Below are 72,089 nucleotides of genomic sequence, written 5' to 3' on the forward strand. Positions count from 1 at the left end.
TTCCAAAAATTGAACCAATTTGTGACTGCAGTGTAATTTTGTGTTGGTCTCGATTTGGTTGAAATTTTTTCCTCTAACCAATTGAACTGCAATTTGCAATAAATGTTCAGTTTTATCAATATAGTTACTAATACCTATGCTTGTTGGTACATAAAAACCCTATTTTATTTATTATTACCAATTTTATGAGAACTTTGAAAGCACTTGTTTTCATATTCAATAAGTTGGAGTCGGAGCCGGAGTCGAGAGCATTTTCACAAACTCTCGACTCCGACTCCAGTCAGTATTTTTTCTCAACTCCGACTACAAGGCATGCTAAAAAGAGACCGCGACTCCGACCCCATCAAGGTAAAATTAGCGAAACTCCGACTCCGACTCCGACTCCACAGCCCTGGTCATGATGCATTCTCTCGCATGATGTCTACAACTCATTATTTTAACATAATATGCCCGGTACAAAAACAATTTTATTCAAATATTTGAAAATGTGATTTTTCCGTGCCAAGCGTGAATAGTACAATAGTTAAATACATTTTCACGCTGTTGGTGGAATGCCTGTCAGCAAGCTCCCGTAAAATAAGGCATACTTGGAAATTATACACTGAGTATCCTTATGTTATTGATGCTGCGACCAGCGGCGTCATCAAAAACTATGAAATTAGCCCGCGAGCACATTTGAGTTTGAGACGTATGATTCAGTCTAATTAGAGTTTTGGACAACTAGAATTATCTAGCTGCCCTGTACTACGCATTCGCAATGTCAATAGTCAGTCAATTTTAGGGCGCCTGACATCTGTGGTGGGGTTTAAGAAATGTGTATGAACTCCCGATTTCCCGACCCTCCATTTCCCAGAAGCTCCATTATTTGTTGTATTTCCCTGCTGCAGACGCACTCATTCTGGTTTGGCATGCACGCACAGTAGGGCTGTTCAAAAATAACTTTTTTTTCCCGATTCAAGTCGGTCACCTCTTAAATCGTCAGGGTGCAGTAGAAAACCTTGCTCACCAAATTTCACTCGATTCCAACCACTAAAGGCCTCCGCAGATCCAATTAAAATTTTTAATTTATCGTGGAAAATTGAAAAAAAAAATTTCCAAATTTTTCTGCCAACCCCATGAAATTGTTGAGCTGTCTTCAAAGACGTTGCAAAACAAATTTGAGTCAATTCCGACCAGTAGATGCGGAGTTATGTGAGTGTTTCGTTGATAAATCGCGGATTATCCATCGATCAAGGATACTTAAGGATTATTATCGAAAAACTCACATAACTCCGCTTCTACTGGTCGGAATTGACTCAAATTTGTTTTGCAACGTCTTTGAAGACAGCTCAACAATTTCATGGGGTTGGCAGAAAAATTTGGATTTTTTTTTTAAATTTTCCATAATAAATTGAAAATTTTAATTGGATCTGCGGAGTCCTATACTAGTTAGAATCGAACCAAATTTGGTGTGCAGCGTTTTTTAGGGTAACCTGACCATTTAATCAGTGAATGGCTGGAATCCGAAAAAAAAGTTATTTTTGAACAGCCCTAATGCACAGTTCAATCAACTACACCATTCATTGTCAAGTGTCCGTAGTTGACTCTAGTTTCTGACGATTCCTTCGACCAATACACTAAAATTGATAAATTGCATTTAAGAAACAAAGGTGCAATACTTACAGAGATAGATGAGTTTGTGCTTCGAGAGTTGCAACAAGACGGGCGAATTCCTCCTCTGAATATTGAGGCTCAAATCGATGCGGCAGGCTCTCACCAAATATCGTCGAAATCTTCTACATCTGTATCTTCATCAGAAGTTCATTCATCAACCAGATCTTCTTCCATACCATTAATAATTTTAACTAATTTTACGTTATCTACGTGTCAAAGGGATTGCATAAATGAACTAATGGAAACAACAGATTCGTTTGTGAAACTGAGATCGAGATAGTTGCTATGCCAAGGGTAAAAAATGCAAAATATCCCGTGTCTGTCTCTTCCGCAAGACCACTACTCCAAAGTCTGTGCACGGTGCAGTCAGTAATACGCTGTAAATCCACAGCTTGAAAATTACAGGTGTATGAATAGCTTTGCATCAATATACAACTGTAATGGCATCTCAGTATCAGTCAACTGGCAAATATTACAGAGTCATGACAAGTTCCAGACACGAATCCTCCTGACGTAACATGGTACGTTGAGAGCCGCCCTGATGTGTAAGACATAATTCCTTCATAACATCGGCTGACAACTATCTAACGCTCGTTCTCTAAGTAACTGCCTAATCGCGTCGAGCAAGTGCGGCGGTGAAGATATCGTGCCATAAATTTCGTCAACGGGTTAAGAAACGATGACGCACAACCGCGAGAGCTGGAGCGTGAAGTTGCTATCGAAATTTCAATAAATTGCAGCTCCATTACGGTGGCGTTCTGAAGAAAATGGCTGTAGCCAAAATTATTTTTTCGTTTTGCCCTTCAATTTGAGACCACATCATTTTTTGAGTGCAGTGCCCCTTTTAGGGCGGGTTTGATAAATTTTCGCTCATACAATTACCCTTCAGGCGATATATGTCTGTCGGCTGGTTAGAATTATATTTCCTGAATGCGGGTTGTGAATAATACAGTTCCTTTACCGCTTACCCCAGATAGCAAAGTCTCTCGTTAGTGTGGAACGGCAAGAGTTAGTAGTGGTGTCCAGACCATTCGGACATTTTCCACTTAGTACAGAGAGTATGGACACATTTTATATGGCTTGAATACAAAACACCCCACCACAAAAATCCAAGATTGCTAGCTCATGCCTAAATGCTTATGTGGCGAGTGCGCCGGCCGCGATTACAAGTGTTCGGTGACAGGGCCCAGGTCTTCTTGAACACAAGCATATGTATAGCTTCACCACGACATGTGTGTGGGTTTAGAGACCGACGGGAAAGTTACATTCACCGCTGTCCAGTGTCCACGAGTTCGGATGACGGTATATTACAGCCACGAGAAATGATTAGTGTAATCAGAGATTGTGTAATCTAATGCTTTCCAACCTTTTTGAGCACCATCCGCTGTTTTTTTGCAAAATAAATTTCATTCGCACAAACGGTCTTCGGCGATGTTTTCCAGAGAAACCAGTCGGAGAAATCGTATAATGAATTCAAACTAATGCGTGTCATACCAAGATCGGGACATTTTCATGATCACACCATATTGTCTGAGTGTCTGGCTTGTTTGTTGTAATACCCGACCCAGTGCCATTGGATATGTAAAAACAATTATCCACAGGATTTTTTTGCAACAAATTCAACAATTATTACATACATATTAACAGGTCGCTTTGGTGCCGTGGCGACCCAAAACTATATCCTTTCATTCATTCATTGGTTTATTAGCAATTTTATCAGTTCAATACATCACAAAAAATGCGATACAATGAATAGACAGGAAGATGTCGAAGCGACTTGGATTTGTCAATGGAATCAGACACCCACCTTGGCCTAGGCGTAGTAAAGAGGAGGCATGCACACTGAATGAAAGTAAAGAATACAGTAGGCCTATAGAAAAAGAAAGCGGCAAGAATAGGGCAGCATGTCATGGGAAGCGAGATCGATAGGTCAGTCGTGGTCCGGTAATCTTGAGGATGCACTGTATTTATTTAATAGTAATTGCTTGTATTTCGACTTGAATGTGGACATGCTCGTCGACTGTCGGATGGCCGGCGGGATACTTTTCCACACATCAGGTCCGGCATATTGTACAGAGCGATGATCTTTCGGTCGATCATATCATATTTGGACGACGTGGACGCGCGTGTGTTGTACGTGTGCGCTTTTGATTCCGAGGTAAAGAAATCATTGAAATATTCGGGGCAACGACCGCAGTGGAACTGATAGATAAACTTGGCGATTTCTAGTTTCCGCATATCTTCTATGTTTAGGACGCTGAATCTCTTCAGCAGCGACATGTTGGATGGGCAACCAGGCCCCTTTTGGGCTCTAGCTATGATTCGGAGTACTTTATGCTGTAGTTTTTGAAGTGGCTTGAGTGCAGTTTTACTGGCAGCCCCCCAGCACAGGATGCCATAATGTAACTTCGATTGGATTAAGGATTTGAAGAGTATCAGAAGAACCCATGCTGGCATGAAGCGCCTAAGGCTGTAGAACATAGGCCGCACTTCGGTGATAATTTAGTGTCTAGGGACTGAATATGACTCTTCCAGGACATGTTCGAGTCCATAAAAACCCCGAGATATTTGGCATTATCTGTGTTGGAAACGGGCTGTCCAGCGATATTAACGGTTAGGTTATTTTTTGAATTGACTGTCAGCAATTGGGATTTCAAGGCGTTTATGCAAAGGTTGTTCTGAACCGTCCACTCATGGACTTTAGGCATTTGGTCACTAGTCAGTGCATCCAGCTCTGCCGTCGAACATGCGGAAGAAAAGAGGTGAGTATCACCAGCGAACAGTGTGGTGTTCAATGAGGAGGTTTCAAAAATGTCGTTGACATATAAGGTGCAACCCATACTTTATTAAGCCTTCTAGAGGTACAAATTTGCGTCACAGTGACTTGCAAATGTGCGTCTCTAATTATATGGTATTTACTTTTATCTTCGCGCCTCTCGCTAATCGAACTGTTAACACAAAAATATAATGATTGTTCAGCGAAAAAAGCAAAAAGGCGACTTGACATGATATTTTACGCGTGTCCGAGGCTCAGATGTGCCGTTTGTCTGCCACCACACCCGCTTTTGTTACCGGGCTTTCGATTACGCAATTATTACAGTGCGCAAATATTAATTCACTACGGCTGGTGAGAGGAAAAGGTATTGTAAAAGGTACGGTTAGTGGTGCGTCATAAGTAGGGCGTTCAATTTGTCAAAATTTTGTATCGTAGATTTTGCACTGTCGGTGAACTTATCATTTGATATTTTACAGCTTGAAGCCTACTTTATAAGCCTACCGTTTTAAATGGCTTTGGTTGTCTGCTCATTGTGAATCATAAACATTCACATAAAACAAATAGGTAGACATGGTGTTATGGTCAACGTACCACAATATCCTAACTGAAAAAAGACTTATTGGGCATTGTATCATTCTTATATTAAGAAGCGCATAATGAAAAAGTGTGATGTTGACAGCATTGTCAGGATGAAGCAAAACGGTGTGTCACCAGCAGTGTACGCACAACTTGAGTCTTGTCAGCCAACAACTGTTGCTGTGGAACATCCTTGGCAAGCTTCTTGTTAAGGGCATGCACTTTCTACCCAAGAATGTGGGAAAGTATCTCTCGTTGAACGTCAAAAATATTTTATTATTTCTGCCATAATACGTATTGTAACCACTTGAATTCTTCATAGGGCCAGATTTCGTAGAACTATCGTTTTTTTTTCATGTAAAAATTTGTCTGTTTCTAAGGCGAAAACGATTTTTCAGGCCAAACTACTTCGTTAGGACAGCCGCTCTAACCAGAAATGAAGATAAGTGATACAATTTACCATTATGTGAGAAAACACCTCATTTGTATATGTTAGATCAAAATTTTGATTTTTTTGGTCCAAATCTTCCTTTTTTAGGTAAAAAAAAACGTCCTAGTCATAAGTAGAAATAGTTTTTAGAAATGAGTCGTAACCCCAAAGTTATAGGTAGCCACTGCACTTGAATTTCTTATTAGTTTTATTTGAATAATTCCACATCAGAAAAAGTAGCAAGTATTTATGATTTTGGTCCGCATTCATTCTGATTTCAATCCGCACCGCGTTCGTCAGCCGCATTGCAATTTGTTTCATTCCCACAAGTGCGTACCATCCCACAGGTTTGAAAGCACTGGTGTAATCCGAGGATATACAACGGGCGTGTCAAACTCGACTGACGTCGCGGGCCGGATTCAACACTTCAGATCGCTCGCGGGCCGCACCAAAATTCCTCAGTCCCAAAATATCTCAAAGTCCATTCTTTTTTTCATTTGAATACTTCATAAACCAGCCTATATACGCAATAGTATATTATATTACATTACGGGTGATGGGGTTCTATTCTAGCTGCACCTTTATTCGCAAACACTGCAATTGGCTATAATATGAGGGTTGTGCGGGTAAATACAGTTATAAATAGGGTTGCATTAACAACAAAAACCAATTTAAAACGAACATTTTTAAAACAAGGCCCTTTTAAAAACATTTCTTTGAAGCCATGACGTCACGAATATTCAATTGTGACGTCACATTGGATTGAAATTGACATTTGAAAATATAGGGTAAATATAGCTCCTTTGACGAAATATATGTATTATTGTTGTTGAACCGAGTATTTTGAGGGTTCCAACCATCCCATATCAATATACGTCGGCTACATCTGGTGGTAATTGTCCGTAGGCTCATACAACATGTTTTTTAGAAAGTATTTACACAATTATGGCATATTTTTACAACTTAAAAAAAACACTATTTTTTTAGATGGCCTTTGTTTAAAACATGATTTAAACAAAGTGTTTTAAAACACCGTTTGTTTCAAATGCAACCCTAGTGCTCGATAATACACGCATTTGACAATCTACTCAGAATTGCTTCGCGGGCCGTTTGTTTGACACCCTTGATATACATGAATGATATGTATAATATAAATAACACCATGCCCGTAACAATTAGCTAACGTTTATCTCCGATTGTTCAGTATAATGCCTATTTCTGACTTCAAGCACACTTTCCGGGTGGCTTGAACTGATGTGATTTACATTTTCGCAATCGGTGATGTAATAGTGATCAATGTATTCTAACAGCTCACGTAAAACCGTACAACCAGTCACCATCCCCATGTTCTGTCGATCGCTAGACCGGAAAAGCAGTTGGAGCGTAAAGAAAATTCATTCAATACTTGCATCTATCAAAATCCCATGAGCAGTAAAGTAGCTTTCATTGAAAACAAGTGTCATTGCATTTCGCCCTCGGGCCCCCAGCTATAACACTAACAAATCGTTCGTTGACATTCTACGTTTACATTCGATACTGGATCAGTCTTGTTCTGCGTCCGCTATTCGAAGCAGAAGCACTAAGCATTTCAGAGGCGTTGCCGCGGTTAGTTTCGTGTGGTTGTTCCATAAATCGCAGATTTGTGTATGAGCAGGAATAGTTGTTAGGGTACAAAGTTATCAGATTAGATGCGATTCATGTTACCACGCCTTCGCATAGACTTTTAACAGATTCGCGATGTAAGCAGTCGGATCAGTTCATCTCAAATCAGAATTACTTCTACCGTGATACGCATTATGTAACGTAACGTAACTCATGTCTGAGTCCTTCGGCGCGTGTCTGGGACAATGGCATGTACCTAATTCAAGTCATCAAGTAATCGGTGGCGATAAAATTCACTGTGTCCTGCATATGTTCGGATTGTTCGCAATGCGCCGGTGTGACCTATGAGAGCGACTGCTCATTCAATGATCATGCGTTTTACTGAGCCACCATTTTTCAATCACAAATAAATTGACCGCAAACGAAGGGATAAGATCTTGCAGCTCACTATGTCGCAAACTAGCAATAAAGTATTACAATAGCAAAATATCTTCCTCTTTTCCATAGACTGCACATTGTGTTGGGTTCATCTTAACCAAACCACCTGCTTGATTTAAATAGAATTTGAATATGGATTATAAGTTTATATTACTCGTCAACTATTGGGGCAGGCTTGAATTGTATCTCATGGATGTGTACAGTGTAGTTGGTTTGTGACATCATTTCAATTCGTATTACATTCTATATCTAGGCTGAAATATAATTATTGACTGATGTAATACGCCATTTATATAGTTGAGCAGTTATACGTATGTGTGAACGATACAATGCATTTTTGCATGTATATTAAACTATATATTCGCTCCTCGATTCAAAATAAATGGCCATTGAATCTGTATTTTAAGCAGCTAGCAAAATGCAATGACGTAATCATGCCTCGTACTTCGAAAAGGCAACTTGACTTGAATTGTGACTTGACTAGTGACTTGCCTTGACTCGATTTGATTCGATTCGAGTCACCTCGAAAGAGCAGGTAACTTGATTTGACTAGAGTCACCTTCGATTGACTTGACTCGATTAATTTGACTTGAGTCAAAATGTTCAATTTTTCGAGATTCCTTGTGACTCAACGGTAGTAACTTGTTCGTCATATACTGAATTGCACTATATACAACATGTATAGTGTATACACACCTGATTTACTGCTCAGCAGTGTACATTATTTTACCTGAAAAAACGACACATGATTTTGACTGCGTTACATGTGGACTATCAGGGATATTTCTCCGTGAATTATCTTGCGATGTATAAGCGTAGCCAGAATGTCAGAGGTGCCATACCCCCAATTTTTTGATAAATTCCGTAAATAAACATTAAACATTGGTTGGAGTATTTTTGAGCAGATGTACTCAACTTGAAGATTTTCTTCGCGCTGCGCGCAACATGTAGTGTCGGTAGGTTTTTAATTGTTGATTATCCGCCTCCCGATAAATAAAAATGAAACAATAGGCCTAAATAAAAATACACATAATGTAACGAATTGAATGTATCTGTATTCTTGAGTGCTGCCTGTGCTTGTGGGACTAATAGGTACAATCTTTTGGGCGCAAAGAAGATATATCAAGGCAAATAGAGTTTTGGCCAACACGAAGTACGATCTCAGAAAGATCTCCAGGGATGAAACCTTGACCGAAGATCGCGCCGGATTGCCTTGTCCTTGCGGTATGAGTCCCGCGGTACAAATGCGATAAACAGAGTGAAGTATTTCGCCCCGTGAATGAATGCAAATTGGGAACCGTACGCGTCTCACTAAAGAAGAGTCTCTTTTAATTTGTTTTTGAGTCGCAACAGCCGTCTCCGGAGGTCAAGAAATAACAGCATGCTTCAACAAAGTAGGGGAGATGTGGTACCGATGGATCAAAAATTGCAAAATGATCTCTGGCCCTCAAAACTCCAGCCGAGAATAGCAGATCTTTTGCTGTCTCAACACTTCGATACAAGCTCTACCTATCGCGGACATTTACATGAATATCCGCCTTTTCAAAACATATTTATAAACGTTTAAAGTTTGTTGCTCGAACGTGTCATCGGTCCCCACCCGGTGGGTCCAAAGGCACACGACCATGGGACCTATGAGACATACGGTCAAAAACTCAAATTTGATAACTTGTTTCGTTGTGTTATAAGCTAAGCTACAGCATGCCAATGAAGAATCTTTCGTCGCGACCTTCAAGAATAAAATTGACTGTATCAACTCAAATGTTGGCATAAAATCATGTTTTGATTTACGTCTAAACTTACAAAATTACTGCCACATACATATTACCCGCAAATCTACATTTGGACTTCCAAATACCTCGTAATAGCGATAAAACAGCACGGGTACCTATGAATTACAGCATATATATATGTAGGCGAGTTTCTGTTGTTAAGTGATTAGTTGGTCCATCTATTTTGCTTGATTTGGCTAAGGTACCATAGGTCCCCCACCCCATAAATATTGCAATTGACTTGAAAATAGTCCAGTCGAGGATGGTATTGATTCAAAACATATGTGTCATTATATACCCTGATACAAGCCCTATACTTCACATAAAAAATTATGGCGGGTTTCTTAGTCTGAAAGTTGATATAGAAAAATGCAAATGTTGATCCAAATTTACTTTACACCCCCTAAAACGTAAATCATTCGTCACAGACCCCATAACTCACGCAGGTCGAATTTTTTTGCATGTAAGGAAAGATTCTGTCAGCATATAACTGTAGACAGATTCACGGAGTGTAATCATGGAGTTATCATGGAGAATTTTTCAAGTATTTTCGGTCCCAGTGATCCATCGGTACCACATCTCCCCTAATTAATGACGATTGGCCCCCGACGCTCACCCTGGATAAACTAACGAATGGTTTTAACGTATGGCACAGGCATAAACAGATAGATCAAGATGTATAATCACTTGCCCTCTGAATCTTTGAATTCAACGCTTCTATCAGCTCTATCGATAAATATGATTGTGGTTTTCCATAATATATATAAAAATATTCTAACCTCCCAATATGCCTGTTGGTGGAATAAATGTATAAAGTTCTCACCAGAAGTTGTGTTAATCACCAAATAAGAGCCCAAAAACGACCTTTTGTGCTATATTTTTCCATGTCTTCAATGGTGGTTCTTTTACTTCATTGAATCCTGGACATCGCATCGCTAGCAGCTTTTATGGTGTTCTGTGTCATCACTGTTTTCTTGTGAAATACCATGCGAGTGAAAGTTTTTAATTTTATATTGTATTGCAGCGTTACGTAAGCGTTACACCATACATTATGCAGAAATAGGATCGATTTTTATTATTTCAAAGCGAATTCTGCAGGCGCACTTATTAAAATCAGTGGTAGTATCAGCAAACTCCACGCCTTCGATTTGATATAAACGAATGCTGACAATCCATTTCCACAAAAATAGGTGTTGACGAATGTAATATTAGCCCGTAACGCAGGGATGTCAAACTCAAATTGCGCCGCGGGGCGGATCAGTCAATGTTTCATTTATATCTCATGCCCTTGCTTTTCACTTGCATGGCTTATTGCTAAGCAATTAAGCAGATATAGACAATTATAATAATACCATATGTTAGGCCTACATTGCACCACGGATCATAGTGGGTTTCATTCTATGAATCAGCAACACCTTTATTCGCGAACAATGGAATAGGAAAAAAAAATACGATGCTAGGCAGGTTGAATACAGTCTATGAACCTCTAAAACAGTGGCGCTTACGACGATATAAGTTGGTACTTGGCACATTTCTATGCTCACCGTGCTTCGGCCGTGCTCTGGCATTAGCCCGCGGCGCATGCGTTGTGACAAATACATGAGATTTAACTGTAGCCACAGACGTTGGAGTGTACTTTTTTACTATTAAATCTCGCTTCAGGTTTTTCTAGAGTTCGTGGACCTTGTGAGTCGAAAATGACACAGCAGTGCAGCCACATAAATTTGAAAATGTATTTTTGTGTATCTAATATAATCTGAATGTTAACTGCCTATGACGGTCCGCATTGGCGTTCTCGCTTCAGTGAATAACTACTTTTTGTCCCATTTCCCCATAAAACCCTAGACTCGTGTGCACTAGTTTTCCCGAAATTGGGTGTCAATGTCGCCGAGGCGAGTGGCTATAATGTGGTCATAAAATTGAAGATGCTCGATATTTGCTGTCTTGAGGGATTGTGTAAAGAAAGTAGCCTATCTACTATAAAACAAGTTGAACATTTGTTACACATGTGCTGGATAATATAAGCATTCAATCTACTCAGAATTGCTATGCGGGCCGGATGCGGGCCGCGGGCCGGATGTTTGCCACCCCTTCGTAACGCTTCCGACGACACCATAAGGCACCAAAATTGACAAACAGAGTTTTGATAGTCTAGCTATTTTCATCTAGCAGCTCATAGGGAATATATGATGAAGCGTCCGGCTTATTGATCGGTAGGTCGATGGTTCAATCCCGGGCCGGGTCAGATCAAAGACCTGATTAGTAACACTGGTATCCGTATCCATGACTTTCCCGCTTGGCGCTCAGAATCAACAGATTACATAGAGGAGTGGTACAAAAATTAGAAAGCCTTACAAGACTTTATCTGCATCTTCCTTGTCCAGCGGCAAATGCACATCGAACACTCATGGTATATATATGCACATATCGTGATTATGCATATCATGAGCCGGGGTAGGCTATATGTCGCAGAAATATATATCTTTCTTTATATCACATAAGAAAATGGATCAATAATTTCCATTTCCAACGACTGTTCACTAATTTGCTGAGATTGTAAACAGTGATTTTACTACTACAACTTTTTATTTTTTCACAGACCACAACAAAACGTCTTTAACAACCAATATATTTGTATCATGCAGTGTTGGGATGACTCGAATCCCCTTTTTCGTATGACTTGACTTGACTCGAGTCACTTTGCTAAAATGACTTGACTTGACCTGTCTCGGCGTATTCGAAATGTGGATTGACTCGTGACTCGGAGCAAAATTCACGAGTCAATTTCAAGTCATCAATTAATCGGTGTCGATAAAAATCTATATCTGGCATATGTTCGGATTGTTCGCGAAACGCTGGTGTAACCCATGAGAGTGACCAATCATTCCATGATCGTGCGTTTTACTGACCCTCCATTGCTCTCTCACATATATATTGACCTTAAACAAAGTGATCGAATCTTACAGCCTACGTTGTCGTAAACTAGTAGTAAAGTCATTAAATAGTAAAGTGTCTATTTTCGTTCTCACCTTCACCAAACCTCTTGTTTTATTGAAATTGAATTCGAATATAGTTTATATAGTTCTCAACCATTGGCGCAGGCTTGAATTGTATCATATCAATTTGTAAATGGGTGATACATTGCATTATATCAATTCGTTTCTCTGTTCTATATTTTGGCTGGTAACTATAAACTGAGGCTATGCAATTACGTACGTCGAGGTGGGCCGTGCTATAAGTCGGCAGTTACGGAAAATAAGAAGAATATCGGCCTGGTGTAAATAACCATAGTAGTCGACAAACACCATGAATACCCCAAAACAAACGTACGTAGTTTAACAGTTCTACGTATATGTGAGCGATACAGCGCCTTCTTGCGTGTATATTGACGTGACGTAATCATGCGTCATACTTTGAAAAGGCAACTTGACTTGAATTGTGACTTGACTCGTGACGTGACTTGACTTGACTCGACTTGACTCGAGTCACCTCCAAAAATCGACTGACTTGACTTGACTCGAATCACCTTCGAAAATCGATTGACTTAACTTGACTCGAGTCAAAATGTTCAATGACTCGAAATGACTCGTGACTCGAAGGTAGTGACTTGATCCCAACACTGATCATTAGGCTATTGTCCATTTGGAAATTAAAATTAGTTTGCATAGTTGGATATTTCATCTCCGAAGGCTATTTTTTAATATGAGTCGTGAATCTTCAGGAGTAATGAAGCGAATCCGGCTCGTGATTCATGTAATCTAAAAAATTAAAAATTAGGTTATAAATCTTTTTGCAAATTTTGAGGTCTCGCGGTCCCCTGAAAATGCTTCACGGACCCCCGGTTGAGAACCTCTAGCGTAGGTTATTATTTAGTTCTTTGTTTTCGGGTTTTAATCACGTGGAAAGCATGTTATGTTCCGTTACAAAGGGCCTCTCCATTTTTTCCTTCAATCTCGTATACCTTGCCTCAAGCCGTAAAAATAGATCAATGATCCAGAGCAGGGGCGGGCAACTTGTCAGGTCGGCGGGCCGGATCACAGAATATATTCATTAGTCGCGAATTTATACACCTATAAAAGGAATAAATCATATTTAATGTACACTTTAAGTTTAAAGCATAGAGAACAAAAACAATATGATATTTAATGAATTTAGGAACAGTAGCTGTTGAAGTCAATCATACATCTGTGGCCGGTCAGAGGTGTCAACAAGTTCTTTAACTATGGCTGATTTCGTATGTAAAAACTCTTAGTAAAGACTGCACGTGAAGATTAGTTGTATTCTAACGCAGCCCTGTCTCGATAATGTTCATGGTCGAAAATACATGCACGCCCGTACAGAGCGGATACTTTCATGTCCCTCATTCTAAGGTGGTATTCTGTGACGAATAAAATGTGTCAATACTTTCAGATAAGAATTTTACCCCCGAGGGCAGAAACTATCTGCGGGCCGGATCCGGCCCGCCGGCCGTATGTTGCCCGTCCCAATCTAGGGTGAGATATGGGCTGACACTGACATATTCGACCATAAACATAAACAAGCCAGAGTTGCGTTCCAATATAAATGGTGTTCACGTGCAGTCGTTACTAAGGGTTTCTACGTTCAACATGCGACCAGAGTTCAAAGATCTTGTCGACAACTTTGATCGACCATACATGTCTCATTTGACTGCTATTGAAGTATATTACGTTAATAAATTCATTCAATACTGTTTTGACCTCTGTGCTTTAAACTTAAAGTTGACATTAAATACGATTTATTCCTCGTACATAACGCAAGGCGAATGTCTTTGTGATGTTTTACTTGTGTAATCTGACTTCAGAAGGTTATACTGTACCATTCGCTGCCTATATCTTCTTATCGACGGACCTGCGACCACGGCAGTGAACGAATTGTTGAATTAGTTACCATATAGTCTGCGTCGTACACACATATATCAAAATCACGCGGACGACTGTCTTGTTTGTTTTGCCTTCAAGACATTTTTGAGTGAATCGTACCAAAATGTAAGACCGAATGAATATAAATGCATATATATTTTACGTTTTAATACATACATATATATAAATATGTATTATTTCCTATCGATATTTCATACACCACACCACATGTCTTGTCGAGTTTTAATATCCTGTATCAAGCTTCGAGATACTGCATGCACTTCAATCAATGTGATTGCCCTGACGTGATAACCAATATATGTTTCATTTCCCGTATCATGTTTCCTGTATCATGTTATATATAAAGTTATAATGACCTTCCAGCTATCGGCTTCTGAAATTTCGGGGTTTCGTGCAACCACCCAGAAAACTTGCCTGGATCCGCCATCAAAAACGTTTAGGAAGCCCTGATCTACAGTGATTACTTTTACTTCAATGGTAAGCATCACGTTGTCTAGGGCAGTCATTACCAATGATGTATATGCAACCCCAATATCATATTGGAAAGTTCACAATGCCACCTGTTTGATATTAGATATTTAAACGTGCCACTATTCAAGTCTCTGCAAGAAAATGTTCGCGAAGACCTGTTATGGACCACTCACGTGATTGCGATCATTATAATATATCTAGCGGGCCTACAGGAAACTTGCCACAGACAGGCAGTTGAGCACGGCTGGTTTTGCGAACTTGAGTCGGCGGTACCCAATCCTTGCTCCGATAAATTCTTTTTCTTGACAGCGTACAGCAACTACTCTAGTTGGCGGGTCGGATATCGAAAAATAAAATACTTGGTGGTCCGGATTCCTGAATCAATACATTAATTATGTATTTATCCACCTACGATGAATAAATCGTATTTAATGCAAACTGTAAGCGTACAGCATAGAGAACAAAGACCTTAGTCAATGAATTTCTTGACGTTATGTAGCCTACTTCAATAGGTCTTGAAGTCAATGAGACATGTGTGGTCGATTAAGGTTCTTCACAAGTTCTTTGAACTCTGGATGTCTGCACGGGAACATACATTAGATTATAACGCCGCTTTACCTCGTTGATGTTCATACAGGGGTGGGCAAACCGAGGCTCGCGGGCCACATGCGGCTCTTTCAGCCTTTGTTTGCGGCCCTTTAATGATTGCACAATACAGATGCGTGTCGTCATTTTGCTCGAGGGGATTATCCTGATTATAAATTGAAGCATGACGTGATGTTTTCGCGTGGTTTCTTTCCTTATGTTCTACGCATTACTGGTATAAGTTTTGAGGAATGTGGCACTACAGGGCTAGAACTTTACAATTGTACTCTCAAATCGAGTTCACATAAACATTCCACCCACAGTCCCACAACAATGGTGCCCGGTCATCAATGAATCATAAGTCCTTGTATTCAACAATGAACTCGATGATAAATTAATCACGTCAGCGCAGGTCACAATCATTTCCGGGTTAGGAATGGTGTCAAGTTGTCAAGTTGTATTGTAAAGGCTGGTAATAGCTGCAGAATTAATTCAGGAAAATGTCGTCGTCATATAATTGCAAGCAAACAAAGTATGATCAGAAAAATATTACTGCAACTTGAAACATCATTACGAAACCAAACACCAAAACCTTGCCACGAGTTACCCAACGCAGACAGATTTACAGAATAATAAAAATACCGAGCTGAAATCGTCCTTAAATTCTCATCAGCGATATATCATTGGCAGCAACATGCGTAGTTGGAATACCTTCTATTCACAACACCCTCGCAGGCCCATTCCGTCCATGGTATAGAGCAGCGTTTCTTAAACTTGTCTCCATTTTTTGTAATTTTTAAGGGGGCGGAAACGCTCCGGGGGAGAATGGCGGGGGGGGGGGCGATGAGCTCAGGGGGCGGTATGAGGGCGCTGAAGAAAAATGGCATCGCAGTAGATGGTGTAGTAATGACAAATGATTATATAGTAGAGCGATAGTTCTATATATCCCTGAGTTCTCAGTGCAAACGAACATCGAACATTCGACAAAATCTGTCAAATCACAACGTTATTCGTTGCGCTCATCGCAAAATATCCACCGATCATGTTTCCATGAATGCAGAGGTTTATTTTATCTCATGTATATTGAATGAGGCGTAGTTTTGGATTGGCAATTCTCCGTTATACTACTGCCTCCTCGCTAGCTACCCCAATTCGACACCTTCCTATATTTTCATTGTATCGATGTTTTGCGACGTTTTGAAATGATGTAAATATTAATCCACTGATACTTGAACTGATAGCTCGGGGTTGTTCTCTACAAAATGTTTTGAACTAGCTGTTGTATCCTGCAGTGCACTGCGTGTCGAAATCGAAAGGGCACTGTAGGCTACTGTACATCTTTGAGAGTGATGCCCTTTGTACATTGAAGATGTTTTGAAGCTTTTTGACCAAAATGATTAACTAAATATACTTGTATTTGAGAGCTACAAAATTAAGTCTCCAGAATATTTTTTCATCGTATCACAATCAAATGATACTGCTAAGTGTTGTTACCGATTCATGTTAAGGCTAAGAGCTTGGTGCAGCACTAAATTCAATGTGAGCAAATCTCTACCACAGAGGAGAGGAGAGAGGAAAATTCGGGATGTGTACATCGATCTCGAACCAAATGCTATGAGCGTGTGAGCCCGTAGGCCTTAACCGATGGTAGTTATAACAACTTTGATTTGTTCCCGAAAATAGCACATACAATTATACCGTTAATTAACCGAGTGGTTACATTATAATAGTGAAGTCCCACCCGAAATCGGAATTCGACCACTTGCCCATTGTTTTTTACTACAGTCCATAAAATAAGGCGCGCCGGACCCAGACAATTTTGTAAGGGGCGCCGGAGAAAAAAAAATAAAAACCATTGGTATGGAGCGTCTTAGTGAATATAAGGTATTTCAACCAAGCATGTTGCAGTCGAAATGCTGAGAAAAGGCTATCAATTTGTATGGTACATGATTCGGTTTATTTTCCGAAGTGTTACGGTATGCTAGTATGGCATGTTGATATGCAGTGACAGGACTATCATTAGTGTATTCCGTTTGATTCTATTGATTCATTTGTATGTTATACATATAGCAGTTGCGCTGTCTATAGTATATTGATGCTCTTTGTTTAGATTATTTCTAAACATATGAGATATTGTCAGATGGTTACGAAGCTAATTTATATCTGCAGAATAGAGTTGGAAAAAGTAAAGCGTGACATCTGTTCAAATCCTGTGTTAACACTTTAAAGTTAAAGACTTGGACTCGTTTATCGTCCTAACTGTCATATATGAAAGTGTGCCTTGATACCTGTTGCAAAAGGAGTGACAAGACATCAAATATTCTAACCATCGAGCACGACTTGAAAGATCCTAGCAGCGACATTTAAAAGAAAATATTTCATTTGATCACGAGTTTCAAATGGATATGCATGCTGGTACCGAAGATCATAAATGTGAAGTATGTGAGAAATCATTTACTCTGATGGGTAGTATCAGCCGACATATGGATATTAGGGCTGTTCAAAAATAACTTTTTTTTCCCGATTCAAGCCGTTCACCTCTTAAATCGTCAGGTTACCCTAAAAAACGCTGCACACCAAATTTGGTTCAATTCTAATAAGTATAGGGCTCCGCGGATCCAATTGAATTTTTTAATTTAAACAGGAAAATTGAAAAAAAAAAAATTCCAAATTTTTCTGCCAACCCCATGAAATTGTTGAGCTGTCTTCAAAGACGTTGCAAAACAAATTTGAGTCAATTCCGACCAGTAGAAGCGGAGTTATTGGAGTTTTTCGTTGATATTTCTCGGATTATCCTTGATTGGTGGATAATCCGCGATTTATCAACGAAAAACTCACATAACTCCGCTTCTACTGGTCGGAATTGACTCAAATTTGTTTTGCAACGTCTTTGAAGACAGCTCAACAATTTCATGGGGTTGGCAGAAAAATTTGGAATTTTTTTTTTTTTCAATTTTCCTGTTTAAATTAAAAAATTCAATTGGATCCGCGGAGCCCTATACTTATTAGAATTGAACCAAATTTGGTGTGCAGCGTTTTTTAGGGTAACCTGACGATTTAAGAGGTGAACGGCTTGAATCGGAAAAAAAAAGTTATTTTTGAACAGCCCTAATGGATATGCATACTGGCGTTAAAGATCATAAATGCGATATATGCGGGAAAACATTTGCATTGAAGGGTACTCTCAAGCGCCATTTAGATATGCATGCTGGCGTCAAAAATCATAAATGTGAAATATGTGGAAAAGCATTCCCTTCAAAGGATGCCGTCAAGCTGCATTTGGACGTGCATGTTTGCATGAAAAATCATAAATGCGATATCTGTGGAAAAGCGTATACTTGTAATGGCTCCCTCAAGCGTCATATGGAGGTGCATGCTGGCGTCAAGCATCATGGATTTGAATGCGATATTTGTGGAAGAGCATTTTCCCGTAGGGAGCACCTCAAGTATCATATGGATTTACATGCTGGTATGAAAGATCATGAATGTGATATATGTGGGAAAGATTTTACACAGAGACGTTCCCTCGAGAGACACATTAAGATGCACGCCGGCGTTAAAAAACACGAATGTGATGTATGTGGGAAAGCATTTAGTTGGCAGTATATGCTCTTGCAACATAAGGTGATGCATATTGGAATAAGAAATCATAAGTGTGATATATGTAAGAAAGCATTTAAATTAAAGGATGACCTCGTGCGTCATATGGTGATTCATGCTGGATTCAAAGATCATAAATGCGATATATGTGAAAAAACATTTATATCAAGGCGCTCCCTCAAGCTTCACGCGGCCAGGCATGCTGGCGTCGGTTATATATGTGATATATGTGGAAAAGCATTCCCATCAAAGAATGAAGTCAAGCTGCATTTGGACGTGCACATTTGCATGAAAAATCATAAATGCGATATTTGTGGAAAAGCTTTTAGTAGGAAGGGTGAACTGAAGCGTCATTTGGACATACACGATGGCATCAAACATGAATGTGATATATGTGGAAAATCATTTTCACGTACTGATGCCGTCAAGCTCCATTTGGAAACACATGCCGGCATGAAAAATCATAAATGCGATATTTGTGGAAAAGCTTTTTCTCAGAAGGGTAGTCTCAAGCATCATTTGGACATACATTCTGGCATCAAACATGAATGTGATATATGTGGGAAATCATTTTCACATAATAATATCGTCAAGCTTCATATGATGACGCACTATGGCGGTGAAAATTTGAAATGTGCTATATGTGGTAAAGCGTATACTTGTAAGCGCTCCTTCATGCGTCATATAGAGATGCATGCTGCTATCAAGCAACATAGATTTGAATGCGATATTTGTGGAAGAGCATTTTCCAGTAGGTATTACCTCAAGTATCATATGGATGTACATGCTGGTATCAAAGATCATGAGTGTGATATATGTGGGAAAGAGTTTACACAGAGGTGTTCCCTCGAGAAACACATGAAGATGCACGCCGGCGTGAAAAAACACAAATGCGATGTATGTGGGAAAGCATTTACTGGGAAGCATGATCTCGTGCGTCATATAGTGATGCATATTGGAATAAAAAATCATAAATGTGATCTATGTGAGAAAGCATTTCTCTCGAAGGATGATCTCGTGCGTCATATGGCAGTGCATGCTGGATTCGAGGAACATAAATGCGATATATGTGAAAAAGCATTTATATCGAAAGGCTCCCTCAAGCTTCACTTGGCCAGGCATGCTGGTGTCACTTATAAATGTGATATATGTGGGAAAACAGTTACTCGGAAGACTGACCTCCAGGCTCATTTGGACATGCATGCTGGCGTTAAAGATCATAAATGTGATATTTGCGGAAAAGAATTTACACAGAAGAGTCACCTCAAGACTCATTCGGCCATGCACGCTGGTATCAAAAATCATGAATGTGATATTTGTGGGAAAGCTTTTGCCCAGAAGGTTCACCTCAAGACTCATTTTGACATGCATGTTGGTATCAATTATCAATGTGATTTATGTGGGAAAGCATTTGTTTTCAAGGCGAGCGTCAATCGTCATATGGTTGCATGCCACCGTAAAAAATGAGAAATGTGATCTATACTGGGAAAGGTGTCCTCAAGATTCATATGCTTACTATATTACGTATACTAGTGACAATAACCATGAATAGATGTCTTCTGTAAAACGTCAACGTTTTAATGTGAAATAGTGTAAAAGCACATTTTATCGGTAGATGTGTAGATCAATGTTTCGTACGCCACCGAGGAGGTTCCTCACATTCATAAACTTTTGGGTATTAAACCGTATACCGCTCATAAAATCAAAAGAATGGCCGAGAAATCTGTGCGTCAGCATCGTGGCAAGTAAACTGTGTTGTAGAAACAGGCCAAGAAGAAAAAACTGCAACTTCATCACTTGTTGTTACAATGACCGAGCATCGCTACCCCATTGTTCAGCCCGTCTGTATCCTAGCCACGTTAAAACGATGGATTACGTTATTGTGAAGGGGATTTCATGTTTAATATGATCGGTAAATTGATGGTTCATCAGTATATTATGAATAGTTTTTATTTCTTGCGCTACTTTATGACATGAGATGACATCTCTCCACTTGTCCTTGTTCGAGAAATCGATGGGGCTCTTTGGTCGTATGACGTGCGGGTTGGATATGCTGCTTTCTACATCCTCGCTCATCAACTGCCATAGCAGAGAGTAACGAGGATTTAGTGTAACAAGTCATGATAATTCTTTTATCACTGACATGAGAACCTGTAGGCTGTATTTTAACCACGATAGTAATAACGGTCACAAGTCAATTTTTATCCCTCTAAGCCAGGGCCGGCCAACCCGTGGCCCGCGGGCCACATGTGGCCCGCGAGAAGGTTTTGAGTGGCCCGCGAGGTAATTTCCGAAATATCATCAAAAATGGATTGCACAGATTGTGAACTTGCAAGGCCAACCAAAAATTTGATTAGTCTGGCCGCAACACTTGAGATGTGATGACTAAAATATCAGTTTCGACTCATTAACATATCCATCAACCATTCACATATTGGTAGCCTATATCTTCGTACACTACAATAAAGCAGAATAATTTGCGATAGATTTATCGAAGGTAAAAAATTTCTAGAAGCTTAGCGCAATATGTTGTCACTCGATTTTTTGTTTTTAAAATTGTTGCCCTTTTGTGCATATTGAAGAACACCCAATGTATCAGATTGAGTGTAACTATATTCGCGATTATGAGACAAAGTGTCGTTCAACATATGCGACCTTGCGTTTGCGCTCGCAGTACTGTTTGTTTTGGGGCATTCATGGTGTTTGTCGACTACTATGGTCATTTACACCACGCCGATATTCTTCTTATTTTCCGTAACTGCCGACTTATAGCACGGCCCACCTCTAGGCTTTTTGTAAGACACCGCTGACGCGGATGAGGTGGCGAGGAGGATTGCGCTCGCAGTAAGACCGTCGACTATGAAACCTAGGCACGAAATGATTGACGCATGTTGGTCGCAGCTTTCGATATCGATATGTCCATGCGCCGAATAGCCCAGCCCTCGCAAACTTAGCCCAACGATATACAGCAGGCCCGCAATATAGTCAACTATGAACTATGAACTTCAAAAATTTTTCGCGCTTCGCGCGGATAGTGGCTCGCGCCAAAGTTCGTCAATCGAATGTGGCCCTTTGACTGAAAAGGTTGGCCAGCCCTGCTCTAAGCCTTGTTTACTGTTGCGTGTCGTGCTGTAGTTTTATGCGAGTAGCTGCTGGCATTGTCTCCGAGTTTCGTCAACGACGTATAAACATTCTCTCATGAATAAAGTAAGCGAATCACATAGTTTGAAAATCGATCTTAATGCAGTCGTCAGGATGCGAGTGGCGGTTTACATCGATAATGAAAGTGATTGCTCCGGAATCGTCCTTCCCAGGGGGTGCCAACCTTTTTGCAATTTACTGCCGCATTTCGACTACTCATTTAGCCTACGGCCGCGTTCCAGGGCAGAGTCGTAATAACTAGCTGGACGCCAAATGTCCATTGTAAAGTGTCTATGTTCATTTCTGGTGAACTCCGAACTAATCTATTCAATGATATAGGCTTGCTATACGCACCTACGGTAACTCACGAGTGGTCTCTGGTCATGTTCTGGGTATGGACATTTTTTCAGAATTACTATTGAATTTTGTTATTTATATTAGTAGTTTTCCATACTACTATCAATCATTTATCCTTTCTCAGCTCATGGATGTGAAAGCATTCCGGTGATCGGTCGAGTTGATGGAGGGGTGTTTTCGAAATTTAGGGCAAGCTATAAATGATGATGCATCTTCGGTAGTCCCTCTGTTGCACGCTGTTATTTTTTACCTCCCATCTGGATTGTCTGTATAGTACACGATTCCTAGTTGATATTTCTATATGGGGTGCATCATTTTCCTCTTCTGTTCGAATCTGTGATGTGGGGCTCTAATTGCAAAGGGCCCTACTATATTAAAATCGAAAAATGAACTCATATTGAAATGCGCGCTGCACGAAGAAAATTTAAAGATTTATTAAAATCGATCAATAAATTGGGAGTCAATTCGTAAATTCAAATTGTATGTCGACGGCCGCCAACACGTACTAATTGACGTGCATGTCCACGACGGCACAAATTTCCTTTTACGGCCTCATGCGGCCGTACGGCCACAGGTTGGCCACTCATGGTCTACCCAGACCCTCCATTCGAGTTTCCCTCGACCGATTAAGAGTATTTCCATATGATTCCATTGTGTATCCGGAACGGTTAATTGGAGAGATTGAACTTTGGGTTGAACTCAAAATTGTTCAGCTCCTCAATCATTTATTGCCGAGAAACTTGACAGAATGGACTGATTGTCCGGTGAGGAATTTCTGATTGGAAGATATCCTGGAATGAAATCACCATATCGCCGTGTAATTTTCTGATATGATTGATTTATGTTTCCCCATCAAAATCGGGAAGTCGAGCTGGACCGGTAGTTCATGCGAGCAATTTATTGGAACAATCAATATGCAATTTCGAGCTTTGTTTGTTTAAAATTCATGTTATTCATGAAAAATTGAGCACAGACAAAAATTGCCATACAGATCGGTGTCATGATAAGCAGTTCCGCTTCACACAATTTTCCTTTACTCGTCTGGACGACAGGTGAGCCACTTCCTCGATTTGCCTTCCCTTGCCGCACGTCACTGACTGGCTGGTTGGATGGACTATGTTTTTGTATCGCCGTTCATATACTGAGTTTGTGTTGTCTCGGAGAAATAAAGAGTGTCATACCAAAGATTCCATTCATGGTAATGCATTCATACCGATTCGTCAACCAACAGCACATAGTCTAACGGTGGCCATCCGTAACAGTAAAACGACACTACCGTACTCATTTAAAATGAGGATATGCTAGGCTTACCATACGTCCTCTTTTAGGAGGATTTGTCCTCTTTTTTGACTTTTTTGAAAGTGTACTCGGAGGACGCCCTTTTGTCATCTTTTTTGAGATTTTGTCCTCTTTTTTGAAAATTGAGGTCAGATTTAGAGGAAATTGCGAGTGATATGCCGCAAATTAGCTCAGAAGTGAAGCTCCGGCAGGTATTTCGGAGGGAAAAGCGGTGATTTTAGCTCTGAGCGAAAAGAAGACCTGTTTTTTTTTTTTTTTTTTTTAGTCATCCACCTGGCAATGTGGAGAGAAAAACGTTATTTTGAGCTCTGAGCGGAAGTGATGACTTTTTTTTTTTAGTCAACCGATCACGAAGTGGGAAAAATTTACCGGTTTTTGAGAATTCTTCTCCAGTTTTGCATGTCTGAAATTTCTGAAAAAGTGTCCTCTTTTTACATTTCCAAAATATGGTAAGCCTAGGATATGCGCACCTGCTGATTTAGTTAAAACAAGCCATGACACGTCTCAAATCACTGGCACGACAACATGTAGGCTAGGCTGTGCTTCGATCCAACAGTCACAAGGTAATACTACTTGTTAGTCTTGTGATCCTTGTTTACTATAGTGCGTGTCGTGCTGTAATTTGTCAGGAGTAGCTGACGTTGTGCTCTGCGGGTTTCGTCCACATCGTATAGACATTCTCTCATGAACGAAGTGACTGATTCAAATAGTTTGGACTCTATCTTTATCCAGTCGCCGGGATGAGAGTAGCGGTTGGCGTCGGGAATGAAAGTTATTGTCCCGGAATCGTCTAGCATCTCTGCGAGTAACATAGCTTCCTCCAGAAGTACCGAGTGCTGCATTGTGGATTTACCTGAGTGAAGGAACCGAATTTCACGAGTAGTTGACACCTAATAATTCACTAGTCAGTATGGCTTGGAAAATTTGTATTAACGTTCTACAAAATATGAATATTCAATATACAATTATACATCCTTTGTCAATCGTGCCGATATCATATATTTGATCTACCATATGCATATTAGAGTCAAACCTTGATCTTGTATGCACCTAGTCAAATTCTTGGAAATTTGTAGCGACATTATGCGGCTCATATAATATCAGGCGACATTTTTTGAAATCATATCGTTATGGTGTGGCACATCGCTCGTACGCAATGCCCAATTACCATGCATATTATGGATGTATTTCTCCTGCAATAATGCAGAATCGCCCATCTCAGCCGCTGAAGAAGGGTGTGCAGCAGACATTCCCATTTTCCTGGGGTGTTCTGCATCATCTATACTTACGGTTACTCATTCTATGGTAGACTCTCAACTTCGAATTGCGCAGCTTGGAGAATTTGTTTTTGTACTTTCGATTTTCAAGTGTGAAGGTCTGTGCGAACGGCCCGAGAATTCTCGCCGAGCCGACGGAGTCTGGTAATACATTCATGCATATTTTCAACAAACTGTAATTTGGATAGTCGCCGATACTAAGCAGTGATCAACTATAGTCAATGATCAGTGATCTTGATCGCTCATGATAATAATGTACGGAGGTATAGGCTATAATCGTGTGTTAATGAGTATATGGTTAAAATTTCTTCGAAAGGAAACAGGAATGAGTGGGTTAAGGACAGTAATCAAAAGTAGCTACAATTATTTCTTATGGGTAAGCTATATGGCACAGATGCTATCACATCGATAACCAGGATTACCATATTTTAGTACCCTAAAAGAGGAAATTTTTTCCGCCGATTAAAACGAAAAACTACGAGAGATTCTGGCATGTAAATGGCCTGGATGTTACAGAGAACATCCAACAATGTTTGCAATAACAATCCTGAAGGTGGGACCGGTAGGGAAACCTTTGAGCAAGCACTTCACCATGCTTCATGGCTACAGTATTTTATGAACATAAATAAAACATCCCGCCTAAAATTGTTGTGAAAGATAAGAACATCCAACTCAAAATGCGGAAAATAGGACATCTGGGCATTATTAAGAGAGCGCAAATCCTCCAAATGACTGTATTATAGCCACGACAGTATATTGGCGACTGGACTTTAATGGGGGACACATTGACATCATGCTGTGAGAAGGTTTCCTTTGGATTATGCAAACTTTAAGTGTGAATGGGACACAACAGACATATGATTCGATGCTGTCTAAATAATTCAGTTATATGCTTACTGTACAGCGACCAATCTGTGACTGGGTCTATTGCTACCCCGCAAGCTATTTGATTTTCGAGACTGGCCAAGATTGTTGAGTATCCGGCGTATCCATAAATTCCCATCACCCCGGCATTCGCGCTGTCCACGTTATCAAATACATCCTCGTTTCGCTTTAGGTAACTGAAAAGCAGTAACGTATGTGTAAGTCTTTAAGATTACATATAGTGAAAATGACATCACCCAACATAAATTGCATAAATGACTTCATCGTTGTAATACTGTGGCCTCGAACAAATAATCTCACCGTGTTCCGATTTGTAAATGACACCCTGGTTTTACATAGCTTGTAGCAGGGATTCCCAACTGACGGCTCACGGTTCGATTGTGGACATTTTCAGTGTGGAGTCCGGACCTTACTGTCTCACTAATCACTTTTTCGTTAACAAAACTGAATCCAATACCGTTGATTTGACTAACAAAGTGATTATTAACCTTGTCTTCAGCGCCCCCTAGAGGGCGATTTCGGTTTTAAAGCGGCGGAAACAGCCGAGCAGCGATTTCTGAGGGCGCTGGGACGTTATGGGGTTCGGTTATTATAATAATTTATTTAAATGTTGGGTTAATGCTTCATGTGCGTACTTTTAGATTGCAAAGTCTCCTTTAACAAAGTTCATTCATTACAAATGTAATTGTCAAGTGTATTCCCGTTCGTACCAGAGAAGGATTCTGTTTAGTGGTGTGTTATGGCCCACAACCGAACATGAGTGCTATATCATTCGTGTTACTTTGTGCATACATGCTACAATTAGGGACTGGGTACAGTATTCCCGCTATTCTGCCGAACTAAATTCAATGTGAGGACACAGCATAGGTCTGCACCACATTTGATTTACTAGCCGCACAACGCAAAAAAAAATAAATACAAATTCAAAGACGGTGTGTACGTTGGACTCATACCCGATTGGTATGATCTAATACCCGACGGCTGTTATAACAAATAACAACCTTGGTTGTTACGGGTTGCAACGGAACCGCGGTTACAAAGGCGCTGGCGCGAATGATGAAATATGATCTCAAAATACACGAAGCCTCGACACTCACTCCAAAACGGACATTAAATCTTCAATTGCAAGCTCCCCCGGCATTCTCGGCGAATATTCAACGCGTCCGAACGGCACATCTAAAACGTAATAGTACCGCAAATGACGGATTCACTCAAAAGCTTGAGGCATTCACACACATTTCAATTTCCAAGGATATTGAAGGAATGTAGGAACATTACATAATCACCTGACACAATGCATTCGTTTGAAAATTGGAAATAATCCGATTTATGAAGGGGGCAAAGGAAGAATATTTTGAATCGGTCATCATAATTTGTCAGTATAATAATACTTTGCTGTGTATTGACTACTCAGTTCGGAACTGTATATCTGAAATGGTAGGGAAAATATTTTCAACTATACGATCACATATATATGTATACACACTGCTATTGGTAGCGGTCTACGAAGGTATATGGCGATAGCATGATAAGATATAGCTAAAAGAACTATTCATTAGTTCACTATTTATTCACCTTGGTCGATGTAAATACCTACAGCTCCTAGGTTGGCGATCACGTAGCTGGTAATGTCAAGTCGGAACCGAAGATCAGCCTGTCTAACTCCGGTTTCACCGCTGGAAGGGATGTATATTATACACAATTACACATACATGCCATCAGTCATTTTCATTGGAATAGCGATCCAGACGGGGCCTAAAAGCTTACTACTTTTGATACTGTTTTTACCGACAAAATCATACTATAGGCCTCATAAGTCGTGAGGAACGCCCGAAACAAATTATTGAACATTCAAGTGACATTTTTACTGAGATTGAAGACTACTAATACTCTTCCTATATTTAAAGATACGCAACCGCACAGTGGTAATCCAGCGTTTAATGGACAGGTGTTATGTCATAGCAATAGGGGATAGCCGGCAAGAAGATATTCACGGCATATTGAGCAGCAATGCATATCGTGCATGCAGCAGGGTTATAATGACTCAAGTCATGACTCGATCACGAAAAATGACTTGACGTAGCCCGAGTAAATCTCTGCATCGACAACAATTGTACTCAAGTCATTGCGCATGAAGTGGGACAAAGTTATTCGACTCGAGACTCGGACGTCCAAGATCGACATTTCATTGTAACTTCGAAAAAGAGTAGAGGTTACCGCACTATAGGTATTTAGTCTATTAGTACTGGTACTTGAAAATGCGACCAGCAACAGTTAAAAGTGAGGAAAATCAGTATATTATCATTGTGAAGCATCTGACATCACCAAGCAGAGTTATAGAAAGTAGGCTAAACATGACTTTAACTCGAAAGTGGAGAGTGAACACAGTGACCTGGGCTTGAACTCGAGTCATAACAGTATGTGTCGGATTCGACCCGTTGCTCGTCGACTTGGAGTCGGATTTGACTCGGTGGTGAAGTGAAAATGACTCGAATTGACTCGAGTCAAAACTAAAAAGTGAGATAGATTTGTGACTCGGAACCTTGTGACTTGGTTACAACCCTGGTGCATAACGTGTTAGCACTATTTCCGAAGGCCACTTAGGCACTTACACGACAAATATAACAGGTCTTCTTCCGAGGTGAATCGAGTATGGAAGTAGCATTTTGAAGCGTATTTCTAAAAAAAAAACATAACATAATTCAGCGATAGGATATCCCGGTGGACATTAAATTAATTGATATCTGTTACAGCATTCATTTTAGTAAAATGCTAGGGCCAGTAATAAAGTTAATCCTTTGATTGAAATCGTTTAGTAACGCATAAATTTGGATAACATTCCTCATGAGGAGTATTTTTAGTCGTCTTGTGAAACTTTTAATCCAGCGAAGTAGGTTACCACGGTAAACAGTTTTTAATCAGACGATTAGCTTGCTCCCGGATAAGCTAACTTTGTGATCGCAGCCCTTGGTGCATCAAGATCGCGCAGGATGACTGTAGTTTAAAACTTGTAACGTCCTATTCCGTTCCTAATATATGAAAGATACAAACGAATCAATATATAATTGCACCTTCCAATAAGATACGACTATATATTATGTAGGCATACGCTTAAGGCTACCACGAAATAATAGATTGCTTTCTTGTTTACTCAATGTTAAAGTAATATCTTATATCTAAAATAAATTTTAATTCACATTCCTGTATCTAACCTCTGCCATCTTTCAAAATGGTATGGATGCGTTTGCTCGGCAGTTGCAGCTTCCTCAGAGATTCTGGTGGTGGGACTAAGAAGTCTAATACCATTGATGCGGAGATATCACGATTCGACGAATCGGTCGTAGTGGCGGTAGCTATGAACGGCGGAAATGGACCTTTGCAAAAAAGGTATGATTAAATATAATCTTACATATGAAAAATATTGTATTAGTAACCATACATCAACCTGTATCGAAATTATGGCAGTTAATTTCATTTTGACCTTTTATTTGCAACGTAACGAATTCATGATATAACAACAAAGTCTCGTTACCCAGACACGTAACCGCAAACCATTCTGCTGTCTCTCCGAATACTGCGTCATAATACCGGCATTGCTGCGCAGTGATGACGTCATACGCAGACGTTGAATTTGATGACATGTTCCTCAGTTCGAAATCACACGACACGCACAACATCGGACCGTTGCCGTCAGCCTGGAAAATAGTCCGACAGTTTCAGGATAGAAGGCCATGGTAGCGCAACACTGGCAGGCGGTGGTTCCGTGACATATCTCAGCCTAGTCTGAAATCCATGTCTTCGTAAGCGGCTCTGTCTACACTCTACAGTTATCCCAAATAAGCAGTACACTAATGAATATATCATACTCACATACTGGACTGTGTTACAACGCCATTGACCAACGTCATTGACCAGAGCTGTGAAAGTGCTATAGATCACGATAAAGACTGTTTCCGAGTATACTGTTAAGGCAATACAGATGGAATCTACAAGGCTGATAAGTAGGCATTGACATACTCGTTCCCTACACCTTATACCACTGCATGCGAATTCACACTCTCATTTCCAGCTGTAGGTAGCGTATATGTAGGCCTACGCCTATACGTCACCGATATAACTGCCGCAAAACCACGACTTTAAAGTGGCACTTTTCTAGTCGCATGATATTTGCCTTGTGCAGGCCACGTGTTTACGTTTGTATTATATACACAAGTTGGAGATAATTACCTTGATTTTGAACAGATGGTGAGAAGCGAAATTAGTCATTTCGTTAGCGGTAAAATATACGTAGTCGTCGTTGGGATCATAATACAGCAGTTTGGATACGTCCAAGCTTCCTTCAGTTAAAAACCTTATTGAAGGCGATTCCTAAATGTGGTAAACAAGTAAATCAAATTCACATACAAACTCACTATTGGTATATCCTCAATGCATGCAATTATAAAATCCAATATTACCTCGCTGATATTCAACAGTGCCAGATGGTTGAATTCCTGACGACCGTAGTCACTCGGAAGAACGTGGAAAACTAGTCCTCGAATCTGACTTGCGAGAACTTTGCTGTCCTACAATGCGAAATGCAAAAGACGTAATGATGATTGGATGAAGTTCAAAATGTTTTATTGATTGATTCTCCTGTGATACGGAGCTGGAACTTGCGCTTGTATATGAGTATTTCTTTAAGTCGTTAGCTCTAATTATACTTCTAGGTTCGAGTTTTGCAGTACGAGTAGTTCTAGTACTAGTAGGCTACTAGTTACAGATTCCAAAAATTCAGTACTTCGTACAAGTCTGGATATGTAGCTTGGGAACAAAATAAAGACAGCTGACCTACCATCTTCTGCATTTCCATGGTACGATAGCGCTCCTTCTCTCGGAATTCTTCGCCCAAAACGTCGTCCACACAATCTCGCGTGATCACGTTACAAAGTTGCGTCGCTCTTTGCGTGAGATCCCCGTTCGACCAGGTAATCAAGATTTGCGTATCGTTCAACCAGTGAAGAGAAAGAAATATGTTGGATTTCCAGCTAAAATGTTGCGGATAATTGCTGTGTTAAACAAGTAAATTCACGAAGAAAGGACCACTAGTAGATAGGCTACCTATAATTACGGTTGCATCTACAACAAATGGTAAATAAATGTTAAACAGTGTTTTAAATTGATGCCTTTTATATGAAACAGTACTGTGTTTTTTCAAACGTTATATAATTATGCCGCAATTGGGTAAATACCTTCAAAAAAGTATGGAGTATGAGCCTACGGACGATTTGCAACCAATATAGTCGATGTATACACGATGTGGGGTGACTGGAACACTCGAGATCGTCATCGGTTCAACAGTTTTAGCATGTAGATATATATCGGTACGGAATGGGTGTTTTGATTATGATGACCGCGACCGCAAAAATGCGGCATAACAATGTAGTCCCGGTTAAAGATATTTTGGTCTGTTTACAACAGTGGTCGGAAGCCTTTTTCGTGAAGTAGCCACGTTTACTCCATATTCTCACTGTCAATGTCCTTCCATGGTGACGTCACAATTAGGGATTCATGACGTCATGGTATAAAACATGTTTTAAACAAGGAACACGTTTTAAAACGTGTTAGTTTTAAATGCAACAGTACTGCGGCATATCTAACAACTGTTGAATACCATATACAATGTACATATGTTGAGGAAATACCGTTCTGTTGGGGTTATTCGAAAATGACTTGCAGTTTCCGGATATGGTCAAAGTAGTCAGCGTTGCAACTCATGTAGAAGTAGAAGTACAACGTTAAATTCATACTCAATGACGATTAGAAGTATCAATCCTCAAGTCATGACAAAACTGCTTCAAGTGGAAGTAGAAATGAAAGATCTGTGGAATACTCGAGTAATTAGTTTCTAAAAGTATATTTGATCGGGAATCGCGCACTGTTAGCAGGGTATTTTTGCGACTTACGGAATATGACTAATGACAATAAACATAGGTAGAATCTTCGAAAATATATTCGGTTACCACGAAACAGGACCCATTTCCCGCGGTTGATTTCTTTCAAACATATATCAAATCTACTTTCTACTTTTTACATTTCAAATGGAAAACATCAAGTGTTTTCTCCCAAGTACTTCGGCATTAACCCCCTATGGTACTTTATACTCAAGTATATATCTAGTAATTAGAATCTACTGAATATCATACGCCTTATTTCATTTTCACAGCGATGGTAACTTTAATGTACTAGCTTAGTACTTAAAATCTCGTTTTCCGAGAAAACATCTATCTGTATTTTTATGGTGAGGTGCAGTTTCATAAACCGCTGAAAACGTCCAGTTAGAATAGAGAAACCCACCCTTGTACATTGGGGCTGTTGAATTCCATACCACGCATTTGATTGATGTCGAAAACGCGCACCTTTACCACAGGGTTGGCCTGTCCCGTCTGTCATGAAATAATCTTGAATATATGATAGTTAGGAATACAAATCAGACGCACTTTCGGTGATTTGTACTTTTCCATACTAGGACTGGTGTATCTGCCATCCGCTCTATTGTTGTAAACCATTAGAAAGGAGTCGTTCACATGCGTATCGTCAAACGAAGCATAAGCCAGGTATCGGCCGGATGAAGACCACCACAATGCAACATCTTGCTCAAATATCTCTTCTAAAATGTAATTATTTGCGTTTACTATACTTATTAGACGACATATCTTATATATCAATTTCGATCGGTAGTTCACTTTCACGGGTTTGCCTTTAGATTAATTAATTATGTTTTCAAAGTTGCGCAATGGCTAGCCACGGTAAAAGAAGGAATTACGATGAAAGTTATCTTGATCTTGGCTTTACATAAATCTACATGGCAATTGAGTGTGCAAGCCACAATGCGTTTAGTGTTTAGTTCTGTCAAATCAAATGAATGTATCAATGAAACCGGAAAGCTGATAGTTGAAAAATATTGACTTTTTAAATTTTTCTGAGGGGACTCGGTGTAAAACACTCTGGGAACCCGTGAAATCGATATTATAATGTCTTATCACCTTCGTACAGCCAGTCCGACAATCCGTTTTGATAAAGTCCGTGTTCACCATCATTGGTGAGGTTCTTCGCTTCCGAGTCTATTGTGTCTTTGTAATATAAGTTGCCTCCCACATAGTAAAGGATGTCGTGTGAATTGGGCCCGAATGCAACGTATCGGAATTTTACTACGTCGCGTTCGTGTTTGAATTTTGTCAGCGAACTAAAAGGAATTCAATTAGCTGCTCATATGCTGCTGGATTGCTTGATACACTGCTCCCAAATGGACCAACTCCCCATCTAAAGTACTGAACAACGAATGCTGAGACGTAATATTGCAATGCAAGTTGAAGAAGGGAGTGTTCTGACGTTTTTCGAAGTTTTGTTTGTGAGTTGATGCATTTGGAGCGTCAAACGAACTAAATACTTTCGCTGACACATAACGGCCCGATTAGAACGTGACAATTAGGGATTGATTCCATTGTAATGGACACGTGTGCCTATTTATCAGCTTTGAAGCAGTTAGAGCTATTTCAAATAGCACATGTTAGCGTGCATGTCCCATTTTGTGACATTATATGATGTTGTTCTCCAAAATTACAAGTCGCCTCGTGGCACACAGTGGGTGAATCACTGCTTTACAATATGAATCAATCAGAACCGTCTCTTCTTCAACGTAATCAAAAGAACGAAACTAACGATTAAATATATACAGAAAATGAAATGCGCTATTTTATATAGACGATTGGCTCAAACTACTTAGTAATATTTAAATGAAAACACACGGATAAGGAAATGCTGTCGCGTCTATTTACCGTTTTTCGATATCATAGAGATAATAGACTGAGTTGAAAGAGTGTGAATATACGGGATCACGATCTGTTTCCAGCAAAGCATATTGCCCGTCCTTTGAGATTTGGAAATCTTGAACGGATTGCTGGTTCTGCATACGGAAAGAAGATACGAAAAATAGATTAAGTTCGTTCGGTGGATGTTTAGGGATAAATTCGCACGCAAAACTTGCATGCACGCCCACAGGCAGAGGCTTGCAAAGTAGATACTGTTGGTACCCGAGTAAAAGTAGAGATAAAGCCATAAAGTACTGTTCCATCACATGCAGAGGTGGTCAGTGACGAAGTACTTACGTCATCTCCGAAAGTGACTATGGTTTATTACACTACATCCACTTTTATTTTTCCTTCGCAGTGTGATTCGCAACAACGTGAAACTATAGATAACTAACCTACGGATAGATACCCAACACCCGTCGTCACGCTTGCTTGCTCGGAGGAAAATACTGCTCAACAATCTGAACTCAACGTAATTGCCAATCCCATAGCTGACGACCCGAGCGCTCAAATTAAATAAAGCTGATCTTATTAGAAAGCTACTGTCGCACTGATTCCGAAAATATACATTAAAATCCGATCGAGGATATGGAACCAGCCCGAAATAGCGTTCAAAGTCTGAAAATCGGCATTGCTCCAGACAATCGCATCGACGCACCACAATGATCATAACAATGACCCTTGCGTGTCTTCGATTGTTCAGAACAATGCCAATTTTCCGACTTTGAGGTGTATTTCGAGGCGATTCCATTGCCCCGATCGGATTTTAATGTATATTTTCGGAATCAGTGCGACAGTAGCGTTCAAACAAGATCAACTTTATTCAATTTGAGCGCTCGGGTCGTCAGCTACGGGATTGGCAATTACGTTGCGTTCAGATTGCTGAGCGGTATTTTCCTCCGAGCAAGCAAGCGTGACGACGGGTGTTGGGTATCTATCCGTAGGTTAGTTATCTATAGTGAAACGAATAATGACACTGCAAATAACAGGTACAGTCGTCGAAAATATATTCAGCTACCGAGATACCGGGCTATTCGACGCGTCTCTTATGACAATTAATCGTAAAACGTCATGAAATCATCTCACAAAGCTATATTATCTTCTTTACGAAATCTAAATTATAAAAATTAAATAGCTATTGTTAGAAATTAGTAGAAGTGGAAATATATTAAATCATAAACAATTCTGAAGGTAGTGCAATCGGTCCGTGGACATATGAGCACGCGACATTTTAGCATGCGACACTTCGGCATGCGACAATGGGGCTTGCGACACATGAGTATGTGGGTTAAATGATTGGTTAGGGGTGGGTTAGGGATGGATTTATCGTTGGGTTATCGTTAGGCGTCGGATTAGGATACGGTTTTGGGCTGTAAAGTCTCATGCTGAAGTTATGCGTGCTGAACTGCCCCATGATGAACTGTAGTTTTACATTGTGTCGCATGCTCATATCTCGGGCAACCAGTGCAATCAGATGAAACATACTGGAGTGCTCCGAAAAGGGTGACTGTACTTCGTTACTGACCCCCTCTGCCACTATTTACTCTTAGTGAAAAGAGCGTGTATTTCCACCCGTGTACGATACCTGATGCACGGGTGTGAATTTAAACCCATGACACATGAAACCTGAACATATCTCTGACTTATACCGCAGTATATATCGAGTACATCATTTTATTCCAAATTATACATGCGAAAAGGACCGTAGGAAGGTATGCACGTAGGCACGTATAATATACAATGGTGAAATAATTCAGGCTCTGTATTCGTGTTCCACCCTTTTCGGCACTGTGGGTGTGAGCACATACTCTTCTCGCTGAGATTGTATGCTCCATTGTATCATTAAATTTATAATTACAATCACTGAAGCTGGAATCAGAATCGTCGGTGCGGCGTTTGGCGACGACAGTCTCATAACATCGCCCGTCCGATCTTGATATATACAGCCGTTGTTATTCCATAAAATCTTCGGGACTTTCCATCCTTCTTTAAAAATATCGGTCTTGGACAAGCTGGGGACGATGATATTTGGCGGGTCTGTTGGGAAACATCTTATCATTAGTGTCGTTACTTTCAGACGTGAGAACTATTGTCCAGAAATGGCGGATTAATGATATGCACAATCTTTTCAATTTACTACTACTCGCTGAAGATTACCCCTGACAAGTGTCAGCCGAAAATATTCGGGTTTATTTCAATATTGATATACAATAGAATGGACAATGATATTCTTAATCCACGCGGGCAATTTTTAATACTTGAAAGAAGGTTAGGGTATTAACCAAACATACACATTTACAACAGTAATTTTGCCAGAGCTGCGCCAATTTAATATTTTTACTCGAATCCAGATACAGATCCTGAATTCATTTTGAAACTTGATAAACCTAAATATTAGGGATGGTGTGAACGCGAGGTTCACGTTCGTGTTCTGTGTGTGAACCTCGGAAATTTAGAGGTTCGCGTTCACAACAGAACCTCGGTAGGTTCTACACTGTGAACCTTTTTCATAGATTACCATTTTCACTTCATTGTAACATCTTTGGTTCAAATTTAATATATTTCAACTGCGGGCCACTCTATGTATGGCGCTGGCAGCATTAAAAATCAACACTAAACGAACATGCACCTTGACAATCTCAAAAGTTTTACTTGCTTTGTTACAATAGTTTGCTCGAAATATCCAGCTCTCCGTTTGTGGATATTTAGTGACACTCTGCTGTGAGCTTGAGCCGCCATCACACAACATCACGAGTCGAATACGTGGTCAGCGAATGATGCTTATTCAACCAATCAATGAGATTGATATCGTTTTCTGATGCAAAAAATCTAGCAGGCGTTGCAGGCGTACGGGGTCAATCTTGAATTCATATCTTTACTGTATCATTAAAACCAAATCCATGCGATTGAGGTGTTGGCTACTGCTGTAGAACTTGTTAGTGGGGTAATAGCTGTAGCAAGTGGAGAAACCCGTTTTACACTCTGCTCAATATCAATGTAGCAATACCCAGACGCCGAATACATTGTCCGGTCTGGCCTAGACCTTCAAGGCGTAGGCTGATATTTCTTCGTAAGTTCTCATCGAAATTGTTGGCAAAGCGACGGAAGATTTTGATTTTATGGGAGCATTATATCCTTTGATTGCCTCAGTTGATACATTTAGCGGCGTTTACAACACCAATATGTACTTCAGCATTGTGGCATTATGTGGCCCGAGTCGTCGCTAGGTATCGCGTACAATAATATAGGTTATCGCTTCATTGAAAGATAGAGATGAAATTAGCAAAATGACGTCACGTGACGTCACGAGGTTCACGTTCGTGTTCACACAGAACTTTTCAAAAAGGTTCGCGTTCACACGAACCTGAACCTTTCAGAGGTTCACACCATCCCTACTAAATATAAACGTCGATATCACAAATGACAGTGACTCGCAAAATCATTGGGAATTTGCACGGAAATTAATTCACGGTACATTAGGAATAGCAAATTCGAATCCGCATTTTTTCATCCATTTCGTTAAATCCGTATCATATATATGCTATGATAAATTTTGTAACCACCTATCTCTCGCAACAAATGCACGGTCGAGATAGCCAACAATTCACCTCAGGTGCAAGTAGATGTACAAAATGAAGACATAATTTTAACGTAGTAGTAGACACGTACGGAATATATCACAACTGTCAACGCTGACCGTCCACAGACTTTTAAACAACGGATTAGAGCAAGGGTTCTCAACCTGGGGGGCGCGGGAGGCTCTCAGTGGGGGCGCGAGAAATTGACAAAGTCTGTATAAATTGTTACTAAACATGTGTTTCACAACCATTCTGAAAAGACGATTGTTGAAGATTAAACTTATTTCGTATTCTAGAAAGCTTGCCAAACTCAAACTCCAGCAGTCGCGCTGAACGGAGTATAGGCTGACTTCAACTTCATTTGATCAAATTTTTGATATTCTTTGAAGATTTAGAGCAATTCCTACGTGCAAGTCATTCATTACTTTATAAGTTTGGCAGTAGCCTAAATCTCGGTGCGCTATGTAGCTGTGGTTAATAGCTGGCGAACTGCACTGCCTAAGACAGACTTAGATGCAATATAGGTAGCCCGGTTTCGCCCTCAATTAGGCTATAAATCAACACAATTTTTTCATTTCCAAAACTGATCAAATTTAGCATGGCAGGACAGAACGACGCCGTTCTCTCTGTAGTCACTACCATCATCAGGATTAGTCTCAGTGCATCCTACCTTGAAAATAATTGATGTCCTGTTCAATGTTTTTTTGTTATTTTCAAACAAGTTTGGGGAAATTTGTCAGCAAGGTAAAAGACTCAACAACTGGAATGTGGATTCAAAATTGGTGTAAGATATACCTTATGTATACTATTAGATCAGGGGTGGGCAACCTGCGACCGTAGAAGGGAGCTTGTGCGGCCGTCGACGCCTAATTCAATTAGTATGTGTTGGCGAGAGATGTTATTTAATCTTAAAATTTTCTTCGCGCTCCGCGCAATTCAATAAGGATTCATTTTTCGATTTTAATGCAGTAGCGCCCTTTTTAATCTGAGCCGGAATGGGAATCGTCAAGAAATTACAACTAATTCGCGGCTCCGAAAAATTTTCGCGCTCCGGGCGACAATATGCACTCCCAGCAACTATTCATAACATTGCCACTCGCGATTTCGGTGCGTACAATAGGCCGCTGTGAAAAGTAGAATAGTCCGGAGTTCACTGCGAATGGATATGGACAGTTTATCATAGGTATTTTGCGTCCAGATCGTTCATTGCGGCTATGCCCTGGAATGCGGCCTTAGGCTACATAAGTAAGCGAAATGCGGCCATGATTAGCAAGAAGGTTGCCAACCTCTGTATTAGATGATGCGCTCTTTTTGACATGACGATAAATGCAAGGGGGGGGGGTCAGGGGGCGCGATATTTTTGACCATCGCCAAGGGGGGTGCGTGTCAAAAAAGGTTGAGAACCGCTAGATTAGAGTATTATACCTGGCGTGAAAATGACTACGGAGAATGCTACAATTCCAAACACGACCAGTATCACCGCGACCGCAATCAAAATCCCCTTCCAGTTGCTGTCTTCTGCGGTGCTTTTTGCCAGCTCCTGAATGAAAATATTTTAATCTGTGAAATCGGAACTAGCTACTCATAGTTTGATGAGACACTTGGAGGTACGGAACTTCAATATACAATTCGATAAGACAGTCATATTGAACTAAACCCGAATATGTTCAGCTGGTACACGCTAGAGGTCATCGTTAGCAACTTAGTGAATTGAGAAGAGCATGATATACAATGTTACAGTGTTATAAAATGTTATTCTCAATTCTCCAGTAGTTGTGTACGATTAGACTACCCCTTACAAGTGTCAGCCGAACATATTCGCGTTTATGTGAACATGAACGTTTTTCAATTATATCCAACCCGTATGCGGGCGAAATTCACTAAAATGGTTTCTGTTGGATATACTTGATATATTATCGTGGATATCCAGTTTGGTGGGCAATTATTTCACTAATATGGTTTCTGTTGGATATACTTGATATATTATTGTGGTTATCTAGTTTGGTAGGTAATTATGGCTCATGACGAACTGGCGAACAATACGTCATAGATATGGTCATGGATCATTGGGTAAGTAGTTTCCGTGACTTGCTTAGCTATCGAGTATAGTATGCTAGGAACTTGGATTTCTCTATATTGGTCGGAATAATATTGAAGGCGTGGTGTTGTGTAAGTAAGATCTCCTCCATTATTAGTACAGCAAAAAGAACTGATAAAAAGGGGAATAGAGACACTGACCTTGCGCCTATTCTTGCCCGACTGCTTAGGTGACCACATACTGTTGCGGCTTACTTGCGATCCCAATAAGAATGGGAAAGCCGGGAAGGATGAGACTTGGAGACTGAAGCGGGCTCCTGCTAACATGCTGTCTACCTTCGATTTACCAGATATCAGACTAGTGATATAAATAAATCGGGCGTCGCTGAAAGACTTTAGTACCTTGCCTAGTTCTCAAAAATCGTACATGTGATTCATACATTGGAAATGACACTCCCTAAATTGCGGTAAGAACAACGTTGCTGATGTATGACGTGTCTATTCTTATTTATTCACGAATAGCACTGGATTACATTTATTCAATAATCAAAGTAACTTATACTGGTTTGATCCATGTTCCTAATGTCAGTGTTTGGATGAGTCAAATTATGACTCCATAGCTAATTACCTATCACCATAGCAACATGTTTCTGTATTATAGATTGCTTAGTGCTACCAAACCTCTCATCTGATTTGAATCAAACATATGTAGTTTAAACGTGTCTATTTTTCGTCAAAAATTCATGTAGGCTTAGATTTTATCTTATGGGTGTATACGTGGGTTGGGTATTGCATCATATCAACTTATCTCAACTTTCTAAGGTTTGTTATAGCCTATACTTTTGGTAGATACTAGACTGAGGCTATAGTATTCAGTTATTATTGATATTATTACTGAAAGCATATTACAACTCAGCAACGGTGGACGACAATTGCAATAACGTAAGTAGGTTGCGTACGGTGAAAGGAATGTGTAACTCATTGCAATATCATATTAAAACGATCTATGAAATTTGTATTCTATGTACTTTACAGTATTCAGTTAGCTACGTAGTTTAGCTTTAGCAGTCCTGTGTGACCAATGCATTTTTGTGATATCATAATAAACTCTAGATACGTTACTCGTTTCAGAATATATAGGGAACCAATCTGCCCTTCGATCATCTTGCTGAAATCATGCCTCGTTAATCTAAAGTTTGACTTGACTTTGACTTGACCCAAGTCTCCTGCAATAATCTATAGTGACTTGACTTGAGTCCAGTAATAATGTGCAATGACTCAATATTACTGGTTACTTGAAGCTAGTGACTTATTACAATACTGCCTAATACTGCTATATCCAAAGTATTCTGTAATATTCATACATCGGAGCGATACCACATAGCTTTTCATTACAAGAACCATAATTAGTGAAACGCAAAATTTAAGCAACTTTGTAGCCGTTTACTGGAAGGTAATCACATCAAGCTCAACTGATTTAAGTTATTCCAAGTCTATGAAATAAGACAACTGATGACGTCAATATCAAATAATAATAATAATAATAACAATAATATGTTTTTGTAGTTTCTTGATGACGTACTGCTCATTCGCGGACGCCTATTGTACTTTCATGAACCCCAGTTTAAAACGCGTCTTGCATATGCTGTAATGACACCGTTACTACTGGCATATGATGCACTGTCTTCGACTACTGACATATCTAACATGTAGGCCTACCTCTTTAACACTAAACAGAATCCAGGAAGGAACTGCTACAAATTTTAATGAAAGTGCCATATACATAATCGGGTAATATGCAGAAATGGGAATAGTTGATGCGTTACGCTGAAGCGTGAAAATCCATGAGAATGCGATGGGAATTGTGGCATAATCCATGGGCGGTTTTAGTCCACGTCGCGAACGCGATCTATTAAGTCAAATTATCGTGTCCGCGGCCATGTTTCTCATCCATTTTTAATGCGATTGGCAGTGGGCGATCTTATCTAGTCGCGTCTCAGACGACTAAATAACAAGGATATTCCAAGATTCGCTCGCTCTAGAATACAACACAGGAAATCATTGGTGTTTGTACATAGACAGAGAGCAAATTAAGCAAATGAAGCGACATCCTAGTAGCCAATAATGGCATTTTTGGCTTTGCTGAGAATCGGGTGTAACTCCGTATACAAGACATATATAGCCGACGATTCAACGACAATGTTCAATATAACATTTTACGTCGGCAAATATTGCTGCCAAATGCTCAATCCCAGAAGAATAATCAATATGATCCTTCTCGATTCGCAAGTAGGCTAAGTCACATATGTACAGACTTGCTATGTTGTCAGAAGCACCTGGTCGTTTCAAATAGAGTCCGGCGAGACGTTTGTATTGTATATTGCATAACAGAGAAAGGATTGAATTTGAATTAGGAATTTCAGTAAAATAACTGGACGACATAGTTGTTATTTTGGTACTGATCTGGCTTTCAACACGCGCTTCGAAGGCGTCCCGAACTTCCAAGCGACTTTTGGGTGAAATTTAATCACAATCGCATACGTCGGAGTATTTACAAGATTTTAACCATGAGAAAGCATGCAAATCAGGCCATCGACTATTTCAAGTGTCATTCCAGTAGGTGAAAAAGAGTCAATATATGTCAATCCATACAGAGATATATCGCAGCGGTGTAGTGCGTTCTTTTGACATGTACCAGTTTTCTTGCCTTCGTAGATTGGTACGCAAAACAGAACTCTCATTCCACCTGTGGATTTGACCCGTTTTCATCCAATGGAATAGGCGTGGAAGCAAATTTTTGTACCAGAAAGGGCTGTATTATTGATTTTCACTCCACGATATGGTAAAAATCGGCGGAATATATGATTATCGTTTGCAATGCAGGATATTTTATGCACGAGGAACCACTGTAAACGTAAACCGGTAATTTTCCGGATTTTCACCAAGACGTGGGATGCAATTCAAGTTTGCCCATTCGTTAGTACAACATTCAACTTTCAAACCCATATAACAGTTCCTGCAGAGAAGCGCGTGGCGCAGTTTGCTAAGCGTCACGCCACCAATGGCAGTGGTGGCAGTAGATCCCGGACAAATTCTATGCCTCGGAGGATTATCTAGGCTCCTCATCGCTAACCTCGCTGCGATTGCAGTGTATAAATAATACCAGAGTATAGGTGAGCCGAGCCAAAAAGTCGGCAAAAAGGACTCCAGATACGGACGCACGGAAAACGAGAGGGACCGATGGCGGGAGAGCGCGAGCATGGAAGTCCGCATGACAAAAAGACGGCAAAAAGAAACCGATGTTAATGAAATTACCCTGCTGGGCGCAAATAACATGATACGCGATAAGCGCCGATGCTGTGAATAAAGCAAACAAACAAACCAGTTCGTGTGGATGATCCAGATACACCCGCTCTTATGAGGGCATGTGCTGTGTGCATTCACGAAATAACATTTGTTTACGTTTAAAACCTCAAGAAACAGCAGAATACGATACATGTAAATATAGCCCACCACGTGGCATTAACATGATCTCTTTTGTACGACTGCATTTGACTCACAAACCACACCTCCGCATTGCGGGAATGTGGAGAATCAACCATCATCCACCCATTTCGTTAACATATATATGTTCAACTCGGAGCTTATCCGAATTAGACTACAATTCGAATTATAGCTACACAGCTTTTACCAAATTAGACCAGAATTAAAAGTACTGAAATGGCGAAAATTTGAAAATTGAGTTACATTCCGGATTTAAATAAAATTTTATTCACTTTATATCAAAGCAGAGTTCATTCTTATAAGCATGACAGTGACAGTGGCCCGTTTCGCACTATTCAGTTCTCTAGCCAGAAATACACGACCGGGAAAGCCAGAAATTAAGTTAGAACTAAAGTTTGTTTGTTTTATTGGCATAATTGGCGCTTGTAAACACTCGGGTCATTTGCGCCCGCACAGCAAATTTCGTAAGGTATTTTTTCGCTTTTTTCTTGCGTCATTTTTCCGGTCTTTTGCTGCCTTCTTTCCAGAGTTCGGCTCTGGGCTTTACAAGGCGCTGTGCAGCCTATACAGCGGGATCGGCGATGAGGAGCCCAGATAAACCTCCGACACATAGAAACATGGCAGAGCCGAGACTCGAATCAGCAACCATTGGTGTCGTGACTGCAGTGTTCAACCAACTGCGCCACTCGCTTCCCCTTAGAACTACAGTAAAAGCATAGCAACATTTCAAAATTTAGATTAGAATTATATTACCGACATTGCCCGCTTATTAGTCTATTAATTGAATGACTGGTTCAACTGATATGACCATGGCAATAGCAACAATGACATCAGATAATATATCCACCATCCGTCACCTTTCCTGTCGGCATCCCCACGATCAAGGTGTCGTGTCTGGCCGCAATGCGACCCGCAGTATGGCGGCGGCCGTGTCTCGGAGCTGTAGGAGCGGCTGCAAAGGCAGGTGCCACCATCACTCTTGAATTAGCGGCCAGCATATTGACGATATGGAGAATTCAAGTAGGTGAGTATCGCTACGGTAGGCCTACTTCAACGAAATACGGTATAGGTGTTGACTAAACGCCAACCCATGTCTGCCATACATCTCCACGGTGTGATGGGAGCAAAGACGTATTCAGGATGACTATTGGGGCTGGGTGAGAGTGGATGATTTTATATAATGTAGCGACGTCATTGATATCAATTGTGATCATGTAAAAATGAATAAATTCACAATGTCGATGTCGAAAAGTCAGATTAGACATTAATACCTTTCGCCCGCTTCCAGAAGTCATACGTAGCGAAGTACTTATTCGGAATACTCAATAGATTTTGCCTCCTTGGACTACTCTACTCAAATAATGATATTTTTATACTTCGCCTACTTCAATTTCACAAGATACTTAGGCTAGTTGGCAATTTGCTTTTCACAGATTAGATTTTAAGTATAAAATGTAGTTTTGTGACATGTTTACATCACTTTTTCGAGCGAAATCATGTTAACAACTGGTTGAAATAGCCCCTGTCTGAATATATCGCCGACAATTGCAACTATTTGTTGTCCCGCTAGTCATTTAGTGTCAATGGTAGAGTTGCACACTACCATTTTGAAACTAGTCACCTCCCACCAACTGCTAATAGTATGCGTCCCGTCGTCCAAATTTTCTTTTTGAAACTACGTATTGAGTCGTTTTGGCATATCTTGGAAATCGCTGTCTCTATGTGTAATTGAGTATACATTCAAGGCGCTACTTCTACTTGAGTATCAACGTTGACTCATTTGATCACCTCCGTTCGCTACGCCCCTGGTTAGGGCGTACAACTGGATGATAACTGGACCGGGTGATAACTGACAACAGTTCGGAGTACATCAACAATGATATTGAACCTAATCCCTCCTTTTCGATAAATAAATCCAAGTCTAATCCCCAGTTTAAAACATGGGTTTGATTTCTCCCTGGGGAAAACGCAGCTTTTGATGGTATCGCTCTAAATCGATTCACGGGTGTCAGCATCAGCCGGAAATCGGCCGTAACCTCTTGGGAATTGAATCCCAAACCGGTGGCTCGTGAATAAATCGTGAAGCCTTGAAGGTGACACTGACAATAAATGAACTATTTACAATGAAAGCTATCGTTGTTTGGGCAATGGACAATACCCGCCATAAAAGACAACTGAATGGTGCTACATAACATATTTAACGTAATATAGACGATGGTATATACCCCCATCGAGCTTAGTGACGCATAAACGTAAATCCCGTACAACATCTCGGTAACCTCAATTGTCATAATTCGTATACGACCACGATGCTGACCTTCGCCTAACAACACGAATGCCACTGCGATTCTACACACCGAGTCGAAAATCCAGCGATCTATTTATTGTTGGTTGACGCTAGAGCGAATTAAATATTGAACAGGCTACGAAAGAACTGTAGGCAAGATTGGAGATGGGGATGTTGCCTTTTTGGGATCACGTTACCCTACCTGTAGATGTAGCTAGTGGCGAAAGTCCAACGAAATTCCGAATTGTGATTATCTATTTTATATGTCCATCATCATCAAATCGCATTTATTCGGTAAAGTATCGCGTCGGGCAGTGATGGGAATAAATTATTCATGTTACGACACCTTGCGAAGATTTGATATGGATGGCGCGAAACGAGAGACGAGTCTGGCGTGACGTAATTAGTTGTTTTGTCGGCCCAACACATGGGTTCTCTCTCTGGCGGTATGCAAGCAAGGCTTTTCATCGCTCCTCTTACAGTTGTGAGCAAGGTTTCTAAAGCATGTGCAATGTGCATGATGAAGAACAAGTTCCGTGCCACTTTTTATGAAAATAAATTATGCGCGTGTGCCTTTCCAAAACATTTCCAAGAATAGCTGTTCTCTTGAAGAAGTATCAAGCTGATCAATCGCATTGAATGTGAGAAATTATGTTCGAAAGTAGGTATACAGTTTGTCGTGTTTAATTGCGTGTACTAGATGCTGCATTGTCTTAAAAGGTACGCCTTTATGCAGATAAATCAAAAGGGCAGGACACGTTGTTAAAAATCTTTTAGAACCAATGGACTGCCTCGATAAAGCGTGTTAGAGCGACATCTTCCGCGTGAGACTTGTGGCGAATATCGCAAGATTAGAAAATCGATACAAAAGGACAACATTCTTCAATATAAAGCTATTGATTGATAACATAGGATACTTTGAAGCGCCTTTGTCGATGATCTACAAACAAACGTACATACGCTATAAGGAGAGAAATGAGATATATCTCGACAATTAAAAATAAAATATATGAATGGAATATGTACCTTTATGGGGACATCAGCAAACGAGTGGTCATCGAAGCTTAATATACATTTATTCAAGATGGATATGGAAGGAGATCATGGAATAAAAAACATCTTGGGGTATTTATCATATTTTTGGTGAATCGTCACACGCACACACATACACAAACACAATGCACAGATATATACAACAGTTTGCGTTGGTTAGGACATCGTTGTATTAAGACTGATCAAATGACCAATGACCAATCTGTGTACTATGTTGTAAGGATTTGATTCGGGTTTAGGTAGCTCAAAACGTGTTACCAGGAACAGTAAATGAGTAACAAACGATCTCATTTTCGAGTGAAATTTTCTGGAGACGATAATTGTACTTTTCCATGCGTTCTAAATGGCTCATTTCACAGCAACTACCGAGCAGATTTCCAATATCCCGTTCTGTAATCTTTGTATGTTCGGAATGTACCATTCCTTCCGTAATGTTAAGTCCGTATGAAACTAACCTAGAGTAATTCTGATATTTACCTTACGCCCAGTGCCAACGCGTTTTAAACCTAAACCGGAGTTTCAACTGCGACTCATGTGACATTCACATCACATCCCTGTGTGGTCTGGAATGGGGATGGTGTGAACGTGAGGTTCACATTCGCGTTCTATGTGTGAACCTCATATATCTAGAGGTTTGCGTTCACAAACGAGCCTCGGTAGGTTCTGCACTGCGAACCTTTTTCATAAATTACATGCTTTGGTTGAAATTCATTGCATTTCAACTTAGGACCACTCAATGCGGTGCTGGCAGCATGAAAAAATCAACACTAAACGGGCATGCACCAATCTCAAAAATGTTACTTGCTTTGTCATAAAAGTTTGCTCGAAATATTCAGCTTTTTGTTTGTGAATATTTGATGACTCTCTGCTGTTAACTAGTCCCGCAATCACACAACTTCAAGAATACTCTGTTGCGCCGATAGCAGACGATATATATAAACGTAAGATCTTGGTAGCTTTCTCACTCTATTTAACGTCCACTTGCGAATGATTATAACTTTATTAGTTACACGAGCTTTCGGAGCGCCGCTCCTTCATCAGGCTTTCGCTTTGACACCTGGATGAAGGAGCGGCGCTCCGAAAGCTCGTGTAACTAATGAAGTTATATTCATTCGCAAGTGGACGTTAATTAGAGTGTGAAAGCTACCAAGATCTTACGTTTATAACTTCAAGAATGAAATACATTACACGTAAGAGGTCAGAGAATATTCAACAAATCAATGCAATTGATATAAAGAATACATCGTTGTCTAATGTAAAATATATAGCATGCGTACGAATTCCATCTTTATTTTGATATCTTTGTTGTATCATAAAAACCAAATCCGTACGACGGGGGTGTTGGCTACTGTATAACATGTTTACGGGGTGATATCGGTAGAAAGTAAAGAAACTGTTTTACACTCTGCTCAATATCAATGTAGTAATAGTCAAACGCCGAATACAATGTCCGGTCTGATCTAGACCTAAGGCGTAAGCTTATATTCTCTTGCAAGTCATCGTCGAAATTCTTGGCAAAGCGGCGGAAGATATTGGTTCTATGGGATTATTATAGCATTTGATTGCTCCAGTTGATAGCCTACATTTGGTGACGTAAAAAGTCAGAATTGTGTCATAATGTGGCCGGAGTTGTCGATGTATGTATCGTGCATATTAATACCGGTAAATCACTTCCCTAAAATGTAGGGTTGAAATTAGCAATATGACGTCATGAGACCTCAGAGGTTCACGTTCGCGTTCGCACGAACCTCAGCCTTTCAGGGGTTTGCCCCATCCCTAGTCTAGAAGTCGCCGACCATATGCCGAGATTGTTTAGACGCGAGTTCCGAAATATATCTTGGCAAGAGCTCGCGTCTCAACAAAGTAACAACGTTGTTTGAACTCAAGTTCTAGTTCAAAAACGTCAGTGCACTCGGTCGGTACATGCTCTGAAATCACATTTAAACATCAAATTCTTACCATAATTCGGCCACACAAATTTGGTTCCCTCTTTTTGTCGTCATCATTTGTTTTAATTTCAGCCATCCGAAAGTGAAGGATTTCCACACAGGCACAAAATTCGATATTAAGTTGAACTCTAGAAGGTTTCTGTGTGTGACTGTATGCGTATTTCCTGATGGATAACTACAAGAATAGTTTTGGTAATTTAACGTCCATCGTGAGTTTCCGGCAAGCTATAGATATCCCTTCAAACTTCTAACATACATATTCTAGACTTCTAAACTTTATTCCGAAACCTTTCGTAAGGTGAACATATACTTATGAGTTATACCCGAAACCTGTTGAAGCTGTATAATTACTATACATTTTTACCAAAGCAAAGCAGTGCGCTATGCACAATACTGCGTCTTTACTATGCGACCTGGCTTCTCTCTCTAATAAATGTAAGGCAAACTTTTCAATCTGCAGAGTATGATTAACACTTAAATCGCTGGCGACTGTCACTTTGATCATACATCTTATGATTTTAGTGATCCGGAGCTTTTATGGGAGCATATGGTCAGATGGTAATGAGATTCGTTAGGCATATTTCGATATCGAAATGGATCTTGACGGATATATAGGTCGGCGGAAAGTAAGATTGTGGTATGCACAAAAATCGATTTGATTGATATGATTCAATATTCTGATCTTCTTGCTTTCTTGCTAATTAATTATGCCGTGAAGCAAAGATAATGATCTGATAATTGGATCGTGCCATAGTGTGTTCACTGTTCACGGTAGGATCGAGACCTACCATTGACAAAGCATACGTGTTTTTACCTTATTACGGTATCAACTACGAATTCTTTACTCTGTTGCGTCGCTTGCATACTGAATATATGATATTCGCCGGCTCAACGGTTCGAAATGTGTGATTTTCATTGAACTGCAACGCTGATGCTAGTAAGGTGTGGCGTCTGTTGCGACTATCTCTTGGAGACATTGTTGAGTCACTATCCACGTCAAAGTTGTGATAATAACAATTTATAGTAGCGGTTGCACGGGACCTTTCAATTAGCTGCTTTAGCTCACACCCAAGATTTGACTTCATAAAACATCGTATATATATATTGAAGTTACATGTGCTGCCCCATTCAATCACCACAGCAGTTTATAGCTATTGATACAATTCGGCTATGGGTAGGTATGTTACAGTTACTCGTGATCGAATACAGATTGCTTGTATTGGGATCTGGACACCCCATTTCGGCCTTATTCTGAAAGAAAAAATTATTCATTGTGGCAATTTTATCGACGACTTACAGGTTTGTTTGAATATTTCGCAATAATGGCATCAATCCCGAATCATCAAGATTCGTAAATAAAGAAGCGTATACGTGGACTAGATTGCGATTGATCTGAACGTCCTGACTCGTAAAACCACGGGCGACTTCATATGACAATCCTAGTGCCTTAGCATCGCACAGGAGAACAGCGATCGGAGAATAGCTATCTGAGCATGACATATAAATCATAACCTACGATTAGAAACATGAGTCGCCCTGTTCGTGTCAATTCTAATCTTTCTAAAGCTACCTAGCTTACAATACAAGTACAATGAAATCAAATATATAGACATCCGAATGTGCGGAATGCCGTAGAGACTTTTATCGCTGGAGGCACGTCATCATAATTCGAATACTTTTTAGTGGTAACGAAATCAGGACAAATCCCAAGTGGTGGCATTATCGTGAAAATTGAAAGTGCATGAAATAAATTATTGGATTGTCTCATGCTGCTGCGTATATTTTCGGTATACTCGGGTCACACGCATTCTGCGATTCTGGAATCAATGCATCCCAATAATGAGCCTGTCACAGGTAAGAAGAAGCTTCGGCCCTTTGCAATTAAGATAGTGCGGGAACAGATAATTGCCTTACAGGTTTGTAATACATGGTAAGATATTGCGCCGTGTTGATAGTCACCATTGTATTTGGTGCATGTATCATTCATAAGTATGCAATTAGGTCGAGGACATATTAATGGAGGCAAGATTTAGGGGAAGCTGTTACGTTTTGAATTCGGCAGTTGCATTCGTGAAATATTAATAATTTGGATTATAGGTTTGGTGGTATTTTCACTCCGGCGATGTTCTGACGCGGCGATTAGTTCCATTTTGAACTATACTAATACCGAATATGCTCATTGTGCATATCTCCACCAGAACCCATTATCAATAAAACGTGAACATTAAAACTCTCGTTAATTGTGTCTTGTCTTTGCTACGTGCGAGGCATAACTCTCTCGAACCAGGTTCTATACCAATACCGAGAAAACCATTACCTAGAATGGACATTACCGAGAATGCCATTACCGAGAATGGACATTACCGAGAATGGACATTACCGAGAATGGTCATTACCGAGAACGGACACCACCGAGAATGGACATTACCGAGAATGGCCAAGGTCAAGAATATAGCTTACTGGGACTGACCTTGTCGAGAAATTTATACCTGAGCATCGATACCGAATGTGGCAACGCCGTGATGCACTCACACGACCTGTACATATGCATAACATGCCTGCATTGCATATATTGCATTCTCGGTAATGTCCATTCTCGGTGGTGTCCATTCTCGGTAATGTCCATTCTCTGTGGTGTCCATTCTCGGTAATGTCCATTCTCGGTGGTGTCCATTCTCGGTAATGGCATTCTCGGTAATGGTTTTCTCGGTATTGACCGGACACCCTCGAACCAAGCCTCTGCGCTCGGAAACTTTTAAGTCGCGGCACACCTCTCAAGTAGCTCGCGTATCCTACATATCACCCCATTTTACGAATACATAGCACTAGCTGCAGCATACATGCTGTTGTTTGTAGTATTCATGGTGTGTGTCGACTACTATGGTCATTTACACCATGCCAATATTCAATATTTTTATTCCGTAGCTGCCGACTTGTAGCCATGCCCACTTCTAGGCTTTTATAAGACACCGCTTACACGGATGAGATGGCTAGGAGGAGCCTAGATAAACCTCCAACACTTTGGTAGGAATTAGGTGTAGTCGACCTCGGTCGTACTCGAACCTGCAACCCATTGGTGTTGCAGCTGTGGATTATACCACTACGTTATCTAACCACCTAGCTTACATGCTGTTATCGTCTATATCTCTACAGAGTTATAAATACACATCACGTAAAAGGCGATGAGTTCGAAAACTCATTTACTTACCATGGATTTACAAGTCCGATCGTTGAGATCTTGCTGCTTGCCTCTTCCGGCATGTTGCGTGCTGAGCATTACTCTCTTTCTAGAACTTGAACTTTGAAAATTCCAAAATCAAACCATGTTTTTATATAACCTATACGACAGGTGAGGCAGCGATAATTTTCTGAAATATAGCGAAATATGATTGTGAAAAGTATGTTTTTTACCCCAGTACTTTTGATGTAAGAACATCAAATCCTAGCTGAGAGTTTGGCTCCGACATATTCTCAAGGTAATAGTATCGTCACGACAACAACAGTGGTGCTGATCGCCGCGAGAAGGTGTCGGTATGATGATTCAAGTAGTCGAATCAAAACTGAGTATGTAACTTTAATGAATCGATTATTTCACGGGTTCCAACCATCGCATATCGTATACGTCTGCTATATCGGGTGGTATTCGTCCGTGTGCTCATACAATATGTTTTTCAGAAAGTATTCACACAATTATGGCATTATGCAACTTGATAGAAAACAATTTTTTTAAGTCCCTTCTTTAAAACATGTTTTAAACAAAGTGTTTTAAACCACCATTTGTTTTAAATGACACCCTATAATTGTCACTGTGTGCAATGAACCAGCTAGATATTGTCAAAACAAATTCAAATAGACTGTAATGTGACGTAGATATGGCATTGCATTAACATGTCACTCTTCACTTTTCTGCTATACTCCTGCATCCATGGGTATTTTATAGCTACGTGCTATCAACTTTATAATAATCGTCATAAACTTGATAAAATGTCATCATTTGTCTTGGGCGACAAGGGACTAGGTAGTACTACCTATCGCCATCGGCCAGTCACGAAAATACATCATCAGATAGAAGTCTGTTACACAATGATCTGTATGAATCACGCTTAAACCCAACATAAAGTACTAGAATACAAGCTATGTTGTGTCGCCAAGATTGTTTCTTCTATATATTGTTGCCATAGCTGTAGTTTGACACCATCAAAGTGGAATATAACATGATACTTACATAATTAGTAGGGTATACGGAAGTTTCTCAGTGAGAGTAAAGATATATGAAGATCGTACAGCCCGCACAAAGGTATATGTTCACTGTTCTATTGCTAGACTTTGTGGTCATCAGCTATAATTACATATATTGTAGTCATGTGGCCAATATAACCTACGGTTTCGTGACTTTCAGAAAACTTGAATGTAACCTTGGCGCCATAAGCTGGCAATAGGCTTTTCTTTCAAGATAGCGGGTAACGACTTCCTTCTACAGAAATCAAATCTGAATTTTATCCTGTATATAAACACGTTTGCGTTTGATCCATGAAATTTAAATAGCGATACTCAAATGTCGCGAGCGCATGTAAACGAATTTGCATCGATTTAAGGCGGGCACGACAATAGGCAGTCGAATCCAATAACTATTATGCTCATCTGCACTCAGATATTTGAAATGCGATAATCATAGAACAATATAACCAGTCGGCGGTGCAGCCCTGTGTCCGAATCAAGGAAAAGAATTTCGACATTTCACCCCCTGTCGCATGATATATTAGCCATCTTACATGAACAACATGGATATACTTTTCAAATTTTATATGTGGGTCATTCGCGACAAATGTCTGGCATATATACTTTTAAACTGAGCTACGATAGTTTTCAAACCTCTTATGGTCATGGCTGTTACCACTTGGTCCGGATTCTTGACTATACACTGACACCATTCCAGGTCATGCTGGCATCATACTGAATACAGAACGAAATTCATTACCATTCGTATGAAGGAATCAGAAACTACCATTTCCCAACCGGTATCAATCAATAAATTCTCATCACAACACAATATCATTCAGACGCTGACAAGATAATCCTACAGAGGCCAGGATCATCTATCGGATCATCTAAGAGACAGATTTCTAATTATTGCACAGCTACAACCGTTGAGTCTGCATTAAATGGAGTCATATCACGTAACGGCTGGCATATCTTGTTTACAGGCTCATAATATCATTCCCGAGTAGGGTGTTCGCTGAGGCAAGTTTGGGTCGCTGGACTTGGAGCTATTCTTTGCTTCGCCGGGTTACCTCCAGATTTGTCGCATACCTCATGATTGTGCGCTGGATTTTGTTTACATGACTAATATAAATTAATCATGCTGCTTCCAATATTGATATTGAATAATCTCTCCGTCACCTCTCTCTCCCACGGTTTTGCGTTCGCACCATACTGGATACAATATCAATGATGCATGATCGGGAGATAGTATGCTACCTGATTACGACTAATATAGAATTCTATGACACCTTCCAATTTTGATCGAATAGTAGACTGTCTTATTAACCAAGTCACTGACACTCTTACACCATAGTGTCCTATATGGTGTGGACGCAAGCTAATGTCACGGCTCAGTGAAATTGGTCTACGTCACGCATTCCATTTGGTGAAGGGCAATTTGACGGTAATTTTTGACCGGTTTGCCGAGCATTAAATTCGATAAAATGGGTATCAATCGAAAGCTGCCGTGGTACTGATTGCGGAAATATAAATTTTATTCTGCTCGTGATCCTGGAACCCCCCAAATCTGCCTCGAATGTTGCATTGTACCAGAGTTTGGTATTGTGTCTGAGCAGCTCAGGAGGAAGTGCGCTCGAGAGTGAGAGTTTGAATGCTCAATCGGTTGCGCAACAATGGTCAATACGCTTGCGGTTGCGGTTTGCGCTGCTTCTCACCTGCTCCCCGACGGCATGGTTGCGTCACAATACCGTACTCCGTTTCCATGCAGCATTTAAGGCTGATTTTGGTGGGTTCCAGGACCACGGGCAGAATAAAATTTAGCTTTCGATTGATACCCATTTTATCAAATTTAAAGCTCGGCAATTCGGTCAAAAATTACCGTCAAATTGCCTTTGACCAAATGGAAAATGTGACGTAGACCAATTTCTCTGAGCCGTGCTTGTGCCCACGCCATATAGGACATTATGATTACACAAATACTGCAAATATAGTACAACAACGCTCTTCAATGCAGTTAGCCAAGAAATTGCTATACCAGGGGGTGATATTGTGCAAGCAGTCTTGTGTGACCGTGTGGTGATTTCCTTACGGAGTATAGGGAGTGTAGGGAGTACAGCCCATAGGCTGCTAAATTTGATTATTTACGAATAAACCAATGATTCTCAAGCCCAAACGTGAGCCACAATTCAGATTTATTTCACATGTATCGATGTATGCCTAAATAGAAATCCTCTTTGCCTCGAGTGACCACTGTCATATTAGATTCGGCAGTCTGATTCTTCATTTCCATTACATGAATGCAGGAAGAATTTTTCCAATAGAAAATTTGTTCGCGAGCTAATATGGTTGAGAACCGCTGAAATAGGCGTGACGATGGCTCATTGGATTTCCTCATACATTGCACAGGTATACAACTGAGTAAGTTTGGTTCTGCGCTATGAAAGTAATATCACGCTACGCTAAACCATGATGAGGTGACAGCAGCGGAAAATGTCATGAAACATACTACTGAAGATTGCGTACGTAATATAAGTCTATAAGTAAAGGAGCATGCCGACAAACCTGACGATGCGCTTTCGTTAAGCTGTTTAAATTTGCGCGGGAATATTACATTGAAAGTTAGCTAGTCAGTAAACTTGATAAGTAGGCCTACATAGTCACCTGATTTCATTTTCGCCTATAAGCTTGACATGGCCGAGATGACAAATTTACCTGTATAAATTTGAAAATCCAACTAATCGCAAAATATCGCCGGTTTATGCAGCTCGTCATAAATTAAATGGCAATGCCGCATCACGATCAGTTACAACTGATGCCTCATCGTTAATCTAAATTAGTACATTGGCTCAGCGATTACAAAATCATCCCTTAAACACGTCGTCCATTGCGAATGAATTGCACAAGGAATCATTATAACTGCATAAAATACGGGTGTATTTAGACCTGCCTTGTCACAACGCTACTAAATTGCGATGTATATTATTTCAGAGGTTTTATTTAGCGCAGGAAATTGCCTCGAAGGCGATGGGATCGATATATTCATTTTATTTTACAATAGCTTTTGGATCGCGAGAAATGTACGGCCCTTCTTAATGTGACACTTGAGTGGCGGTTTAGTCAAATCGGATGAAGTATACACACACATATAAATGTACCTGAGTTGCTATATGATGCCAGGCTCGCGAATTGTTGCGTCTCAATAGGAACAATGATATAATACCCATAAATTAATTACGATAATACAGAGGTGGTGTTTCATATTTTATAGTTACCTAAATTCAGTATTAGCAATCCCTACGACTACGTCCATCGTCCCATTTCCCATTTACATTCAGAATGTCTCTATTGCGCACTACACAATCGACGACGACATTGTAACCAGCCAGGAGGCTTCTGATAATCCCGTTCGCTACTGGGAAGAAAGGGGTATGTCTATTGTCTATAGAGGGAGTATTATTATGGGAAAGTTGCAATTGCACAAAATTAAATCACAGAATATTAACGTTGAGCCCACAGGTGTTCGAAAAATGTTGGTCACTTTTCAATTTTGGGCCATAACATGTTCCAGATTGGACGATGGAGTATTTCATTTGCCCTAAATACATTATAAGCATCTCAAATTATTGTCATGCATGGGTGATCAGAGTCCGATCAACACAAACCAACCTGCAATTATTTCTCCTGCTCGCACGTTAATCATTACTTTCCACACAGGTACACACCTTGTATTGGCTTGGCCCTGAGAATCCAGTATTGTTCGGCGATTCTCGTTACCTCTTTTACAACATTCTTCCATTCTTTACAATATTTGTTGGCGTTTCGACTCCTTTCGTTCATCTCTTTATTTCCCGAGAATTCAAAACAATATTTTGTAAACGCAGTCGCCGTAGTTCAGTGACCAGAGCACCGGTCTCTCTACCTGCAGGCCCGCATTCAAAGCAGGTCAGATTGTCACCATGAAACAGTGGTTTTTGTGTTCCATGGTACACTAGACATTCCGTGAGCCAGTCTCATGGGTTCCGACCGAGGCGGTAAAGACACACACTCAACTCACAAATGATTTGTGATGATACGTCCGTCTTGACCATCATTGGTTGCAAGTAGGCCTGATGAGTAGTCGAAAGGTGGCTGTTGTGGTGATAGCCTACTACGTGTTCAGAGGCGTAGACTACGAAGTGGATGCTGGAGTTCTCTGTGACCCCGTCCTCCTGAAGTGACAATTATATCTCCAGTATATACAAGTTTATTTGTTCAGTTGGTTTCACGCTATTGCCTTTCAAAAGAACATTTGGCCTACGATCACATTTCCATGGTGAAGCGTCGCATCTCTGAAATTGCTATCTGATTGGGAATATCAGAAGTCACGTTGCTTTGCAATAAATATTCATTACAATGAGTTCGTTTTCTGTGATATATTATAACAGTTTTGTTTTTTTAACGCTCTGTTGATGCACAGGTTATTGGTACACCAGTAATCTATGTAGCAATGTATTTAGGTACACTAGTTCGATGTGTATTGCGGTATATTCTTGTTTAATGACCCAGCGAAACTTTGGGGTTCCGCGAGGTTTCCAGATTAGCGTAAGCTCAGGATTGAATTCCAATTCGCAGGCACACACAATAATACACTGTTGAATTTCGCCGCATGATTCAAGAGCTATCAGCAAAGAACGGGCAGTTGCTCGTCTCTGGCGACACTTCATTCAATTCAGGGTTTCTCAAACCTTTCCCCGTCACATACCACTAATTTGTTTTTTACCACACAGCGTATACCACTAACTTGTTTACACCGCATGTCGTACCACCTGAATTAGGCCACTAGACTTATTTTACTTGAATGTACCGATGTTTGTTGGTAATTCCCGTTAGTACTATATCGCAACACCAACGGATAGTAAGGAAGCACAATTTTATGAGATAATTGCTACTGTTTCTTATGCAGAAGCTCGCCAATTACTCACAGTACTCTTCGCGTATCCCCTAAGAAGCTCTCGTGTAACACTGCGGTCGGCGTAGCCTACCACACTTTGAGAACCACTGGCTAATTACTCTTTACTTAATTTGCTTAGCTCCCATAAGCATCAGTAACATTTTGTGAAATGCGTAGTGATAGGCTTACCATATGTTGGAAAACTAAAAAGAGGACACTTTTTCAGAAATTTGAGACTTGCACAACCGGAGAAGAATTCTCAAAAATCGGTGAATTTTTCCCACTTTGTGATCGGTTGACTAAAAAAAAAGGGTCAACTTCCCGGCTCAAAGCTCAACTTTTCGCTCAGAGCTCAAATCACTGTTTCTCACTCCGAAAGACCCGCCGGAGCGTCACTTCTGTGCTAATTTACGGCATATCCCTCGCATTTTGCTCTAAATGTGACCTAAATTTTCAAAAAAGAGGACAAAAGGGCGTCCTCCGAGGACACTTTCAATAAAGTCAAAAAAGAGGACAAATCCTCTGAAAAGAGGACGTATGGTAACCCTACATAGTGATCAATATTTTCTAACCGCTCTATTGGCCATCAGTGTTGCGCTAATGACGAGATTGCGGGTATGACGAATAACCACATCCCAGAATATAGTAATGCACCCGGCATATCTCGCATACCCAGGTTTAGCGCGTTATATAAACAATTTGAACATCCTGGCGTCAACGAGGCAACAATTTATAATTTTTTGAACGATTACCGTAAAATTTTGTGAATTCAGCCAAAAGTATTAGCATAGCATCTCATAAATACATCGGAGCCGGAGCTACTTTTCAAGCAACCGGCTTCAGCTCCGGCTCAATCAGAATTTTATTTAGAGCTCCGGCCCCGTTGAAAATACACGGCTCTGGGGCTCCAGCTCCTTGCTGCGGCTCCAAAGAGAGAGAGAGAGAGAGAGAGAGAGAGAGAGAGAGAGAGAGAGAGAGAGAGAGAGAGAGAGAGAGAGAGAGAGAGAGAGAGAGAGAGAGAGAGAGAGAGAGAGAGAGAGAGAGAGAGAGAGAGAGAGAGAGAGAGAGAGAGAGAAATGATATTCTTTTTCGTCTGCACCATCGAGATCCTTTGACGACGGAGTTGCGATACGGCCGTGAGGTCATCTAGTCTGCGCTCCCGTTTTTTCTCCTCCATGCTGTCCGTGATTGCTGAGCGCCTAGCAGGATAGCTGCGGATACCAATTTTCGAGTCTTTGGTATGACCCGGCCGGGGATCGAACCCACTATACCTACCCATCGAGAAGCCGGACGCATCACCATTACACTATCTCGCTCGGTGCCCTGCCTAAAACCCACTGATCGACTGATACGTAATATTTGTTCCAGTATCGGTCAGAGACCCTCGAAATTAGTACGGAAGACCGGGTTTCCGATCCACTATAACATTGTTTGTTGTGTATTTTGGCAGATGAAAAATAAAGACTCTCTCTGTGTCAATCAATCCATAATCGTCATTCGTCAGATTATATATTCATCTGGCCAGGACACTCACAATTTCACGTATTGTATAATGCGATATACAAGACACAATACCATGTAATGAACAGATAGGAGGATGCCGAAACGACCATGCAGTTGCGGTCTTTTGATCTGGCACCCACCTTGGCCTAGCGCCCGATTTCACAGTCTTTTTCGATGTTAATCTGTATCAGGGGTCACTAACCTTTTTGCAACCCAGGGCTACTTTTGGGTGCTGATTGAAGCGACGGGCTACCATTTACTCCCGCCGTTTACCCGTATCAGACTGAATTTCCGCTGTAATATTCATAGCCCTTGGCTCTTTTTCTCTTGCGGTACTCTCTCGTTTCGCCAGACAGCATTGTTACGTCCCGAGCTACTCTCTCGTTTCGCCAGACAGCATTGTTGCGTCCCAATGCTAATCTCCAAAACTATGAAAAATTCGAGGCTGATTGTGGGAGTTCCAGGGCCACGAGCAATGTTCCCTTTAAGCTGCGCGCGTGCGCGGCCGCGCACTGCTGACGAAGTCTCCGCGCACAGAAAAACGTATCCCGCGCACAAGAATGCCGAAGTGATGACCTTTTTTTCTGTCGTTACGCACTGTTTTCCGAGGGACCGCGCCAGTGAGTTGTTGAGTGTGCGCAGACTCGTGAAAAATTAGAGGGGATATTGAGGGGCAGTATTTGATATTGAAAGCGTGTTGCCTTTGGGGATTATTTAACGCAATTTTTCAGGGAAATAGCCACAAAATGACGACTTTCCGGATTAAACGAACTTTTGCCTTGTCGGAGCACTACGATGCATATGGTAGTAGTGGATGGGAGATGATGAACTAATCTAAAGTCTTATTCACCTCTCCAAACCCAAGATACCCTATACCAGGCCTGAGCAAAGTGCGACCCGCGGGCCAAATTCGGCCAGCGGAGCTATTCTGTACGGCCCGCGAAAGGTTGCTTGAAATTGAAAATATAAAACCTACTTTTTAATGTTGCTGTGTATGGACTAAAACCATAGGATGTATAAATTGAAGCTGAAATTCGTTTACTATCAAGCCCATTCGTTAACATGCCGCGATTACGCAGCCTATACGTACCTCACATGCCTAATCCAGATTCTAAGTAAAGTCAAAGTAGCAAATTATACCGTTACAATTAAAGTCACAAGAAGTAACCAAACCTTCTTTCAGGGATATCTAGACTGTGCGGCCCGCGAGAGTCTGAAGAAACTTACTAAAATATTGATAAAATGCGTACTAAAAATCGAATTAATGCGGGGACTTGATTAAACTTATTCTTAGTAGGCTATATTTCACCATGATAATTCTAAGGCAGTGGGTCTCAACCTGGGGGACCCGTGCCCCTTGAGGTCATGAAAGCATCTGAAGGGGATCGCGACGCTGAGCTCAACTGAAAAATTTTCTCGCGCTCTGCGCGATTTACTTCCAATTCATAATTATAGCTCTGTATTTTAGTATGAATTTCATATTTAAAAATCTCTCATCAATAGTCGTAACCTCCCATGCCACCAAACTATCCGTTAGGTTGGCTATAGCATGCTGGTTGCGTTTTGTGATATGACGATAAGGGGGCGCGAAATCTACACATATATAGTAGAAGCGTGTTTAAAGCTAACATGGTTATGATCCCACCCCTAAAACCTCAGATAGTCGAGTTTCTAGGTCCAGAGGACTTCACCGTTACCAGGCAACAGCTTCAAAGTAAAAAATCTGATATGTGCGCTGATCATTGTATTTCATATTTAATTAAAAGATCTCAAGGTTTTTCAACTGAACAGTATCTAAATTATTTTGGTGATAAAAAATGTGAGAATGATAAAATTGTTCGTGTTTTTGTAAAGAGCTTGATTACAGGTGCCTCATAAACACATTAAATGTATACATCTGTGATTCGTGATATACTTAACACAGTGAGTCAGATTTGCGCTGAGCGGTTGTATTTGGTTCGTATTGTGTACGCTCACAGATTGCTTCTAGACCAACCTGTTCCACGGGAAACAATTCGCGATATAACCACTATAGTGATTCAGTGGACAGGATACCATAGTCATTTGTCCCCGCGGAATATGTAGGTCACTACACATTAAAAACACCTGTTTTCAAAACCGATCGTGGAAAATCAACAATATGCACGATATACAGTGTAATTAGTTCCACGAAATACACAATGCACGTCCATGAAGCACCACAATGACGCTTTTCCGAAGCTCCATAGGCTGATTTTCGACTGCTAGCTAGCTCGAAATGCTGCGTTTCTGGCTTCGAAATGCAACATTCTTGACTTCCGGTATTTTACGCTTCACGAGCGAGCAATTATACTACTAACACATCTCACTCGATCAGCTTTACCTGTAAATGTGATTACGTGAGCAGAGACAGGATTAAAATTGATAGCAATATATGCATTTCTCGATGATATTGACCGATTTGATCATGAATTATAGAAAATTTTAGCGCTTCGCGCGTTTAGTTGGAACGCCCACTAAACGAATACCAGACACAGATGATTAGTAGCGGGGGAAAGCGTGCAGCCCGAGGGGGGTCTGGGGGGCGAAGCCCCCCAGAAGTTCGGTTTATCACCCTATGGGGGGCCTGGTTGCGCACTGTTGTCCAAGGGCCTGCGCAGTGAGTTGGCGTATTTGCGCAGACTCGTGAAAAATTAGAGGGAACATTGGCCACGAGTGGAATAAAATTTATATTTTCGTCATCAGTGCAGAGTCAGCTTTCGATTGAGACCCGTTTTACCAAATTTAATGCTCGGCAAGCTGGTCAAAAATGACCGTCAAATTGCCTGTAGCCAAATGGAAATTGTGACGTGATACAATTTCACTGAGCCGTGAGATTTGCTTGTGTCGACACCATATAGGACACTATGGTTGTACCATAGCAATTTACAGCGTGTCAATCTACGCTGTAAATTGCTATGGTTGTACTATCAACGTTACTAAATTCCGACATGAAGCATGTCATAGTTGAATGATTTTTATTACATCAGACCCAAGGGAATTACCCATTTCTTATATTTTCGTAAACATCGCAATCGTTCTGTAGCGCACTTCTTATTCTTCATCTGCAGTGAATAATGTTGTGATACAAGTTCAAGTGTCAAGTGGTTTGGTAAATGGTGCGGGCTAACTATAGTATTTATTCAGTGGTGGATGTTAAAAATGTTCGTACATTTAGATATAGTCGAGATTACGACTATACATTGTCGCTGCTAGTGCTGTCCAGAGCTGGTGAACTCTGAACTGGTATGGTAGGCTACCTTACCGTATATAGACTTTGCAATTACTTTTATGCATCTACCTTGGATAGGGCCTATTTCCACCCGCTTTGAAAAGCAATTGATTTCAGCGGTCCAATAAGTGTTACGACACAGTCAAGACCAACGTGATTTTCACGACAACCAACTGCTCCCTGCAACACGTAAAGGCGTGCTACCCGCACTTCAGCAAAGCAATGTAGTTCACGAATTTAAGTGTCACTGTGATTGTGGCTATGTGGGAAGAACGTCAAAGCGCTTGCAGAAACGCATAAATCAGCATGTCCCTAGATTCATTAGAACACGCTCGGTGAAAAGCTCACCCTTAACTCATCCGCTCAAGATTGATGCGGAACAATCAAAGGCCATAAATTCTGCTATTGGCAAACACTTGTTGGATAATCCCGCCTGTGCGAAAAATTATCGTGACGACAGATTCGCATACTCGGAAAGGGTTGCTCACACTTTCATTTGTGTGTCTTGGAGTCGACTTTTATCAAAATACACCAGCCAAGGCTGTGTCAACAAAAAGAGTTTGTGTATCATCTAAAAATAGTACATTGAACGCTCTCGTATTTGACATTTGGTGCTGGTGATGTCATATTTTGTGTTACGATTGTTGATATACGCTGTTCTTTCGAATTCTCTACTAGTTGCTGACAATTACCCCTGACGAGTGTCAGCCGAAAATATTCGGGTTCATTTCAATATGAATATACTATTAAATTACTTTTATGTTATCCTGTCTTTTATCGCATGTGCATGCCTCTTATTTACAGGGTATATGCTGTAGCTGTAGGCCAGCGAAGGTGGGTGTCTGATTATAAGACTACTCCAAGTCGTTTCGGTACCCTCCTATCTTTTCATTATATCGCAATCGTGTGGTGTATTGATGGGATGAAAATATTAATTAAATGATGATTATGATGATTGATAGATAATGGGGAAATGTAACGTAAATACGCGCAACGTAAAATGGAATCTTGGCTCATTTTTTGAAATAAATCCTGCGTGATGAGAGCTTTTCTGCATAGAATAATTAAGCTACAATTGATCAGAAAGTTCTGCGTGACATTGCCACCTATTCCACTCTGGTAAATACGTAAAAAATTCTGGAACGCTAGGCCAAGTTGCCGTTACTCCAAGAGGCAATTTAGTGCTGAATAAACATGAGCCAAAAACTATGCGGCTCGTTACTGGCCGAGCGTTTGGTTATCTTACGTGTGTATATCGTTACTGAAAGCTGAAACTAACATTTTACATGGGATATGTCATGATCTGTAGCTCCCCTATCCTATCTTTATGAATGTCAACATACGATATTGAAACCTTAACATAACTTGTGTGTAGGCCTATATGTGCCAGTGCCAATTCGAAGTCTTGCAGCAACGATTGATGGTGGAATAAAGGTTTGCCGGGTCTGGCCTACTTTCCTACCCACAATGAAAAGTGTTCCCCCTTGACCACCACTTATCAGTGTTTCCTACGAATATGTTTGAATGTGCAGTTTTTCACCTTTTCATCACCTGTATTCCCACAACACTAGATGTTATAAAGCTTACCACAACGGGCGTTCTCCTTGACACAGACACTGATTCTATAGTTTATTGTCCCAACAACGTATTTTGTTTATTGAACCAATTGGAAATACGTATATGTGTATTATTTTACAATAACTTGCATATATTTCACACAAATATGAGAGTGGAAGGAAGGACACAACATTTCTCATATTTGATGATACGATTGTTTATATACAACACTCTCTGCAATTTCCCATTGCGAGTGTCAGCCGAAAATATTCTTGTTCATTTCAAAATGAATATATCATTCAATTGTGTATGGTAGTTCTGTACTTCCAAGAAGTTCTTTAAATATAAGAGTATTAACCACTTATCTATATTTGCACGAGGTATCGTCATCGTCCTATTACCAGAGTGAAGTTATCACACAAAATTCTATCACACAAATCGAAGGGTACCCACTAAATGTGACATGAAACAACATGAACGGTTGTATCACCAAAATGATCAAACAATGGCGTATCCGGATATTGTATCCGGACTTGGACACTGACACATGATAAAACGTATATACAACTCTGTCCATACCAAATTTTATGCAGATCTGTCGCGTAAAACATGTCCAAAACAGACAAATATGATTTATTGCAAGTATTATTTCAACCAAATACAGTACGCAAGAAGACGTTCAGGAGTCGAAGCTTGTCCCAAAGCATGATCGAAGCGAATTTCAGCCAATTCTAACGTCTAGTTCGAGTCGAATTTCATCTCTACTTTTCAGAGAAATCGCACGAGTATCATCACCTGGCCAACGACTTTCGCAAAATTACACGTATAGCTCTCGGATTAAAGACGCCGATATTTCTATCTTAGACAAGTGCTCCACTTTTAATCCCGTTCAGGAGTCGAGGCTTGTCCCAAAGCATAATCGAACCGAGTTTTAGCCAATTCTACCGTCTAGTTCGAGTCGAATTTCATCTCTACTTTTCAGAGAAATTGCACGAGTATCATCACCTGGCCAACGTCTTTCGCAAAATTACACGTATAGCTCTCGGATTAAAGACGCCGATATTTCTATCTTAGACAAGTGCTCCACTTTTAATCACGTTCAGGAGTCGAGGCTTGTCCCAAAGCATAATCGAACCGAGTTTTAGCCAATTCTACCGTCTAGTTCGAGTCGAATTTCATCTCTACTTTTCAGAGAAATTGCATGAGTATCATCACCTGGCCAACGTCTTTCGCAAAATTACACGTATAGCTCTCGGATTAAAGACGCCGATATTTCTATCTTAGACAAGTGCTCCACTTTTAATCAAGTTCACGAGTCGAGGCTTGTCCCAAAGCATAATCGAACCGAGTTTTAGCCAATTCTACCGTCTAGTTCGAGTCGAATTTCATCTCTACTTTTCAGAGAAATTGCACTAGTATCATCACCTGGCCAACATCTTTCGCAAAATTACACGTATAGCTCTCGGATTAAAGACGCCGATATTTCTATCTTAGACAAGTGCTCCACTTTTAATCACGTTCAGGAGTCGAGGCTTGTCCCAAAGCATAATCGAACCGAGTTTTAGCCAATTCTACCGTCTAGTTCGTGTCGAATTTCATCTCTACTTTTCAGAGAAATTGCACGAGTATCATCACCTGGCCAACGTCTGTCGCAAAATTACACGTATAGCTCTCGGATTAAAGACGCCGATATTTCTATCTTAGACAAGTGCTCCACTTTTAATCACGTTCAGGAGTCGAGGCTTGTCCCAAAGCATAATCGAACCGAGTTTTAGCCAATTCCACCGTCTAGTTCGAGTCGAATTTCATCTCTACTTTTCAGAGAAATTGCACGAGGATCATCACCTGGCCAACGTCTTTCGCAAAATTACACGTATAGCTCTCGGATTAAAGACGCCGATATTTCTATCTTAGACAAGTGCTCCACTTTTAATCACGTTCAGGAGTCGAGGCTTGTCCTAAAGCATAATCGAACCGAGTTTTAGCCAATTCTACCGTCTAGTTCGAGTCGAATTTCATCTCTACTTTTCAGAGAAATTGCACGAGTATCATCACATGGCCAGCGTCTTTCGCAAAATTACACGTATAGCTCTCGGATTAAAGACGCCGATATTTCTATCTTAGACAAGTGCTCCACTTTTAATCACGTTCAGGAGTCGAGGCTTGTCCCAAAGCATAATCGAACCGAGTTTTAGCCAATTCTACCGTCTAGTTCGAGTCGAATTTCATCTCTACTTTTCAGAGAAATTGCACGAGTATCATCACCTGGCCAACGTCTTTCGCAAAATTACACGTATAGCTCTCGGATTAAAGACGCCGATATTTCTATCTTAGACAAGTGCTCCACTTTTAATCACGTTCAGGAGTCGAGGCTTGTCCCAAAGCATAATCGAACCGCGTTTTAGCCAATTCTACCGTCTAGTTCGAGTCGAATTTCATCTCTACTTTTCAGAGAAATTGCACGAGTATCATCACCTGGCCAACGTCTTTCGCAAAATTACACGTATAGCTCTCGGATTAAAGACGCCGATATTTCTATCTTAGACAAGTTCTCCACTTTTAATCACGTTCAGGAGTCGAGGCTTAACCCAAAGCATATTCGAACCGAGTTTTAGCCAATTCTACCGTCTAGTTCGAGTCGAATTTCATCTCTACTTTTCAGAGAAATTGCACGAGTATCATCACCTGGCCAACGTCTTTCGCAAAATTACACGTATAGCTCTCGGATTAAAGACGCCGATATTTCTATCTTAGACAAGTGCTCCACTTTTAACCACGTTCAGGAGTCGAGGCTTGTCCCAAAGCATAATCGAACCGAATTTCAGCCAATTCTACCGTCTAGTTCGAGTCGAATTTCATCTCTACTTTTCAGAGAAATTGCACGAGTATCATCACCTGGCCAACGTCTTTCGCAAAATTACACGTATAGCTCTCGGATTAAAGACGCCGATATTTCTATCTTAGACAAGTGCTCCACTTTTAACCACGTTCAGGAGTCGAGGCTTGTCCCAAAGCATAATCGAACCGAATTTCAGCCAATTCTACCGTCTAGTTCGAGTCGAATTTCATCTCTACTTTTCAGAGAAATTGCACGAGTATCATCACCTGGCCAACGTCTTTCGCAAAATTACACGTATAGCTCTCGGATTGAAGACGCCGATATTTCTATCTTTGACAAGTGCTCCACTTTTAATCACGTTCACGAGTCGAGGCTTGTCCCAAAGCATAATCGAACCGAGTTTTAGCCAATTCTACCGTCTAGTTCGAGTCGAATTTCATCTCTACTTTTCAGAGAAATTGCACGAGTATCATCACCTGGCCAACGTCTTTCGCAAAGTTACACGTATAGCTCTCGGATTAAAGACGCCGATATTTCCATCTTAGACAAGTGCTCCACTTTTAATCACGTTCAGGAGTCGAGGATTGTCCCAGAGCATAATCGAACCGAGTTTTAGCCAATTGTACCGTCTAGTTCGAGTCGAATTTCATCTCTACTTTTCAGAGAAATTGCACGAGTATCATCACCTGGCCAACCTCTTTCGCAAAATTACACGTATAGCTCTCGGATTAAAGACGCCGATATTTCTATCTTAGACAAGTGCTCCACTTTTAACCACGTTCAGGAGTCGAGGCTTGTCCCAAAGCATAATCGAACCTAATTTCAGCCAATTCTACCGTCTAGTTCGAGTCGAATATCATCTCTACTTTTCAGAGAAATAGCGCGAGTATCATCACCTGGCTAACGTCTTTCGCAAAATTACACGTATAGCTCTCGGATTAAAGACGCCGAAATTTCTATCTTAGACAAGTGCTCCACTTTTAACCACGTTCAGGAGTCGAAGCTTGTCCTAAAGCATAATCGAACCGAGTTTTAGCCAATTCTACCGTCTAGTTCGAGTCCAATTTCATCTCTACTTTTCAGAGAAATTGCACGAGTATCATCACCCGGCCAACGTCTTTCGCAAAATTACACGTATAGCTCTCGGATTAAAGACGCCGATATTTCTTTTTTAGACAAGTGCTCCACTTTTAACCACGTTCAGGAGTCGAGGCTTGTCCCAAAGCATAATCGAACCGAGTTTTAGCCAATTCTACCGTCTAGTTCGAGTCGAATTTCATCTCTACTTTTCAGAGAAATTGCACGAGTATCATCACCTGGCCAACGTCTTTCGCAAAATTACACGTATAGCTCTCGGAATGAAGACGCCGATATTTCTATCTTAGACAAGTGCTCCATTTTTATCACGTTCAGAAGTCGAGGCTTGTCCCAAAGCATAATCGAACCGAGTTTTAGCCAATTCTACCGTCTAGTTCGAGTCAAATTTCATCCCTACTTTTCAGAGAAATTGCACGAGTATCATCACCTGGCCAACGTCTTTCGCAAAATTACACGTATAGCTCTCGGATTAAAGACGCCGATATTTCTATCTTAGACAAGTGCTCCACTTTTAATCACGTTCAGGAGTCGAGGCTTAATCCAAAGCATATTCGAACTGAGTTTTAGCCAATTTTACCGTCTAGTTCGAGTCGAATTTCATCTCTACTTTTCAGAGAAATTGCACGAGTATCATCACCTGGCCAACGTCTTTCGCAAAATTACACGTATAGCTCTCGGATTAAAGACGCCGATATTTCTATCTTAGACAAGTGCTCCACTTTTAATCACGTTCAGGAGTCGAGGCTTGTCCTAAAGCATAATCGAACCTAATTTCAGCCAATTCTACCGTCTAGTTCGAGTCGAATATCATCTCTACTTTTCAGAGAAATAGCGCGAGTATCATCACCTGGCTAACGTCTTTCGCAAAATTACACGTATAGCTCTCGGATTAAAGACGCCGATATTTCTATCGTAGACAAGTGCTCAACTTTTAACCACGTTCAGGAGTCGAAGCTTGTCCTAAAGCATAATCGAACCGAGTTTTAGTCAATTCTACCGTCTAGTTCGAGTCCAATTTCATCTCTACTTTTCAGAGAAATTGCACGAGTATCATCTCCCGGCCAACGTCTTTCGCAAAATTACACGTATAGCTATCGGATTAAAGACGCCGATATTTCTTTTTTAGACAAGTGCTCCACTTTTAACCACGTTCAGGAGTCGAGGCTTGTCCCGAAGCATAATCGAACCGAGTTTTAGCCAATTCTACCGTCTAGTTCGAGTCGAATTTCATCTCTACTTTTTAGAGAAATTGCACGAGTATCATCACCTGGCCAACGTCTTTCGCAAAATTACACGTATAGCTCTCGGAATAAAGACGCCGATATTTCTATCTTAGACAAGTGCTCCACTTTTTATCACGTTCAGAAGTCGAGGCTTGTCCCAAAGCATAATCGAACCGAGTTTTAGCCAATTCTACCGACTAGTTCGAGTCAAATTTCATCCCTACTTTTCAGAGAAATTGCACGAGTATCATCACCTGGCCAACGTCTTTCGCAAAATTACACGTATAGCTCTCGGATTAAAGACGCCGATATTTCTATCTTAGACAAGTGCTCCACTTTTAATCACGTTCAGGAGTCGAGGCTTAACCCAAAGCATATTCGAACCGAGTTTTAGCCAATTCTACCGTCTAGTTCGAGTCGAATTTCATCTCTACTTTTCAGAGAAATTGCACGAGTATCATCACCTGGCCAACGTCTTTCGCAAAATTACACGTATAGCTCTCGGATTAAAGACGCCGATATTTCTATCTTAGACAAGTGCTCCACTTTTAATCACGTTCAGGAGTCGAGGCTTAACCCAAAGCATATTCGAACCGAGTTTTAGCCAATTCTACCGTCTAGTTCGAGTCGAATTTCATCTCTACTTTTCAGAGAAATTGCACGAGTATCATCACCTGGCCAACGTCTTTCGCAAAATTACACGTATAGCTCTCGGATTAAAGACGCCGATATTTCTTTTTTAGACAAGTGCTCCACTTTTAACCACGTTCAGGAGTCGAGGCTTGTCCCAAAGCATAATCGAACCGAGTTTTAGCCAATTCTACCGTCTAGTTCGAGTCGAATTTCATCTCTACTTTTCAGAGAAATTGCACGAGTATCATCACCTGGCCAACGTCTTTCGCAAAATTACACGTATAGCTCTCGGATTAAAGACGCCGATATTTCTATCTTAGACAAGTGCTCCACTTTTAACCACGTTCAGGAGTCGAGGCTTGTCCCAAAGCATAATCGAACCTAATTTCAGCCAATTCTACCGTCTAGTTCGAGTCGAATATCATCTCTACTTTTCAGAGAAATAGCGCGAGTATCATCACCTGGCTAACGTCTTTCGCAAAATTACACGTATAGCTCTCGGATTAAAGACGCCGATATTTCTATCTTAGACAAGTGCTCAACTTTTAACCACGTTCAGGAGTCGAAGCTTGTCCTAAAGCATAATCGAACCGAGTTTTTGTCAATTCTACCGTCTAGTTCGAGTCCAATTTCATCTCTACTTTTCAGAGAAATTGCACGAGTATCATCACCCGGCCAACGTCTTTCGCAAAATTACACGTATAGCTCTCGGATTAAAGACGCCGATATTTCTTTTTTAGACAAGTGCTCAACTTTTAACCACGTTCAGGAGTCGAGGCTTGTCCCAAAGCATAATCGAACCGAGTTTTAGCCAATTCTACCGTCTAGTTCGAGTCGAATTTCATCTCTACTTTTAAGAGAAATTGCACGAGTATCATCACCTGGCCAACGTCTTTCGCAAAATTACACGTATAGCTCTCGGAATAAAGACGCCGATATTTCTATCTTAGACAAGTGCTCCACTTTTTATCACGTTCAGAAGTCGAGGCTTGTCCCAAAGCATAATCGAACCGAGTTTTAGCCAATTCTACCGTCTAGTTCGAGTCAAATTTCATCCCTACTTTTCAGAGAAATTGCACGAGTATCATCACCTGGCCAACGTCTTTCGCAAAATTACACGTATAGCTCTCGGATTAAAGACGCCGATATTTCTATCTTAGACAAGTGCTCCACTTTTAATCACGTTCAGGAGTCGAGGCTTAACCCAAAGCATATTCGAACCGAGTTTTAGCCAATTCTACCGTCTAGTTCGAGTCGAATTTCATCTCTACTTTTCAGAGAAATTGCACGAGTATCATCACCTGGCCAACGTCTTTCGCAAAATTACACGTAAAGCTCTCGGATTAAAGACGCCGATATTTCTATCTTAGACAAGTGCTCCACTTTTAATCACGTTCAGGAGTCGAGGCTTAACCCAAAGCATATTCGAACCGAGTTTTAGCCAATTCTACCGTCTAGTTCGAGTCGAATTTCATCTCTACTTTTCAGAGAAATTGCACGAGTATCATCACCTGGCCAACGTCTTTCGCAAAATTACACGTATAGCTCTCGGATTAAAGACGCCGATATTTTTTTTTTAGACAAGTGCTCCACTTTTAACCACGTTCAGGAGTCGAGGCTTGTCCCAAAGCATAATCGAACCGAGTTTTAGCCAATTCTACCGTCTAGTTCGAGTCGAATTTCATCTCTACTTTTCAGAGAAATTGCACGAGTATCATCACCTGGCCAACGTCTTTCGCAAAATTACACGTATAGCTCTCGGATTAAAGACGCCGATATTTCTATCTTAGACAAGTGCTCCACTTTTAACCACGTTCAGGAGTCGAGGCTTGTCCCAAAGCATAATCGAACCTAATTTCAGCCAATTCTACCGTCTAGTTCGAGTCGAATATCATCTCTACTTTTCAGAGAAATAGCGCGAGTATCATCACCTGGCTAACGTCTTTCGCAAAATTACACGTATAGCTCTCGGAATGAAGACGCCGATATTTCTATCTTAGACAAGTGCTCCATTTTTATCACGTTCAGAAGTCGAGGCTTGTCCCAAAGCATAATCGAACCGAGTTTTAGCCAATTCTACCGTCTAGTTCGAGTCGAATTTCATCTCTACTTTTTAGAGAAATTGCACGAGTATCATCACCTGGCCAACGTCTTTCGCAAAATTACACGTATAGCTCTCGGATTAAAGACGCCGATATTTCTATCTTAGACAAGTGCTCCACTTTTAACCACGTTCAGGAGTCGAGGCTTGTCCCAAAGCATAATCGAACCGAATTTCAGCCAATTCTACCGTCTAGTTCGAGTCGAATTTCATCTCTACTTTTCAGAGAAATTGCACGAGTATCATCACCTGGCCAACGTCTTTCGCAAAATTACACGTATAGCTCTCGGATTGAAGACGCCGATATTTCTATCTTTGACAAGTGCTCCACTTTTAATCACGTTCACGAGTCGAGGCTTGTCCCAAAGCATAATCGAACCGAGTTTTAGCCAATTCTACCGTCTAGTTCGAGTCGAATTTCATCTCTACTTTTCAGAGAAATTGCACGAGTATCATCACCTGGCCAACGTCTTTCGCAAAGTTACACGTATAGCTCTCGGATTAAAGACGCCGATATTTCCATCTTAGACAAGTGCTCCACTTTTAATCACGTTCAGGAGTCGAGGATTGTCCCAGAGCATAATCGAACCGAGTTTTAGCCAATTGTACCGTCTAGTTCGAGTCGAATTTCATCTCTACTTTTCAGAGAAATTGCACGAGTATCATCACCTGGCCAACCTCTTTCGCAAAATTACACGTATAGCTCTCGGATT

At 40.6% G+C, this 72,089-nt stretch overlaps 2 protein-coding genes across 6 annotated transcripts; one reads left to right on the plus strand and one right to left on the minus strand.

Annotated features, from left to right (window-relative positions):
• Positions 1–18,321: 18,321 nt before the first annotated feature.
• On the plus strand, positions 18,322–23,070 carry LOC145448316 (uncharacterized). The gene is made up of 2 exons (XM_080326695.1): positions 18,322–21,464; positions 21,636–23,070. The coding sequence occupies exon 1, from the start codon at positions 18,322–18,324 to the stop codon at positions 20,269–20,271; it is 1,950 nt and encodes a 649-aa protein (XP_080182821.1). The 3' UTR covers positions 20,272–21,464; positions 21,636–23,070.
• A 141-nt stretch (positions 23,071–23,211) lies between these two features.
• On the minus strand, positions 23,212–51,401 carry LOC145448288 (inactive dipeptidyl peptidase 10-like). 5 transcript variants are annotated; one of them, XR_013917863.1, is made up of 19 exons: positions 43,590–45,074; positions 38,617–38,731; positions 35,472–35,650; positions 33,581–33,708; positions 32,789–32,988; positions 32,243–32,412; positions 32,100–32,188; positions 30,598–30,790; positions 30,221–30,328; positions 29,991–30,131; positions 29,296–29,458; positions 28,976–29,137; positions 28,376–28,442; positions 27,339–27,439; positions 26,861–26,939; positions 25,776–25,939; positions 24,891–25,019; positions 24,072–24,454; positions 23,212–23,608 (listed from the first exon to the last, which is right to left on the minus strand). XR_013917863.1 is itself a non-coding variant. In XM_080326681.1 (18 exons), the coding sequence occupies exons 1-18, from the start codon at positions 51,296–51,298 to the stop codon at positions 24,171–24,173; spliced, it is 2,541 nt and encodes an 846-aa protein (XP_080182807.1). In that variant the 5' UTR covers positions 51,299–51,401; the 3' UTR covers positions 23,212–24,170. The 5 variants fall into 5 exon arrangements, 4 of the variants coding, with proteins under 4 accessions (XP_080182807.1, XP_080182813.1, XP_080182785.1 ...); XM_080326681.1 differs by lacking the exon at positions 43,590–45,074 and adding an exon at positions 51,230–51,401 and having other exon boundaries at positions 23,212–24,454; XM_080326687.1 differs by lacking the exon at positions 43,590–45,074 and adding an exon at positions 48,032–48,428 and having other exon boundaries at positions 23,212–24,454.
• Between the last annotated feature and the right edge of the window lie 20,688 nt (positions 51,402–72,089).

Source organism: Botryllus schlosseri, chromosome 1 (genome assembly GCF_051294905.1).
Source record: "Botryllus schlosseri isolate E-star chromosome 1, Bs_hap1, whole genome shotgun sequence".
In the NCBI taxonomy this organism is placed as follows: Eukaryota; Metazoa; Chordata; class Ascidiacea; order Stolidobranchia; family Styelidae; genus Botryllus; species Botryllus schlosseri.

Excerpts from the sequence above, each read along its gene's own strand:
- LOC145448316 (XM_080326695.1), top strand. The coding sequence starts at position 18,322 with ATGCATACTGGCGTTAAAGATCATAAATGCGATATATGCGGGAAAACA.
- LOC145448288 (XM_080326659.1), bottom strand. The coding sequence starts at position 43,730 with ATGCTGGCCGCTAATTCAAGAGTGATGGTGGCACCTGCCTTTGCAGCC. Across the intron at positions 32,989-33,580 it reads CTCTATGATATCGAAAAACG|TTCGCTGACAAAATTCAAAC; the intron begins GTAAATAGACGC and ends AATTCCTTTTAG. Across the intron at positions 28,443-28,975 it reads CATTTTGAAAGATGGCAGAG|AAATACGCTTCAAAATGCTA; the intron begins GTTAGATACAGG and ends TTTTTTTTTTAG.